We start from the raw sequence: 72,089 nt of genomic DNA on the forward strand, positions 1-72,089 counted from the left end.
GGACGGAATGGATGAATGGTGGATATTTCAAAATAAGAAAGTACACAATGCTTCTGTAACATAAAAATGTGACTTGCTGTGACTTTGTGATTTTTAAATCCATTTATTTTCTTTTACTGTTGCACTTTTGTCCTGCAAAACTGTGGACAGAAAACTTTACAAATAAAACGTGATCTTTAAATTTTAGTTTCTTATTTTTTTGAGTCATTGCCTGGATAAAAGTTCCACCTTTACTCCCTTTCTTGTACAATAACTGTAGTATGATTGAGGAAACTATAGTATGCATCATTTTACTTTCACACTGTGAACATTTTTGAAAGAGTGGAGTGTTGAAATTTGGCACTTTTCAATTAAAATTAAATTATAAAGATACATAAAAATCTCTACAATAAAACTTCAGGGCTGAAATACACACTAACAAGCAAAACAAAAGGACATAAAAAGCAAATGTCACACAATACAGCGAAATGTAAAAGTACATTTCTTCATGACATCTTTAATCATATTAAAGTTGGTTTATGCAGAGGTGGTAGTGGTATATTTGTTACTTATGTAGAGTTTGTTAATCCAAACACTCCAGTACTTATTCAGTTTGTTTACTGAAGTAAAAGTAAAAAAGGAAAATTGACATTTATACCTGCTATTTTATATGCAAAGCTAACTGATCCTTTTGATATATTAATATAATTATAAAATAATACATATAATAATACAGTACATGGGAATGCAAACATTATCTTTTTAAATTGGCTCCACACCTAAATAGAAAGAACGCGTGCAATAAGATATTAAAGTGGCGTTCAACAGGTTCAAACATATGGTCAGTTATAGTGGCTCAGTCTGGGGAAAAACAAGCTCCTGTAGATTTTCTTTGTGTACATATCAGTGCTGCTGCTCCTCTGAAGTTTACTTCTTTTTGTGGATTTACACAATTGAATTGTGACGTGAAGATTCAAGCACATGTTTAACAAGCTGTCATCTACACTGACAATCAATCTCTGCTGCTCTTCATGTAACCCAACGTTGACCATGAACACCACAGCTGCTGTGCACCAGTCCAACACAACCTTTGAATATCCTTTGTTTGGTTTGCAGGACATTTCACAATATACTCCCTTTATGCTCACTCAAAATCTGGAGTGCTAGCTAGGTGCTGAAATACTGGGACCACAACTTATGGAGGTCTGCACCAAACGCGCTGTTTGGATCATTCTGACTCACTTTAACCCTTGATAAAAGTAAGTGAAAGTAAAAAGTTAGCAGAAACATTCTCCAGTAAAGTGCAGATGCTTGAAAATTCTTGTACTATATTACTTCTCATCTCTGGTAGTATTACAGCTCCCATTCAAGGATGTAAGTACTTCTTACTGTGAAGCACAATACTGTATGTAGAGTACAGTGTGGATTGAATTATGAGCAAAAGTATGCGAATGTGAGCTCATAGTCAGTCAGTTCTCTGCTCTCCGGATTCATACCCACAGGACATAGGCATTAATGTCAACTATTCAGATGAGAGGCCCAACCCACTTCTTACCCTCATAAATCATTGATTCCTCACTCTGCACACACTTACACTCACATAAACACACACATAAGACCTTCGCTCTTCTCTGGAAGTGCTCATTGTTTTGAGTCCTCCTCCACACTTTGATGTGAAGGGGTCAAGCGGAGGCTCCCTCCTTGACTCCAGGGAGAGCCAAAGAGCAGAATAATCAGCGTCAGTAACATCTGGAAGCGCATGTTAAGCAGGGCTTACTTGGCAGGCAGTTGGTATTGGCACCGGCAAACCTTCCTACTGGGGGCCTTTCATCTCCGTTTGAACATGTGGATTCGGCCCTAACCCTGGGAGGAGTCAGAGGGCTCACCGCCAACAGTGAGGCCAAGGTGTGGCCAGCAACGACGAGGAATCCTGCTGTCTTCAGGATCAGTCTGATCCTGAAGACTTCTTGCTTCTGTCTCCTTACCCGTTTCCACGCTCCTCTTACATCTATGTAATGAACTGTCAAACCCTTTAAACCCTGAGCCTCAGTCTGCTTCAGACTTAGTTTGGTGTGTAAGAATTCAATTAAACTGACCAAGCCCGGCTACAGCCTTATTCTGTGATTACACAAAGAAGCAAGAGAGGAAGTACTGAAAAAGAAGCTTAAAGACTTTAGACGTAAACATAGTGGAACAAATCCTGAAGATGTAAGGGGCAATAAATGAAGTGCTCAAAGCAATTTGAGGGACTAATTTTAATCATTTGTAATCTAGACTAATATTTAGTGACTGGACAAGCTACAGCAGTATCCAAGTTTGGTTTTATAATACCTGTAAACCATGCAAGGCAATAAAATAAGGACTGAGGGCTCAAATCAATTGAGGTTGAATTCAAAATTAGGCTTTGGTAAGTAGTTCTGGAAAATGCATGGCAATAGGATTACATAATAGGCTTCAATTTAAACTGAGAAAAGACCAAAACAATGTCGACATGTTGGTGAAATGAAACTCTGTACCCTTGGTTCAGGTTCAGAAACCTTGCTGAAAACATTTGGATCAAAGAGATAAGACATTACATTACAATGAAGTAATTTAGGTGAGGCTGTTGAAAGCAGTTTGTTTTTATGCGGGCGTATCATTCAACTAGTTCAATGCTACAAAAGATTTTAATTCTTTTAAAAAATGTTAATCCTTTAAAAATTCAACAACATAAATTCTGTCTGAAGCAACAATTCCGCATAATCATGGTATGGGGATAGAAACCTGGGCTAATTCACTTGAAAAAAATCCTCAAACCAAAACTAAACACTTTTTGAAAAGAGAACACACTGTAACACCTCCAGCTGTTGTTGTTGTTTATTATTGGGCAATGCGTTCTAAGCAGCTTTCAGACATAAATTGGATACCAGCGCTTGCTGGGACCTGGTCCAGGAATAGAGATTGTGGCAGTTATTTGTCAGTGCTTGGGTGTGAGAGTGCGTGAAAGCTCGCTGCTGGTGATCAGGCAGAAACAGGTGTGTGCAGAGAGAGGTTTCTGTCACGGAGGAGCAGGGAGGACTCGGCGCAGACTGAAATCTCAGAAAAACAGGTTTATTTACACACTCCAGGTGCACTATATACAGGTGAAGGAGAAGGGGGCCAGGGTTCCCAGGGGTGCAGAGCGGGGTCGGGAAAAGCGTCCAGAGTCTCCAAACCAAACACGAGAAATCTGCATACAGAGAACAAGGGTTAGCACGGAACTTTCACGGACAGAGCTCAAAACTGGCTGAGGCTAAAGTAGCACTGACGAGCGTTATTCAATAGTCCAGCGGCGAGGTGCTCTCAGTCACTGCCTTAAGTAGCGGGAGCAAACAAGGTGAGGAGCCACAGGTGATTGCCTACAGGTGGTGGAGGCCGGGAGCTCACAATGAGCTCCGCCCAGGCAGCGAGCAGAGAGAGAGGAGAGAGAGAAAAGACAAAACATAACATGTAGCCACACAGGGCCAGCCGAGCAGGCACGGGGACCATGACAGTTTCTGTTTGTGTGGGAAGCTGGAGGAGGCCGGGAAAAGTCACTGAGCCTCTCAGCTTCATTATATCTGGGTCATTGTGTTTAAAAGCTAAGCGGCGCCAGACCAGCAGGTCAGGGAATAGCTCGGATTTTACTGTGAAACCCTGACGAAGTAGACACTGCCCGGTTACCCGTTGGAGAGTCACTCTGCCGTACACACTTGTAGCTTTTTAGTGAAATATCAGTAACAATTATCTCCATAGGCTTTAAAAAAAAAACAAGTTATAGAGTTATAGCTGGGATGTTAGTTATACTGACACATTTTGGCACTGCCACCAAAGAAAACTTAAAATGTTCTTCTTTCTTTTGTTATATTAGATCAGTGTGCGTTATACTACCAATATTTTTTTTCTTTAAGTAAAACATCAGTGCATGAAATAAGCTTTCTAAAAATATTTTTGACCTTCAATAAAGGTAAGGCAGTAATTTTGAGTTGAACTGAAATATCAAAAATTGTGAAGAAAATGTGCTTGGTATAAAATGAATGTATGCAAGTAATTAAGTAAATGTTATTTGACCAGATGTCAATCAATGTTATGTTTTACATTGTACATATGTCACAAAATGGCATGGAAATTTTACATCTAATCAAATTACTTAAAATCAGTGTTTTTGGCATAAGCTTTTTTTTCTGTGTGGAATGTAAATAAAAGTAGAATGTAATATTTCACAAACAATTTATTGTACTTAAAGTACATAACAACATATAATGAAACTAAGACATTGATAGTTTTATAAAAATAAAAAAAATAAAAAATAAACTAACACTGTTTTTTATGGAGTCAGATCCAGTTATTCAGTTTCAACCTTTCATAAGTTGTATTTGTTCAAAATACAACCGATTTGAAAATATCTTTGGTACTGTTATGTTTCTCTTACACACTCAATCACTTTGTTAGGTATTCCAGTTCAACTGCTCGTCAACTTAAATACCTAATCAGCCAATCAGATGGCAGCAACTCATTGTGTTTTCACATGTAAACAGGGCATCAGAATGGGCAATTAAAGTGATTTAAGTGGCTTTGTTGGTGCCAGACGAGCTAGTCTGAGTATCTGAGAAATTTATGATGACCAACTGTTTTGTTGATGCTACAGGTGAGAGGAGAATAGGAAGACTGCTTTGAGCTGACTAAGATGTACAGAAGAGCATCTCTGAACGTGCAATAAGTCAAACCTTAAGGCAGATAAGCGACAGCAGCAGAAGACCACACTGGATGTCACTCGTGTAAGTTAAGAATAGATTTTTGGGCATCTTAGTACCAACTGAGCGTCATTTAAACACAAGACCACCTACCTGAGCATTGCTGTAGACCATGTGATCATAAAGGCATGACCAATATTTATGACCATCTGTTTATCACCACAGTTTACCCTGTGGTTAAAGAAGGCTGGAAGAGTGTTCCTGCACCCTGAGTTAATGAGTAATTAGATCTGACAAGCAGGTTAATGCATATTACTGTTGAGTGGGTTCATTTTTCATTTGCTACATCCTAGCTAGTGATGATATGTGATGTATTTTTGGTGAAGATGGAAATCTAACTAGCTGCTGAAGAAGAGCATTCATAGACAGAATGATGTCTATGAATGCTGTGCACCAAATATCACCAAACACACAAACTGTTTCTACATAATGCGTCTACTAGCAATTGTACGGTTGTTGTATTTTCCAGGGATGGATAAAAAAATTGCAGCATTTTCAAAGGTAAGGACAGCTCAGAAGTTACAGTCTATAATATTAAATGTTTGATGTTGATAAAAACTTTCTTTGCTTGGAACTCTTTGGATTTATTTGACTTCTGACACTTTCACTTATTTCTGATATCACAATGATGCCAGGTAAGTCTTCCTGAAAAACTGAGGCAGTCACAGGCGTGTATAAAAGGTGAACAATGGATGCAAGTTGATTTACTAGAAAAAGCCTCAGATGACTCAAATCCATCCATTCGCTTCCGCTTCTCCTTTTCAGGGTCGCGGGGGGCACTGGAGCCTATCCCAGCTGTCATAGGGCAAGAGGCGGGTACACCCTGGACAGGTCGCCAGTCTGTCGCAGGGCCAACACACAGGGACAGACAACCATTCGCACTCACATTCATACCTAGCGACAATTTGGATTATCCAATTAACCTATCCCCACAAGCTGCATGTCTTTGGACGGTGGGAGGAAGCCAGAGTACCTGGAGGGAACCCACGCAAACACGGGGAGAACATGCAAACTCCACACAGAAAGACCCCGGCCTGATGTTGGAATTGAACTCAGGACCTTCTTGCTGCGCGGCAACAGTGCTAACCACCGTGCCACCGTGCTGCCAGACTCAAACATCCGTTTTTTCTAAACTGAAGGAAAAAAAGACTAGAAAAAAAAGCATAATCATCAAGCTAATATTGCAGAAAGTGAAAGTAAATAATAACATTTCTCTTGATTTGTGTGCAGCATCCAGACTGACCAGACTTTTTGAACCGCTTCAAACTGTCAAACTTCGCATCCATGCACCGTTAACAGCATCCAAGAAACCAACTGGCCGACCTGCAACACAGTTTATCAATCATTACACATTGCGCGCATCATTCTTTTCAGCCGCTTATCTGCCACATTGAGTCATCCTTCTAGGTACAGAGGATGATAACTTTTCAGTTAAGCACAAAGCAACGTCTTGATGTTATCACCATAGAAACGATTTTGAGTTGGTAGTTTAAATTATCCAGGATGACAAGCATCAAATGGTCCGTGAATCCACGACACATCTCCCATCAGTTAGAGTTCTTCAAGCATGACAGGGACCAACTTGGAAGAGTTGGTTAGTTAGCCATCCTGGTAGCAACAACTTAAATAGCCATGTTGTAATGTTAAAAAGAATGGAAAAGGAGGTTAATTATGTTTACTTGCACTTTGTATGTAGGTACATATTTCTAAACAGTACTCTATATATGAGACATGCTTCTATTGTTCAATGTGTTGGAAAATTTCATATTTTTTAAACTTACTAAATAGACTGTCCAGCCTACTGTACCCAGTCTTGGATTGTATGTAAGCAATTTGTGTTTCCCTTAAAGAAAATTATTATTTTGACTAAAACAATATAATTTCTTTTTTATTTTGTCAAAAACTGATGGAAAGCAACTTTGGATCTTTGATTTTCTTAATACCTAAATGTCTGCCTGCCTGTTGGGCTTTGTCTTATTGTAGAATTTGTTATTGCACAAAAGGAAGCTTGTGGATTTTGACATATTTGGAATGCTGTACAGTGTAGCGAGGAATGCTCAGACCTCTACATTGGAGAGACCAAACAGCCACTTCATAAACGCATGGCACAACATAGAAGAGCCACCTCGGCAGGACAAGACTCAGCGGTTCATCTGCATCTAAAGGACAAAGGTCACTCCTTTGAGGATGCCAATGTTCACATTTTGGACAGAGAAGACAGATGGTTTGAAAGAGGAGGGAAAGAGGCCATCTATTTCTCTCACCCCAACCGGCCGCAGCAGATGGCCGCCCCTCCCTGAGCCTGGTTCTGCCGGAGGTTTCTTCCTGTTAAAAGGGAGTTTTTCCTTCCCACTGTCGCCAAAGTGCTTGCTCATAGGGGGTCATATGATTGTTGGCCTTTTCTCTGTATCTACCGTACAATATAAAGCGCCTTGAGGTGACTTTTGTTGTGATTTGGCGCTATATAAATAAAATTGAATTGAACTGAATTGAATTGAATTGAATTGAATTGAATCTATGCCCACTGTGAGCGACCATATTTGAACAGAGGCGGTGGCTTACGACACCAACTGTCTGCCATCTACAATCCAGTTCTGAGATCCCTTCCCTTCCTTAATACTCACTCACATCCTGGGCCATCTGACCTCAGGAAATCTCATGATAGGGTGGGGCTAGGTTTCACAATGAGCTGACCTACACCCGTTTTCACACCTTGGCTCGTGTGATTAGGTAGAGGATCATTAGGGGTCCATTGTCCCTTTTGGGGGGACCCTCTCATAGGGCTTAAATCTGGGACTCTCCACCGTTTGACCCTAGAACTGAAGAAGCTTCTCGGATGAGAGGTGAAAACAACTTAAAGAAGTCCAGATGCTTTTCTTTCCAAGCTCCTTAGACGACATATTTGGAGCTGTTCATGTTTTCCCTCTTAACTTTTTGCCTCCATATGTGCTTAAAAAGCTGAGCTAAAAACAAAACACATCACAAGTAGATGTTCTTGACTTCCTTGTAGACAGTTATTTGGCTCTTTTCACCCCTGGAGGGACATAAGGCACTTCCACTTGTATCTTTTCTGAGATCATTTGAGATCCATGTGGAAGGTGTTGATATTGTTCATTAGGAAGGACATTGCTGTTATAAAGTGAGTTCTTAAGCTTTATTGCTCTGACTTTCTAGATGGGCTGGAGTTACAAATGCTCCGCGTGGCTTCCCAAGCCTTGGACTTTATCACCAGATGGAATTTGCTGATGCCATTAAATTACTGATTCCCAACATGGACAATGTGATTTTAACAGGCCTCTTAGGTCAAGTTTGTCTGAGGATTATGTGATTTTACTGGCAGCTCCTGTAAATGGTAAATGGCCTGTATTTGTATAGCGCTTTTACTACCGTAGTAGGCGTAGTCCCGCCTAGGGATCCCAAAGCGCTTTACACACCCAGTCATCCACCCCTTCACACACACACATTCACACACTGGTGGAGGCAAGCTACAGTTGTAGCCACAGTTGCCCTGGGGCAGACTGACAGAGGGTCGCGCCATAGGCCCTTCTGGCCAACACCAGTAGGCGGTAGGTGAAGTGTCAAGGACACAACAACGGAGACTGTCCGGCCCGGGGCTCGAACCGGCAACCTTCCGATTACAAGGCGGTGCTCTGATACAAGCAGTTTAATTCTGTTTACATGCTACATTGTGGGACGACACCAGTTGCTAATGCTATCGCTTGTTCCTGCTGTTTGTACTGTGCCATTATTTTTCATTCTCCCATTGTGCTCCACTCCAAGCAGGTCAGCAAATGTGCACTGAACGTGCATGTGACCTGAAAGCTATGCCATCCAGGATTCCAGACACATTTCCCATTCTTCCCAAAACAACTGATGGGTTAATGAACACAGCATAGCACATAACGTCCCACCAAGCATTAAGGATATCCAACACAGCTGCTGGAAGGCTTTCATGCAGAGCGGGCTACTGTTAATCATTTCCCACCATGTCATTAAAGGGGCAGATGTAGTCATGCAAAGGACTTCTCTTATTGGCTTGGCGCTAAATGAAGTGGGAGCGGGATGCTGGGCAATTGTCTCCATGGCTAAAGAAATGTTTTGGGTGTCAAGCTACATACAAAAATAAGATAGGATAGAAAATATTGCAGAAAAAATGTGTACTTTTTTCTTCTTCTTTTTTTAGAAATGTAGAAAGTAAAAAAGGTAAAACAACTCATATTGTGAACTCCTGCAATTTAAACCTATTTCGTAACCCTTTACAAATGAAACATAAGCAAATTCAGTTTATGGAACAAACTTCATTTAGGAGAGTTTAACCACACTCCCTGTAAACATTTTGCAAAGCTAATATTGACCCAATACAGCAGTTCTGTGTGACCTAAAGTGGACAGACTTTTAGTTTGAAAAGGAAGGAAGTGTCAGCTTGACACTCCTTGATTACAGCGCCTTTTCTCAAAACTAGTGAAAACTAGGTTAGCACCAAAAACATGCGGTAGGTTTAAATTTAGGTCTGCAAATAAAAAACTGCAAACTGTAAAACACAATTGCTGAATGAAAATTGAAGTTCCAGTGACAATTTGAGTCAAGGAGGGAAAGAAGTTCTAGAATGGAAAGTGACATTCTAAAATAAAAAAATGTAGAAGTTCTAATTTGGAAAAAAGGTTAAAAAAAAAAGTAATTGTGTGGGATTTAAAATCGAATGAATATAACTTTACTGGAAAGTGACGCTCGAGAATTGAGGTTGGAGTTTTTATGTAGGAAGTAAAATTCTAGAATACAAATGTAAAATGTTCCCTTTCAAAGTGCTGATTTGAACTAAATGGAACTTGGAATTTTACAATGAATACATAGAAACACTTTACAACTTTAGGATGAATTCAAATGTCTAGAATGAACAAGTTACAGAATGGAAGGTAAATGAAAGCTTCAAGAGTACCTTAGTGAAAGGTCCAGTTATAAGGGCATTTGCAGTAGCCAATGACAGCTTTTTAACAAATGACAACACAAAACAGACTTTGGTATAAAATACTTTAATAAATAATAGTATTGTTCTAAGAACAAACAAAAAAATTCCACTAACAAACCAAGACTTTTACCAAATATTGTACAAAATAATTACAATGTTCTGCACATTCAGCCCTCCGTGTGGGGCTAACAGAAAGTAAAAATTTACTGAGAGAAAAATTATTTGGGTTTTCTATGAATGCATCTGCATTAACAAAAAATATTGAAAAAAAAAAAATCATCATATTCATCTGCAAACAGTGACGATAACTGACCCCCAACCCCCTCCTGCAACTGCTGTGGAGGTAACACTAAACATTTCTCTTCCTGTGTGTTCTTAGTGCAGAAACAGACTGGACAACATCCACAACAGTCAAACAACATCAACAGTAATACAACTTGTTCCCTTCATTAGACCAGAGTAGATACACACAGGGAGAGGCGGTACATTAGGATACAGACACATCTATTGCAAGCAGGTTCCCATTCACACAACACACTGTCTGTGATGAGGTTTCAGTGTCTTGCTAAACAGCACTTCCCCTGGGTGGATGATTACCGTGGAGTTGTTTGAAGCTAACACCATGCTGCTCTGTGCAGCATCTCTGCTGTCAGCAGACTGTAGAACTATAAATTTGTAACTCACATACTAAGAGGCTCAAGTGAGACTGGCAGCGGGGCTTTTAAGTTGTTTGGACCCTGCGTCCTCTACATACTGAAAATAGAAATCAGATGCATCAGTGCTGATTAAAGATTCACCAAAGTTTTCCTTTTTGCCATTTGGTGTCCAATAATCTCGTAAGCAGCATGTGGCAGAGCACCTCAGAACCGTCAGTCAAAAACTTTCTTAACTTGAAATTATATTTCCATTCTGCCAGACATGAACAGAAACACATCATTTATAGCATACAGCGCTTCGCCTTTGCTTTTGACAAGACAAATATCAAAATTCTTCAATTTGCTTGCCTGCTGTGATGCCAAAATGATGATTGTCAAATGTCAGTACATGCATTTCTGTAGGGAGTATGACATTAATGAATTAAGAAGTGCTTTCGGGAACAGCTTTACTCGTTTTGAGTGATGATACTGAGGAAAACCTGAACAAAGAAACCTAGATCTGGATCTACTCGGATTGCTTCAAATGTAAAAGAACAATGTGGATTAGAAGGTAGAGATCAACAGTTATGAGTGAGTCATTAAGTGATAAATGACAATGGTGTGTTACAGCAAGTCCAATGTGGAGAAAATGAAAGAAAATACATAATTTAGCAAAAATCCAACAGAAAACTGAGCAAATACATAAATTAGAACCTATCTGGATACAAAATGGCATAAAATCAAAATAACATCAGTCATATTAATATATTTTTTGGAGGACTGGCTTTATACTTAGCCCTGAACACTGTGATAATGAAATTCAGGGACCGAAGTTTAAAAAGATCAAATGGACCCCCCCCCCCAAAAAAGAAAATACACTACAAATTGAATTTGTAGAATTAAAAGTATCAAAAGTAATAAAAGGTGACTATTGCAAATGCTCATAAAATTTCACTCTGGAGGTCTCCAGTGAGATGAAAATGACTGTTAATGATGGAGTTCCTGTAGCTGTAGCACTGATGACCCAGCTGATCCTCACAGCCTGTTCCAATGGCTGGCAGGTCTGGGATCAGCTCTCTAACAAATAATTCTAAACATAAAGACAAACAATCAACACTTAATTTCTCTTTAAACAAGTTTTCATGACTCAGTGGGACCACCGGCACTGAAAAATCTGTCTAAAACCTGTCGTAGTGTCAACAGACACTGATAAACGGAATGACATAATTAAAAAAAGAAAGAAAGAAACAACCACAAAACAATCTTATTTTTTAGAATAACTATGATACAAAGCATCACTTAAGTTATTAAACTCAAATATACACAGCCATTTTTTATATTTACATATGTACAATGCAAAGAAGAAAACAGCATTTACTGCGATCGAGTTGTTGTTAGGACTTCTTTCCCTTTTTGTGTATTTAAAATCTGCGTACAGTCTACAAGAGGAAGGAAAGAAGTAAAAATAGGAGCTGAAGGCACTTTTCTACTAAAGCAATATGCTGAAAAATAATCATGCAGACTTGCAGGAAGTAGTGCCAATTATTTTCAAATGATATATAAACCTTTAAGATGTTTATGACTGTAAACAAACAAACAAAAAAAAAATCATGCCAGGCATTATACAGTGGTTACTTTGTGCCAACTTTCAAAGAACTTAAATATATATATAAAACTTGTTTTTAGTATTTTTTTTCTTTAAATAAAAACACATGATTTGAAGACAGTGTAGAAAAGGCCCACAGGTGTGGGCTAAGGCAGACAGGAAACAAATGCACCACGCCACGCAGTAGAAACGGCGTTAACAGCTGCCAGCCAATGACGTTCAGTTAAATCTCCAAAGTTTCAAAGAAACAAACGTGAGCGTTAGTTTTTTTCTAGTGAAGCAAAAAAAAAAAAAATAGAAAGAAATGTGTGTAAACAGAAAATCTAGAAATGTGAAAAGAAAATTCTTGATTTCAACAGTGTAACAATCCAGAAATCCCGAAGCCATGATGTTTAATTTTCATGCCTCTTTTTTTTTTTTTTTTTTTATAGTAACATCTGTGCTGCAGAAGAAGAATTTAAATAAGGCGAGGCAAATAAAAAATATAAAATTAAAGCATCTGTAATCTTCACTTTTGGTGCTTTTAAGAGTTGAAAAGTCAGTGACATTGAAGACATCGCAGTTTCTTCCTTTTACTCAGACGGTCCCTCCTCTTCCTGTGTGGGGTTCACACGTAGTGATCTTTAATGTCCTCGCTGAGTTTGGCGGCATTCAGGTTTTTACACCGGTTGTCTTTGGGGCTGTACGCTGTCCGGTGCGGCACCTTCAGCGGACCGCTGCGCGTTGTACAAATCATCCCTCCCTTACCCATCATTCCCCTGTCCTGTGTTATGGTGCACTTCTGAGGCGGACACTTGTCTCCCATGCCCAACGCCCTTTCCTCGTCTTCCGCCTGATCCCCCTCGTGCTCCCCGTCCTCCTCACCCTCGGCCCCATCGCACGTCCTGTCAGAGGGGCCCATCAGTTTCTTGCATTCATACTGAACGTCTTTGTCGCGGTTATCCTTGAGAGCGTTGCTTCGCAGCGGCTCCAGCTGGTTGTTGACTGTTGTCTCCTCAGATCGGGCCGCTCTCTCACGCTCTTTCTTCCTCTTGCGGGTCCACCAAACGCAAACAACGATGCAGAAGATCCAGAGAACGCTGAAGACCACGCACAAAACTGGGACCAGGTAACCTGAAGAGGAAGGTTTAATGGGATATTAGGAGATCATTGCATTTAAAGATGTTACAAAGATATATCATACCATCGGCAAAATTAAGAAAAAAGCATGTACCTATTGTTTTGTACAGAATATAATAACTAAATTTGACTAAATTTGGAACCGCTTCAGTTTTTTCTTGCAGATCAGAGGCCAGAGAGTGATTGTATAGAATTTTGTAACATCAGTGTGATTCGTGATTGAGCAACACAATTTTAAGTGATAAATTGAACAAAAATGCTAGTTGTAGCAAATATGACAAAAATACGGTAGACTAATTCTCACAGAGGAACCGATGTGTAACTCACCAACAGTAGGGCACTCCACCACCACCTTCACTTTGACCTCAACCACTGCCAGAATGATGGTGCTGTTCTGGCGTTTGGACAGCGCAGTGGTGATAGCGCTGGCCACCTTCTGGATCTGTCCACAGTCGCCGTCTTTCGATCCTCCATCCTGCTCAAAAGACTACAAAGAGGAAGAACAGGAACAATAAGATTTATTTCTCTTTTTAATTCAAAATAACTTGTTTCGCCGTTTAGATTTGAATATGTGGTGGGTATAGCTCAGAGAAAGTTTAGTGTTTTCATAGCTGATTGCAGGAATTAATGGTTTCATTCAATTATGGTCCTGGAAGACACTTGCTTTTGTATAATCCTGGATTACATGAGAACATCTCATTGCATTCATTTTTGGTTAAAATCACATCATTTCTGTGCCTCTTCTGAAAGGTTCATCGTGTCACGTTTAGTTTTCTACTGCCAGAAAGTCTGATTCTCACAAACCAAACCCAGAAGATAAGCAAAACCAGAACCATCGTGACAAGAATAACAGAGAGAGTTCCAATCAAATCATGATCCCTGCACACACTAAAATATGTAATGCACATCTTAAACATCTGACAGTTGCTTTTCATTACAGGGGACACAAATACTCCCTCAAACCTTTCAGTGCTCTTTGAATAGAGCTTTTCAGCGATGTAAAGAAAAGCTGATTTGTAGGTAAAAGGAAAAAAATTTGCAAAACACAGATTCCCTCAGTGCAGCGGAGAAAGAAAAGAAGTCCCATTCGCCAAATGGTCAAAGTCTCGCTCGAGGCCATGTAAGAAGACAAAAAAGAAGAAGAAGAAAAAACACATTCATCCGTCAGAATAAAAGAGATTCTCCTCCCAACATCTGGCAGGCTGTGAACCCCCCCCCCCCCCCTGCTGAGGGTGGAGTTAATTGCCTAATAAGGTGCTGATGGTGAGAACAGAGAGGTGGAGTTGGGGATGCAGGGCTGTTGTTGGGGGATTAGCTGTGTGCTGTGTAGTTCAATTAGGACAAACAATAGAAAAGAGGCCAGCTGTGCTCCCTGCTCGCCTGGGGACAAACACTCCTTTTTTCTTCTCCTGAGGAAATCAGCAGCTCATTCACACACCCAACTTCCAGACTGACTGACAGATCACATTGCAGAGATACTGAGCTCAGTGCACAACGTGCATGCTGTAGACTGCAAGGAGATCTTTTGGGGTTCATCATTTTCTCTATATATTGTTTACTGTGTGTGGAGGTCCGAGTTTGCTTAATAACACCCAAATACTCTTGAAGGATTTATTTATTTATTTATTTTTACCATATTTTGTTCCAGTTTGGAGAGGAAATGTATCTAACACACTTGACAGCAACATGTGCTCAATTCTAGAACAATCACTGTTCTAGTGTTTAAGTTCCTCTTGTGCCAGAAAGCGGCTTTTTTTGCTTTCACTTTGTAATCGTGCGAACTGTGTATAGAGAGCGACAGCACTGATTGGTTAGTGATGATAATTTGTGCACCAATTCCTCTGACATCGTCTTATTAATCGTTAGCTTACTATGCAAACATGACAAGTGAAATCTCCTGCAGCAAGCTTAAACATGTGAGAGGTTGATCACGCAGAGAATCGCTGAGCTTATGTGAGTGCGTGTGTAAAAGCAGCAGGAGAAGTTATGACAAATCAGACTATAAGGCAAAAAGAAAGTGCAGCTTTATGGTTTCATGGACAAAAGAATTTCTGTGGCTGCAATATGATGAGCTAAATAACCAGGGCTGCACATAAGTGGTCCGCAGGTGCGCATTCGCTGTCAAAATAAAAAACACGCATAAGGGTTAGGGTTAAATTTAAAAACTGTACTTTTGAGTTAAAATATATATTTATAATTTTAATAAATGACAAATTAAAAAGGCATGAACATTTTTTTTGTATCGAAAAAATATCGAACCGTGACACCAAAGTATCGAACCGAACCGTGAATTTTGTGTATCGTTGCACCCCTAATGTGTATATATATATATATATATATATATATATATATATATAAATAAAACTCAACTAAATCGAATGCATGGCTACAAAGACAGAGGAAATTCCACCAGCGCCTCCAAAAAGCCAACAGCATCGAGCCAAACGTTTGCGATGCTATCAGCAGACAGAGCGCTGACTGGTAGAAACGCTGGCTTGGACAGTAATGGGAACAACAGTGGAATTCCCCATGAAGAGAAAGAAGCACAAAAAATTGTTAAAATTAAAAACAGTTTCCAACACTCCACTACAAAAGATTTCTTATGTATGATGACTGTTTTTTTCCATGCCAAGCGCTAAAGCAAAGGACCAACACAGCATGAACATAAACAAGTGTTTCCCACCTTACTAGTTTTTCCATATCTGTATATAAATTCAACACCGCCACACCTACAACAAGCGGACATCAGTCTGCAAAGGTCTGTGCAGCACCCATGGACAACTCTGTGATGAGCATGTCTGATGAAACAAATCGAAGTAAACACTTTCAAATATTTGGCCACAACTTCTTGAACATCCCTCAGTTTTCCTTAAAAAACATTTGAAGAGGCCACAACATGTTCGAGGGGACACAAACCAAGACAAACCACTCGTCCCCACATGCATTCTGAAACACAGGCATCGCACTTCTTTCTCCGCTCAGGTTAAAGCCTGCGCTCAGATCATAAAGATTTCACTCGCACGTGAAACTGAGCGGTGACATATCACTGCAACACAAGTCCGCAACAAGTGGGAGTGGAGCTTTTTATTTTTTTTCCTCCTTCTTTTTATGAAAGCCTTGTTGAGGAGTTTGGGTGGATGTCAGGCTCACCACTCCTTTTCCTGTATCTGTCGCTCAAAACAGGCCTGCAAACATCAGAGGAACAAAAACTAATCCCCTCCATTAAGAGCTTAGATGTGACTGATTCCCTCAAGTCTGGGTGGCCGAGAGTGAGAAATACAGAAACTAAAACAAAGAGGGGGGAAATTATAAAGGAGGGCAAATAAAAGCAAGCAAGGGAGACAGATGGGATCAGACAGATTGTGCAGATATTAAAGGAGAAGATAAAGAAGACAGGGAAGGAAAAGATGCAGAGGAAGAAGAAGAAATATGCAGAAGGAGAGCAAGATCGGCAAGTTCCCAAAAGTAAAGCTAAATTTTAACCAGATGTTGTTAAAAGCATCAAATACTTCTTTCTTTCCTCTCTCTGTTTTCTAAAACAAGGACGAAATAAACCAAAAATAGAAAAAAGATCTGATTTTATTGTCCTCTACTGGAAACAATTTGCAGTGGGGGGTTATGTGCGATTCAATAAAGTGGAAGAAGAAAAAAAGGGACAAGTGAGGAGGAAAGACTGGGAGTTCGTGTAAGCAGGATCAAAGATCAGAGAGGCATCTCCACAGAATCATGGTAGTGGGTGGATGCAGTAGCCATAATGGGGGATGAATTATTTGCATAAAGATACATATTTCAAACTGAAGAAGCTTCTCGGATGAGCGGTGAAACATCTTCAAGCAACTTAAAGAAGTCGCTTTTCTTTCCAAGCTCCTTAGACTATGATGACCTGTATGACTGAGAACCTTCACAGACTTTCTAAACGTTTCTTTCTTCCTTTTCCTGTCTTGGAATCATCCTAAAACTTCTCACCAATGCTCTTTGCTTTTTCAAATATAAAGGCACAAGTCAGTCTTACATTGTGGGACAAGTGCACACAAGTGCATGTGTGTGTGTGTAATAATTACCAAAGCGACTTCCACGGCATCACTGGTGGAGTAGGACTGGTCACAGAGGATGAGCAATGCCCGCTCTTCAGCAAGCGTCCGAGTCACGGGGAGATACCTCAGCTCCGAGCAGATGTTCTCCACTGTGGTTCCCTGCGGCACACGGACAACACGGGTGAACAAATTCCTCTCATTCCTTTTAAGTCTTTCTTACATGGATTCAATCCGAAAGCATCCCCCAGCAGGGGGAAAACCTTGCCTCATCAGCACTTTGTCAGAGGAGCAGATTTGTTCCCATTCAGACATGCCCGACAGGCATGACCCAGACAGCCAGACAAACTTTTCCCCTCCCCCTGCTAAGACTCAAAGTTTTTTGGTCAGTACAGAGCTGATCCAGCACCTGTCCCTTTGTAAAAGTGTCCTCTATATTAAAAGCCATGTGTTAATATTAATAAAGTCTTGAAATGTATGGAGAATACATTAAGAATCACGTTTATGTGAACTGTGCCTGCAATGTAAAACCACAGATTTTTGTTCAGTGCCACTAAAGCATAAGACATAAAAGGCTTTTGTAACTGGACCCACAGACCAAGCTTAAAAAAATTCAGAAGACAACGATTCAAGTTCCTACTTCTGTATGATTTACTCACCTGTGGCACTTTGTCCTTTTTAAAGATGAGTGTGATGTGAGCACAGTTGTTATCCAGATAGCCGCTGTTAGGTTCACACTGGGTGTGCAGAGGTGTGGGGGGGTCTGGCGTTGAGCACACCCCCCACTGATGACAGGGTGGCGAGAAGCAGGTGAGGAACTGGTGCTCCACACACTCGTGACCTCCGGGGCAGGACGGAAGGTTTGCTTCGGGAGGCGGAAGAGCCTTCGGGAGGATGCAGAGCTTACGGCCACATCTCACCTAGAGGAATTCAGCGTTCAGAGAGAGGGTCCACACCAAACGCTCAGTTAGCTAATACCGAGCTAGCTTAGCTTTAGCAATTACGATTCATTCTCGTATTCCTAACCTTGGAACAATGAACATTCCCGTTGACACACTGGCATGTGTTACATTCCTCCTCCCAGCGGCTGCCGTGAGGAAACTGTAGGTCAGTGTGACGGCATGGCTTCCCAAGTCCGATGACTGGAAAGAAGAAAGAATTAAAGCAACAATTGAAGTTGTCAAATGTAATCTTAAATGTAAGTTATAATCCTATAAAACTGCTGGAGTTCACTGTAGTCACATGAAAGCCATAGAGCTGCCCTAGGTAGACATATTATTCTCTCTCCTTTTCTTCTGTCATATACAGCACCTACTATCAGAGTAGTGAATGCTTACATTAAAAATGGTGGAAGTTCAAAATAATGATGTCAGTGTATGCCGATGTAGTCCTGCAAGCCAAAAGCTCACTCCATTTCAGATACTTTTTCTATTTTTAGCTCTGCTTGATGTCATAGACAGAGGATATTGCAAATATGGTTGTCTTAGCCCCTCCTGCTTTTAAGACCTTGTGTTTACTGGGGACAGCCAATCAGAAGACAGGGAGCTTAAATAGAGGGCCAAGGGATCTACGTATAGGCTTCAGACCCAAAGGGCACACAAAGGGTGCTAAATAAAGACAAACGTTTGTGAAAAATGAACAAACAGCTACTCTGATAAAAGGTCCAAGCAAAGAAATATTGGAAACGAGCATAATAGGTCTTCTTTAATAAAATGATTCAAATCTGGTTTACGTCTAAACCATCATCTTATGAACCTCTATAAACAGCTATTTATTGTACTTACAGTCTTGGCAGCGAGGTCCAGCATGTCCTGGAGGACAGAGACAGCGGTAGCCATTGATCTCATCCATGCAGGTCGAACCTTCAGCACAAGGAGACGACTGACACTCATCGATGTCTGAAAGAGAAAACCGCAGGCAGCGTGCAGAGAATTATTAAACTTCTAATGCCCACCATAGACCAGTCTAGACAAGTCCCGGTGACTCACTGTAACAACTGTGAGTGCTTTATTTAAAAAGCAAGCATTGTAGGCATTGTTAGAAAAAACTTTTCAGATTATAGTTGAAAACTACAACCTAAAAACATTAAGAACTAAAAAATATTTTTAAGTACAGATATTTCTTTCAGTGTTGCATTTCTCTTTTGAGTGTTTCTCTACTTAAAAAAAAAAAAAAAAAAAAAAACGTCTCAAATACCGGTTTGGTTTTAAACTCTTTAAAAGAATAACGCTGAACGCTTTGGTTCAGCGGGGGCTTTTTCTGAAGAGCTCTCTCCCAGAAGGGCCACGGGAGAGCGCACAGACCTGTCTGACAAACTTCAGCTCTGACCTCGCTCGGTGCAGAGGGGAGAGGTTAAGACGGTCTTCCTGAAAGGCTTCCTAATCTGTCGCCCTGAAACAATCGGCTCACGCTCCCTCGCTGCGGCCTTTCACCCCTGAACCCCCGCCCATCTGACCCCAGCCTCATGCCCCCTTCCAGTTCCCAGGGACTCACTGATGCGGCAGTCCGGTCCAGCGAATCCTGGAGCGCACTCGCAGCGAAACCAGTTCACACCATCCACACAGATGCCACCGTTGTAGCTACAAAGGAGACAGGAGACAGATCCAAACAAGTCAATCAAAAGTGGATTTAACCTAGAAACAAATATTCAGTTTTTGATGTTAACAAAAGCTCTCTGAATTTTTTTTGTACTTGGTAAGTAAATAATCTAATTTGACCCATATAACCCCGCCCACACACACAAAAGAGATAAGAAAATGTACGCATAGCTGGAAAATGGGTGAACGGGTAGATATGTGTAGCTTAGTAGTCCTGATTTATCCCACGCTCTGCTCTGTGGGTCTGCAGAGCCTCTCAGGCGCAGCAGGATGAAGCTGAGCCCAGATCAATGTCCAGGCTTCATATGTAAATCTGCCCAGGCCACATACCGAGCCCCCCCAAACACCCCTCAACACCTTCACTCCTTACAATGTTTCCCAGGTCGAGGTCGGTGAATGGTCAGAGGGGTGACACTTCACACTCTCCTGCACTTCTCCCCCTCCTCATCCACCGCCTTCTCCAAAAAACCAAAACCACCACTAATCCACCTGTCAGTCATTGAAGGGGAGGGCAAGGGGGAGGGAAGGCTTTTGTCCAGGGTAGCCTCTCTGATGTAGAGAATCCCAAGATCTCAACAGTTTGCGTACTCCTCATTTTTTCAATAAATTGCAAAAAACAAAAAAATTATAAAATGTGTTGTTTTGTGTAGCCAACCAACCAACAACCTCAAACTCATTAACAAAAACACATCACATACAGATTTCCTTAGATACTGATATATTGTAGCACCAATACATTTTTAAAAATCATTAGAGGGCAAAATATTTCCATATCTTACCAGGGATGAGGATTGCAGTCATCAACATCTGCAAGAGGAAAGACATAATTAACTTTAAAACTTGAAACCTGTCATAATCCATAGGTGAGAATGAGTGAGTTGTATAAATGTATAAAAAGCATATGTAACTGATTTTATCCTGATGCTATAACAGTATATAGACATACGTTTTTTTAAACACACAGTATCTGCATGTATCCTGGTTAGTAAGAGAATGTAAGAAATACCCAAAACTTTGCATACTCTGTGAACATGTGGGTCCTTCCCAGCCGTCTTTGCATATACAAGTGTAGGCGTCTCCCCCTCCAACACATGTCCCTCCATTTTCGCAAGGACCTGAATCACAGGTGCTGTTCTTGGCTAAAAAAAACAAATAAAACACAGTAAAAAAATTTTTTTATAAATCATTAATGTAACTCTGTGTTTTTGCAGTGAAACAAAAGTGATGCTGGTGTCTCACCCATGTTGCAGGTGCTGCCACCCCAGCCTGAGTGACAGCTGCACAGGAAGGAGTCTCCGTGGTCATAACACGTTCCCCCGTTACTGCAGGTAGTGGAGTCGCACTGGCTCTCGCCTACACCGAGATGGCATGGGGAAAAGATTTTAAGCTTTTGACGCAATGCAAAGTGTCTATTTAATGAGTTGGCTCGCATGTTGAACTTACGTGAGTGGCAGGTCTTTCCTTTCCAGTTGTCTACACAGTTGCAGTAGAAGTCATTAAGCAGATCGACACATTGGCCTCCATTCTGACAGGGGTTCCTGCTGCACTCGTTTACGTCTGGAAAAGAGTCAGACAGCAACTCAGTGCACTCGTTTTAGCTACTGATTACCGTCCTAACGTAATCAGATAACGTGTGATAATAGTTTGGTTCAACTCTTCAGCAAAAACTCAAGCTTCTCTAGCCCCAGGCATAGTCTTGGCAGAGATTATAGTATTTTGCACTCAAAACTGTCAATGTTTATTTCACCAATAAATTACTTCTGTCTAAACCTAACCCTTTTCCTTTCAAATATAATATAGACTGTCATCTGCAAATGTGTGCACTGTCTGTAAGCACATAGCCACAAAATAGATTTTGAGTCTGTCAGCTGGCTTGACTGTTACATTTTACACCTGTATTTATCTCAAATCTTCTAGTCCTCTGCGAGATCCTCAAACTGCTCATCATTCCTCTTGTGTCTCCCATGGCTGTGACTCATAATCTGCATGACTCAGCCAGGCTCTCCTTTACAGCTTGTACTGTTGAGCTACACCAACACTGAGAAAAATCCACTCCTCTGCCACACACCTACACATACTCACCAACATCACAGAGGCTGCCCTCCCAGCCGTCTGGGCAGAAACACTTAAAGGAGTTGATCTCATCGATGCAAGTGCCTCCGTTCTTGCACGGAGATGATGCACAGTCATTAATGTCTGCAGGCAAAGAGAGAAGAGTTCTTTTAATACCCTGTTAATTTTCAAGAAAAGATCAAAACTGTTGATTTTTGTCTTTTACATTTTGTTTATTGAGATTCTTTCTTCCTTCTGCTGTAGACCAAACTAAGTAGACCAAACTAAGACAGACATGATTGCTGAAGTGAGAGTTTGAATTACCGTAAGAATTATGTGGTTCCCAGTGATGGTAACTGATGATAAATATAGTCAGTGTGTGTGTGTGTGTGTGTGTGTGGGTGGGTGGGTCAGCTAATAATGACTCACTCTCATGGCAGTAGGTGCCAGTGAATCCCGGATCACAGGAGCAGCTGAAGTTCCCAGCCGGCAGGCTGATGCAGCGGCCACGCGGTCCACACACGTTGGATGAGATGTTCCACACCCTCTTTTTAGTGTCGTTAGTTGTGACGGCAACAGTGCAACTATCAATCACTTGGGGTAACGAAATGAAAAAGAGATGATCAGCAAGGGGAACACTTTGGAATTATTTGTCACAATTTTCTGATGAGTACATTTTTTAAAAATGTGAAGATGCTGGGTTACCTTCACATTGGTTGGTCTTGCAGTGGTCCTTGAGCTCTGAACAGGTTTTGCCCTCATAGTCATCCGGACAGCTGCAGTAGAAATCACCGGTCAGGCTGTGGCACTGAGCCTTGTTCTGACACGGGTTTGGGCTACAGGGGTTGTTCTGCAACTTCAGGAAGAAAAACAGAAAATGCATTTGTGAAACGAAACTACAGCAAAAACATCAAACTGTCTTCTGCATATTATATAAGTTGGATTTAGTCCTTACCTCACACGTTGTTCCAGTGAAGCCCTGTGGGCATTCACACATGAAGCCGTGCAGGAGGGTGTGGCAGCGCCCGCCGTTCTTACATGGACTGCTACTGCACCAGTTCCTCGGAACCTCGCAGTGCCGACCCCCAAAACCTGGCTGGCAGACACACTGGTAGCCTCTGGCCAACTCCTGGTATAAAGATAAGAAGTCATCAAAGTGTCTGCTGACACATTTTATTTATAGAGGATAATTAAACTGTCACTTTTGTCCAGATATGTTCAAGCTTTCACCATGACAACTGCTGTGACATTTGGAAAGGGTAAGTTGCACATCACAAATAGTGACTGATTTCAGGTTATAAGGAAAAAACTGTTTTTCACTAAGAAACAGCTCAACACCTTCTTTAGCTAATACATGCAAAACTAACCAGGAGGCTGATGCAGCTTACTTGACTTACTGGATCAATGCCATGCATTTTCTTTAATTCTTGATTTATCTGAAACAGGCTTCAAATCCAAACCCAAGTCCATATTTGAAGTTTTGTTTTTTATTTGTTTAACAAAACACAAAAACTCATTCAGTCATTGAATGTTGATAACCTTTCAAAGTCATAATAGCTTATTCTTTTATGTTGTGACAGGTACTTGGATGATTGACAAGAAGCATGTTACTTCTCCGTTGCTGTCATCACATCAAAAATAAAATCAATAAAGACCTCATTATGTTTGAACTAAAAAGTCTCACCTTGCAGGTCCCTCCGTTCTGACACTGTCCGTGACAGCTGTTCACGTCTGTTGAATAATCAATCACAAGAAAAATGTCAGATCTGAAACCGACTTTGACAAAATGGGCAGAACAGTGTTGTAACGTGCAGCTGCTACAGGAAAGTGGTCGATGAAACCAAAGCAAAGTTTTCCATGCCTGGAAGAATTGCAGATTCAGAGGTGCAGATGAGCTGTGAGAATGTGCAACGGAATTTAACTTGCAGAGGGAAAAAAGCTAACCCTAAAGAGTTTAAGCAATTTAAGAAAAAAGTTTGATAGTTTGGGAAAACATTGTAGTTTTAGAAGAGTGAGCCAGTGTGTAGCAGGTACACAGCCATAAGGGAGGTATATAAGAGACAGAATACAGCTAAAGCCCAGCTTCCTTGGCCGACAAGCTTCTCTTCCACTGCCATCTGCAAATCTCTGGATTTCTCAGTAGACGTTTTTCTTTTTGTGCTTTCTAAGAAGATAAACTCTTCTTGACTTTTATGTGTACAATGTAAAATATACTATATACATATGAATTATTAAGGACTATACTGGACAGCAGCTCATTCTGTTGCTAGCACACCTGTGTCACCAAAGCATAAGGAAATTCTAGTCAAAATGTTTTGGTCACATAATATGAACATGTACTTTCTACTGTTGGAAGATTTTAAGGTGAAGTTTTGATTGTTTTGCCAATATTTTTTAAATTTACCACTGAGCTTAGAGATTGGACTGTTTCCAAAATTAAAGGTCAAAGATAAATTAATTCTTTAATATATCTTTAATAAACGTGATTAATTAAATCAATTTGCCAAAGAAAAAAATTTGGTGGCAATAAAATTGCTGAAAATATGCAAAAACAGGTTAAAACTCACATGCTTTTAAGGCCCCGTGTGACTTTTTTGTGCAGATATTTTTTTCTTTATTTCGGGAAAAGAAAAAAAACTGCAGTAAATACTATGTTCAGATATTAAAAGATGTTACCTATTATATTGGAATTTACTAGAATTTTGCTAGCAATTTTGATATCGATAGATATTAATAGCATATTGCTATGCTGTCAGTGCTTGTAGTAAGCATCTAGAAAGACCATTTTTCCTGAAAAATTGGTTATTATTTTTGAAATAGGAATTACATGATGTAGATTTTCATGAGAAACCATCTATCAGAACAAACACTGATTTACTGCTACAGTGGAAAAGAAGCTGGCTGGACAGAGGCCCCTGTTTCACCTCTGTTTTCTACAGGTAGCTGGAAAGAGGCTAAAGACTAATGATCTGCTGGACTGATACTAACTGATGTCACAGTTCTGGCCCACCCATCCATGAAAGCAGGCACAGTGATATCCACCAATCAAGTTTTTGCAAGCGTAAGCATTGAGGCACGGCTTCCCCGCGCACTCATTTACATCTGAAAAATGGAGATGAGAGACACAGAGAAAATGAATTAAAGCCAAGAACCTGCTCAGAAAGCCCGTCACCAAGCACAGCCTCCTGTCACACAGCCCACTGAAATGAAGGCCAAAGATCGAAGGTCTTTCCCAAACTTCCCTTTTAGCGACAACTTATGTGAATTGTTTTTTTTTCTTTTTTCATTTCATTTACGGGCTTTAAACGCAGACTTCAGGAACAAAAAATGCTCCATGGTAACTCAAAGTGCTGCGAATTATCCTGCAATATTTGACTCATGGTAACTCTTTCCAACACCTTGATTTATGGTTGTCATCCGCACTGGGCATACGCTGTTTGTAGACCTGTTTGGAGCTGTCTCCAAAACCAATTTTGGTGCTTTGATGGTTATTGGAAACACTTCAGTAGCGCCCTACCACAGCACAAGTTTAATTTAATTCCTGTATTGCTCACAGCTTTCTGCACTTATTATATATATATATATATATATATATATATATATATGACACATCAAGTTACTTTTTGCACAGTGTGCAGTCATTTGCACAACCCACTGTCATTGTTGTCTGTATCGTTCTGTTCTGTCTGGTGTTGCACTGTCTTTGTTTTGTGTTTTTGCCATTTTTGCACACTTGCACTTTATGGAGTCCTGTGTTGATTGTCTGTTATATGTCATATGTAGCACTATGGTCTTGGAGGAATGTTGTCTCGTTTCACTGTGAACTGTACCACCGCACATGGTTGGAATCACAATAAAGCCACTTGATTTATTTAAATAAATGAACACTGAAATAAATGTAATGTGTACTAGGTAATAAAGTAAAGTTCATGTCTGGATGGGTGTTTACTTTTCCACTGGTTTCCATTGCCTCCCCCTACTCCTGCCATTTTGTCCTCATCCCCACCCCTAGGGGTTAATGTCTCTCTTTTGCATTCCCTGAGGGCCAACCTGCGGCATTCCAAGTGGTCAGTTTCAGAGGCAGCGCTCGCCGCTCCCACCGTGCCGCCTTGCCCACTATAAACCAACACACAGTGCATTAATACTACTCCCAGGAGGTAAGCGGCACCTGTTAGCCTGCTGAAACTAAACACCCCAAACCCCTTCCCAAAACCCGAGCCTCCTCCCGATCTAAAGCACCCGTTCACTTCATCTCCCTCTCCCACAGGTACCACCCTGCTCCCTGAAAGGAGAAGCACTCTGAGAATAACAGGACTCGTAACACAAGCCGCTGCATTTCGGTTGCTCCCTGTGTATGTTTACAGGTTATAAAGTGTTTCCTGGCTGAAGCCGGAGGGTGTGAGGGCTCCGCTATGCTGGGGCGTTGCCTCACCGTAGCGCATATACTCCACTGTTACGGCCAGTCTGGAGCCAAAGATAACCCCCCAGTGGAGTAGATTTGGTCCCAAGGCTAGCAGTTGCCAGGCGGGGGGTTATTTTTAGCTTTACTCAAGTCACCTGGCTCAAATTGCAGACGATGCTCGGAGAGCGTCTCCGCTGGGCATGCGCATGCACAGACAGACACACACATGAAATTAGTGGGCCTCTTGCAGTTATACTGCTGGTTAAACGATGTGGCAGGATAAACAAACAACTAGATATGCTGTAACTCTGCGCGCAAGTGTGGATGCATGGAATTCACCATAGGTGCCACACACATTGGCTTCACCACATATCATCTAGCATGCAGTGGTTTTTCAAATTAGGATTTTAAAATTAAAATTATATAATATTATGAAGCTTCTACCTGAAAGACACCTAATTTAATTTGAAAAACACATCAATTTATGATGTTGAGCAGTCAAAAAAAAAAAAAAAAAAAAAGAGCTGCTCAAATGAGATGATTCTCTTTCTTTAGAATACATCATTCATTAGATGGAGACAGACGGACATACCTATCTGGCAGGTCTTGCCTGTCCACTGTGGAAGACAGAGGCATTCGAAGCCGTTCTCCATGTCGATGCATGTCCCGCCCTGAGCACAGGGGCTGGAGGCACATTCATCAGTGTCTGAAATATAAGACGTATGTTAAAGCTACTATCACAGCCACAGTACTTAGTGTGGTACAGAAAACTATAGTTATATGTATCCATCTAAGTAATATTTGCCATACCTGGGAAATACCTAGACAGTTTAGCACCTCTCACCTTTAGCACAGGTTGGCCCAGTCCAGCCAGCAGGACAGTGACACTCAAACCCCGTAGGGACTTCGTGGCACGTCCCTCCGTTGGCACAAGGGTTAGACACACAGGCATGCTCCGCTAAAAAGAAAGTCAAATGTCTAATTGATTTTTATGTTTCTTTGGAGCTTTGTCCCAAATGTACTGTGGCCCAAAGCAAAGGTCTTTGAACCTAAATGTTTGGTGCGTTGTATTTAGACACTGACCGATTTCGCAGTTCTTGCCAGAGTAGCCATCCGGACAGGCGCAGTGGTATTCGTCTGGTTCCGTGTTCATACACGTTCCTCCATTCTTACAGGGCCGGTTGGTCCCACAGTAGTTCAGATCTGCACAGAGACAGAACAGTAAAGTGTGTGTGTGAAGTGATATTTCTGGGAGAAGCTATCTGATAGATAACTAGCAGCAAAATTGTTACGTACAAAAGCCTCCCTGACCAAAAAATAATAATTAAATACTTTGAGGTGTCATTATTCTGCATCTCTGTGCTCTTTAACTTCCAAAACACATCAGCCACCATCACTTTTTTCCTACAAAATGATGAATTTATTCCATTTCTATCTCACTACCCTGCATCCTGACCAGTCTCACCATGAGGCCAAGATGAATCCAACAACAAAGGATCACAGTCCTACAGGAGCAACAGGTTTTCTTTATTTCCAAGACATTGGACAACTGAAATGGTACCTATTATGTCTGCTCACATTGTTGTCACAGTTATATTTTCTTTGATCACTACAACCCAAAGACATTTTTTATTTACTGACTAATTTTAAGATCACAGCTTAATTAAGCCTCGAGCATCTATTTAAGCAGTCGCTCTCTCTGCAAGCCACTTGTCAACCCACCTCCAACCCAGCTCCTTATTTCACGCTATTCATGTTGTTTCTGACTTAATTAATTCTATTCAGGTTATATGCTGCCGCCCTCCCCACAAAACGGAGGTATACTGCCACATGTCAATTAGTGCACACAGAATAAGAATCCTGTGTTGACTAACATGGTCCCGTCAGAGCTAGCGTCTGTAATAAATAACCATAAGGATTGTTTGTCTTGGAAATTCTGGCTATGTTAAAGATGGATATCTTAGATCTTAGAAAACATATTTAACTTCTGACCTTTATCACATAGCAGGCCTCCCCAGTTCTTCTCACAGTTGCACTGCCAGGGCTGCTTGCAGGTACCATGAACACAGCCTGGGTATGGCAAGCACTCCTCACACAACGGACCCTGCCAGCCGTAGTTACACCTGCAACACAGAGAAAAGAAATGTCCTTATTTTAATTACCAAATACTTTTGCTGTTGATACAGACAGCACACCTGGGCAGCTGTTTTTGCCTCCTCGCTTCTTTCTTTTCCTCAATCAGGAGCAATATGAACCCGAAAACTGGTTACAGACAGTTAAGCTCCTGAGGACTGAAATACTTGTGCCATTACTAATAAATAAAAAGCACACATAGAAGAGGGAAAACAGTGGGTGAGTGTATTTATTAGCAAAATAAGTGCCTCTTATTTCACACGCACAATAAGAATGTGTTCTTAATAGCACAACCAGCTTGAGGGAGCATCAGGCACACAGACACGCTTAAAAATGCGAGGGGAAAGGGTGGGGGGGGGTAGGAGGATTTAGCCTTGAGAAAGAGTGATAGTTACGTATTGATAACAATAAAGTCATTTAATACTTCTACGATGTCGGGAAACACAGAGGAGCACTTGATGTCATGCCATCGTGCCAGTGGGACATGGCTGGTGAACACGAGGGATGCTGCCGGGTGCCAAAAAAAGGGCAATTTATGGAGTTCAGAGAGGGAAGAATTCTGCATACATGAAGGGTCAGCAAGTACAAACATCACTGTACTTGACTCAGCCACACATTACCACTGTGACACTGCAGCTGAACGCCACAGCAGGACAAAGCATCTTCATCGAGGTGAGTGACATGTTTGCTGCCACTCCTAATCTTAGAACATGCAGGGCCAGGGGACATTCCTGAGTGTGTTGTGTGTGTGGGTCTGCAAATATCTCGTCATGCTTACTTTCATGTGCACATTCATTCACATTTCCTACAAAGTTTCAGGTCAATTATTCAAAACTAGCTTATGTCTTACTGCTGTAGCACTTATATATGAAATGTGACTTCACTGCTAATATAAAAGTCCAAAAGTCTCATCAGAAGTCTTCAAATTGTTCATTTTGCCAACATATTTGTCCAAAACTCCCAAGTATTAAGTATTAGCAAAAAAAACCTGCACTTTTATTAGAGTTAAAGCCTTCCTTGGTGTATAATACGACTTATATTATCAGAGGCAATACTGTAATCTACAAAATACTGTCGATAAAAGAGAAAAGTGACCTTCTAAGAGCCCGCCCATTTTGTTTGTTTTGTGCATTTCTTCACACAGACGTCATGCACGCCGTGTCTGCTCTCTGCCCTCTTCCTGTGCCGTGAGCGTGGCTTGAGGGCAAACTTGGAACGGGTGTTTTTTTGTGGAACGAGGCTTAGTCGTCTCGAAGCAGAGGCAGGCACAGGGTTAGCTAATCTGTTGGTATATGGCAGCGCTCTGTTATTCCAAGGCCAGTGGTAACCTTGCCCCACCTGTCCTGTCATTTCTCCGTTGGGGCTATTTTGGGGCCCGCAAAACCCACCTCCCCACCCAACCAGCCCTCCTCTCCTTCGACTCTCACGAACACTTCAAAATGGAAGCCGACCAAAAGACCAAAAGGCAGCGAAATGGGTCTCTGTAGCCTGCTGTGATGTGCTGTAGTACTTTGGGACAATGACAGACGGGACAGCACTCAAAAAAAAAATGTGACTGGGCCCTGGCGTCCAGGAAAACTATCAGAAACCAAAAGAATAAAGCCCAGGATCACATTTATTATGGTAGCTAATTTCTAATTTTGCTCTAACGGTCTTTAAACTCAATTCATGCAAAATGCTAACAACATATTTTCTGTAGCTGGTGGCCTTTCCTATTAAATGAGCTTGGAATACCTGTGTGTGGTATCAGGCAAACAGAGGCACACTTAAAACAAAGAAAGAAATGGAGCAGTGACCAAGTTCTGATTACATCAAAACATGCACAGACAGTTTGGTCTCATGCACAACTTGCAAGTAGAAATGTTTTTAACTGTATGCATGACTGCAATTTTCATCTGATCTCGCTCTGTATTTGCAATTCACTTATGCATATGTGTGTGTTTGTGTGTCTGGGAGACAGTGCTATGTATTGTTTACTACTGTATGCAGTGTTGTCCGGCTCTGCGGTTGGCAGTAGTGCCCTGCACACTGTCAGCGGTGGCAGAGCGGACAGCCTGTCTGGCTGCAGTGTGGGAGAGCAGGGAAATGGTTTCGGGCAGCCACAGGCCAAGGGTGGCATTACCCACAAGCACCGTCACTGGGCTGCTGCTGTCCCATCAATGGAGGGGGCCATGGGGGCCAAGCCAGGGCCTAAAATATCCCTCCTTTACCACAAAACCCCACGCTCCGCCGCTGCCCCTCAGACAAACCACACCCTGAAGACGGGACGGTGGGCCGAGGTAGAGGGGGCTGTGTGTGTGAGTGTCCGTGTGTGGGACCGCTGAATTATTTACAGGCAAGTCTCGCGCCCAAATCCAGCAGACGGACTTAGCCTGCTGTTGCCTAGCTACATGTTTAGTAGTGTCACATGAGGGAGCGTAGGTTGTGAATGCGCTGTGTGTAAGAAACAAGATACCAAACACACATTTTTAGTTTCCTTCTGCCAGGCTGAGATGCTTTTTTTCCCCCTGTTTCTTTCTCTTTTCTCTTCCCTCAAAATTTCCCAGACATTAACCCAGTAACTACTTCTTCTTCTTCTGTTTTTTTCCTCCTCTCTGAAATATAAAATGTTTTGACCGCTATGAGTCGGGTTTTCTCTGTTCTATCATGGGGACAAAAGAATCGGGGTTTAATACTTCTTCTGACATCACATTCGCTCTAACTTGTTCGGTATTCGTTCGCCCTGACACGGTTTTCTATTTGAATCATATTAATACAAGCCCGTTTGTTTTGCGAGATCGCATTACGTGTGATTTTTATGGAGCTTTCAATCAATTTGCACCTGACACCACAGGCTGAGCCACACTGTAACGTTTGACAGGCGCATATTTGCGGCTTAGGTGGCTGTCTTCTGAATAAACGGATCCTCCCTGTACGTTATTAGATTTACGTGTTTTGTAAACGGTGAAATTGGATTTTTAATTAAAGGGCCTGTATCATCCACAATTTTCATTGCATCAAAATAAAGTGGAAGTGGCTGGATCCATTTAAGACTTTTCCACTGACTCCATTGAAAGGGGGCTAATTATGTTTTACCTCAAGTAATGAAGGCAGTGTATACGCAAGTGATCCCCATGAACCAAAAGGTCATGAGAAGACTTCAGACTGCTCTAAACGTGAAGTTTTATACAGTTTTTTTTCTCTTGGACCTGTATGATGTCAAAGACAGGGGATACCCTTAGTAGGTTAGTCTCACAGGAGCCCCACTCACCTGCTATTATCCAGTAAGAAAGTTGGCTTAAAGAGAAGGCATAGTTAGCTAAAATACCTTGTTTTAGAAGGTGGATTAATTTAAATTAAAGATCGATTAAGGCTAAAGTACGAAGTTGGTGTGATAGACAAGAGACTGTTTGTTTTTCTTCTGAATAAATTGTGACATAGATCAGCATTTCAACCTTAACATTGATATATAATACAAATAAATCCTTCTAATGCAATTCATTTCATAATTCATTTCATATCAGTTTTTCTGTGCTCAAGAGTGTTACGTTTATTGTCAGGTGTGTCTGTTTTAGTTTTATTCTCACACAGTTAGGCTTACAGTTTTGTTATGTGTTCGTATAAATGTGAACTATCCCCCGACTCTCTCTTTCTCTTTTGCTTCTTCTCTTTCTCAGCGCTGAGCGTATGTGCGCACCTGATGGCGACGAAGCTCCAAATCACATGTTGAGGCACATTCCAGGGTGTTGCTTTCTCTTACAATCCTCTGGCCATTTTCAATGAGAAATGTCAGCCTCATCAAACCTAATCAAACCTGCCACAGTGTAAAACCCTAACCTCCCTCCCTCCCTTCTGTCAATGCTGCTCTTCTGATGTTTCCAAATACTTGGCACTATGTGTGTGTGTGTGTGTGTGTGTGTGTGTGTGTGTGTGTGTGTGTGTGTGTGTGTGTAGTTTGGCTTTTTAAAGCTTGTGTTCCACTCTGTCTAAATGTACAGTTCAGTTCCAAATGTAATCAAATCTAAATATCTCTCTGCTGCCATCTCTGCTGTTCACATAACTGTAAACGCTTCATCAGCCTTTTTTGAATGCTTGTTGCTTTAAGCAAAAACACTGTAGCTAGTGTAGAAGTACTGGTCTAATACTTTTCATGAACACACGGGAGCCATGAAATACAATTTGTTTTGGAGCAGTAGCATCTCTGATTTGTTGTATTTGGTATCTCATAGAACATTCATCCAATGAATTATCAAGGCTAAATTACTCAGGTAAAGTACAGCCAATCGCTAGACAACAGTGTGTGTTCTCCAACTGGTTTAAAAATGTTTTCTGAGAGTTGCTGGTAGTTGGAGAAAATGAAATTGGTCACATGTATATATATACAACCTCCTTGTGATTGGTTTGGTCAGTAGCAGGTTGTCACGTATACCGTACATGAAAAATGGTCTCCTCAAGGTAAAAATTCAACCCACAACTTTTTAAACTTGTGGTCAGCCAAATCTTTTACTTTGAAGATGATCATTGTTCACTTTCTTTTTTTATGAGATTGAGGTATGCAGACAAATCGACATCTTTCAAGAAACTGACGTGTGACTGCGTCTGTTAGTGACCAGCAATCTGCCACAAGAACCACTCAGAAAAATACATTTTTTTTCTCCTAGTGACTCAAGATTGTCAGGGGGTCGATGACATGTCCCTTAGCCTGTGTCAACCAAAGCATAATGAAGGTTATCTGTAGTGAGGTAAGTTCTCTTGGTTTTGACACGTAAAATGTCATTTAAGTAATTGGTATTTCTTATTTCATGTACTTTGTGTTGTTTGTGTAAATGGACTTCATTACCTTATTATATATTTATATTCGAGGTACTCACAGACTATGTATTGACCTATAATTTGAGTTACCATGAGCAACCAGTGACACTGCCCTCAATGCCCCCTGTCTTTATCCCCGCTTGCTGTCTGTAGCTTTGTGCGCGGAATCCACACTTCCTAACATAAGAGTGCCAGCCATAACAAGATCCAGGATAGGAAGAGGTGATGTGGGCTCCAGACACTGGAAGAGGGTGGTGGAGGGAAGGGACTGCGGGGAGGTACGGTGCCTCTCTGTTGCTGGAGAAGGATGAGGAAGGAAACATGGAAGAAAAAACAAAAAAAAACAGGCTGCTTTCTCTCTTTCTGTGTGCGGGCAAGAGCAGGCCAGCTTTAGAACAGGAAGCAGAACAATAGCTTCTGGATCAGAGTGGAGCTGAGGGATGGAGGTGGAGGAATGGGGGGCAATGCATCAGACTGGGATGGGGGAGTTAAGAGTGATGCGGGGTTAGGCTGCTTGGTATGTTATTAACAACCCCCTCACCCACTCACCACTCTGTTGTGTCAGGACTGTTATTCTCATTAACTCCCTATGTGTTGGAGGTGGTGGTGGTGGTGATGGGGTTTCCATCCAAACAAGAACATATTTTCCATCACTTGACAACAATGCCGTAAGAGAAACAAAGAGGTGCATGAAAAAAAAAACTAGAGGTGACTTACTTGCATTCTCCTGGCACATTACAAATCCCGTGGATGGGGCTGCAGCCTTGTTTGCAGATGGCTTTTGAGAAGGAAAAGAGAAAACGACATGTATGGATTTGTCCAAAAATTGTGAAAAACTCTTTTATTTAAAAGCATAATAAAGCTAACATAAAGCATTTGAATTCTTTTGAGCTTTCAGTCATTAAAATGTCCTTCCTTAGCCCTCCCTGCTCGTGAAAATGCAGAGAAACTGTTGTGACAATAGATGGATGAACTGTCAAGACAGCTGAAGGTGCCTTCAGCAATGGCAGGAATTTCCAGACATTCTTCACATTCTTGCAAAGTGACATTTGACACGAATTTCCGTGAACTTCTGAATTTCATCCAAAAAGGGCAATAAGGAAGGAAAAACTGAGGATCCACGTGATCACAGTAAGCTTGGATGAGGAGTGTTTATTTGAACCTGGCTGCTTTTGGCTTTCCAAAAGTGGTAAGTAATTAAAAAAAAACATTTAAAAACAAAGTGGAAAATGATGCCAATGAGAGCTTCTAAAAGACAGTTTTGATTCATTGCACATATACCAGTACTCCCCCATAAAAAGTGCTGCGATTTCACTATGAAATAGTGAGAAATAGATACATTATTAACTGGTTATGACACTGAAGATTTAAGGTTTAGATTGTATTATTTAGTTAATTATTAGTTAAGGATTAATTATTTTTATTTTCTTGTTAACATTATTACATGGTAGATTGTGTTACTGTTTGCACTTTGACTGATATATTTTTTCCTACCTTTGTTGCAGTCAGGCCCTGTCCAGCCCTCCATACATTCTTGGTTTCCAGTTTGGTCGCACACATAATGGCCGAAGTAGTCATTGCGTGGACGGCATACTTTATTGCATTTGGTGCCATAGTAGTTTTCATCACAGCGCACACGGATGGTGTAGCCAATACTAGCAATCAAAGTTTTATATTCCACCACTTGTTTCTCCTCTCCAGGGTTAATCATTCCTCTGTGGATGCTGCGCACTATCAGTAGCTCATCATCTGGACAAAGCAAAAACAGATGATACAGAAACAGATGTTAAAAAAATGCTATGACAAATTATGCTTGTTATTTACTCAGTGGACAATTTTTCCTTTTAACTAAAAAAAACCTGCAGCTCATGGAAACAACGTCAGTCGATTTTCACAGGGTTATCTCTCCCAGCTTTTTAGGTCAATATAGCTGGTTGCCAACTGCATAGCAATGGAAGGTTCACAATACTGAACGATGAATTCTTGAGGCCCCAGTGCAGAGCCCTGTGGTACTCCGTGACTAACTTTCCTGTCGCTAAACTGGCTAAAATCAAGTGCCGTCATTAGTGCTGTTTATAATGTGCACTAATTCCTGACAGATTATCTTTGCTACAGTCACAACTTGTACTGTGAAAAAATCCAAAGCCTGTCAACTGGTGATGCAGTTCAAATTTTGCCTCACATGGTATACGTGGACAGACTTCCTTTCGCAGTCTAGGAAAAGTTGAAGTAGTGATTCATTTTCATGTATACAGAAAAAGAACAAAAAACACAGAAATGCTCAAAAGATCTGATGTTTTGAGGTGTAACCTCTGGTCAAGCTTCACTCTGTTCTATCAAGAATGTGGTAAAAGAAAAAATAAAAGTTGAGGAAAAAGAGTGAAAGAATCGGAAAATTAAGCAAGCACAAGCGAGGTCTGCGAGGGCTTGATAACCGAAATGCTTTTTCAGTTTTCCTGCTTGGTGAAATGCTTTTCAGGCCCCCTCCTCTCCTGCCACCCACTTTCAGGATATCCAGCTCGACTTCATCGGAGCCAGGCCGGAAATAATAAGAGACGGGGAACAGGCAAGGAAGGGCGACATAGGAAAGGCCCTTTAGCTCGTTCTCAAGGAACAGAAGCACCACGACCCAGCAGGCTTCTCTGCATTCTCATGTTTTTAGAGAGTGACAAGGTGGAGATGGACTGAAAGACTCGTTTTTCTCTCCTGGCTCATAAGCTAAATGCTGACAATGCTATTAATGATATGTTTCCATTATAACTTGGGTTGCCTTTAGTTTAGCAAAACTTTTCCTTCCAAAAATGCAAATTATCTATGCAAAAAACAAAAAGCCCCAGAGATAGGACTACACCTTAATGTTTGATTCAGATTTTCATTCAGTAAGTAAGCATTGAGTTTTCCTTTTTGGAATAGGGATGTGGTTGGCTTTTTTTTATACATGTTTCGAGATCTATATAGTCATCTAAGCTGTCTCAGCTCAAGTGTCAGACACTCTTGAAACTCACGCTCAGTTCATGTCATTGTTGCTAGCTTAGAATGCAATGTATTTTTTTTTAAGTTGTGATGAGTCATGGGTAGATCTGAGCTGAGAAACCCCTTTTAGCCTATATGTGACATTATTTACAAAAAGGAACATTGTGTTGCAATAAATAAGCTCCGAGACTAAAGACTGAGACCATAAACTCATCAGGGGAGTGTTTACTCAGGTCACACATCAAGTGAGCAGTGGGGTAATTTTCTCATAGTTTTAACTTACAATCAGAGGCAGCAAAGGTGACACCCCCTGCTGGCCTTTAAAAGTAATGCACATTTAAAGCATTCCCATACTGACTTTAGATTACAGCAGGAAGGCATGTCCACCTTTACATTACTGGATTTAGCCACTTTTCACACCTCTTTAGTCATGGCAGAAGAATAAGACTGTGAAGTTGTGTTTATAAAATAACTTTTTAAAAAATATTTATGGTCAATAGTTATGGTAATATAATACCTTAAATATATTTGTGAACAACATTTACCCTACAATAGCTCAACTTCCTAAGTTAGACAGTGTAGAAAAATGACTGAAAAGCTAAAAGACCTAGAATCCATTTTCACACTGTCCTGATTTACTGAGGCTCACTGTGAGTTAACACACTGCCACAGATTTCAGTCCCACACCCACCACCTGAAACACCCAGGCACTCACTCACTGCTGTTCATCTCCAGCAATTAGATATAAAAATATAGACCAATCATGAGCTCCCTCTGTAGTGGAGGAGACACACTAAGAGGGGCCGTTGTTACTAGGGAGAGCAGGCGAGGGAAGGCCATTTAAAAACCAGCTTATATAAACAACGAGGGGCTTCAGATCCGAGCAGCTGATCATGTCAAGAGCAGCACGATTGTCTTTGCTTTCAAAGAGAGGAATTAATTTTAAAAATGTAGAGTGATGGCTTTGTCCAACAGTTTCAGTTGTCAGGCAATGTGCGACACAGTTCATGGGACAGGAGAGCTTTAAGAGGGGCTGGGGGTCTTTGAACTTTGACCTCTTTCTCTACCTGACATCTAGCATTTTGCAGAAGTTGTTGTTACTGTTTTTTGTTTGAGTCTGCAAAATCTACACCTGTTTCCTCACAATTTCTCCAAACCAATTGTCTGAATAAGACACGGGGTTGTGACTACAGCTGAGCTGATAACAAAAATCAGAATCAGAAAAGTTCTGCAATGTCTGTCCCAACTTTTCTTTCTTGCTTAAAGACACCAACAAACAGAACACCGAGAAAGAATGCCAGCTGAGTGACGTGACTCTTACATTCTCCAGTGAAACCATGAGCTAACTGGTTGGCAAGGAGTTACTTTCCTTTGTGAACCATCTTCCTCCAGGTGTACCACCTAACGTTTACAGCCATTTGTCATCTCCCTACCTTCTTAAGGCAACTCTAATAAACCTGTTTTTTTCCCATAAATATTAATGGAGCAGTCCTCTCATCTGAGGATTTGTTGTCACCTGCTTGGCACTACAGACAGATCTGAGTTAAATGGCAAATTAAAGGGCAAAAAATGCACTAAATCAACTCCTTCCTTTGATTGCCAAAACTTTATCATAAATTATTCGATGACAGTTAATAGTTTGGCACAACTTAGCAAAAGACTCACTGATATTTCCCATCAGTGAAGAAGCAAATCATCCATTTTTTAAAGTTGAAATCATCACTATACGTGCAGAGACCTCTGCAGGTTTCCATTACATTCAAGATTTAAAGGGGAACCTCAAAAAACCACCGTCATCTCCATTCCAGACGTGCAGCTGGCTGATGTATTTTTAATACTTTTAGGACCAAAGCTGAGCTTATCTCTAGAGAATGCTACCAGTGTTTTAGCATCATTCATACTACCACCCAATCAGTCTGACATGCATAATTCATAATTCTTCCCCAATACACCAACAATGCACCAGCTCTGATGCTCAATAACATCTCAGCCCTCTTTTCCCAAGGCTTTTCTGTTTTGCTCTGAAACAGGCGGGGGGGGGGGGGGGGGGGGGGGGGGGGGGGGGCTTCCTGAAACATAAACAACCTTTGCGAGGCCTTCTTTTTCCTGAGGCCTCTGCAACCTGCAGCCCAGGCCTGTTCATGCATACACTGAAACGCAGGCGAGGAAACTCCCCTCGTATGCTCTCAGAATATTTACCAGAAGTTGAGAGGAAAAATCGACACACTGAGACACGTCACACTTTAATGTTGTTGTTTAAGTGATGAGCTGCTGATAAAGTGTTAGATATTTTGGGAAAAGAGCAATACTTCTCTCATTACTCTGAATTAAACAAAGGTAAGCCATGTTAATTATCCCCTGACTGTGAGTCATGACAGTGGACTTACCATCGAAGACTCTGTACGAAAGCAACCAGAGTTTGTGGTTTGAATTTGGATTTTTTTTTATGATCATCAGTCTAAAAATAATCAATTCATAATGATATAAGTAGCAGAAAATAATAAAGTAATTGACTATGCTTGCTGTTTAATGAACTGTAAAATAAAAGTAATAAAAAATGTATAATAATAAAAGCTTTTATAAGATTTTAGACCATTTACAAAAATTCCACAGACCAAATCTGAAAAAGAACCAGTAGATTAATTAATCAAACCACTGTTTATTACACAATGGCCACTACAGACTGAAGTCTGGCCACCTCTCTGGCCAACCCGCATGACTAGGGCTGGCTGTGGCTCAGGAGGTTGTCCACTCATTGGAAGGGCGACCTCAGTCCCTGTACTTAAACTTAGCAGTTTGTTGAGGCTGGAAATGAAGAGGGACAGCCTAAATCATGCTCAGATTTCACCACCCCAGCAGATCCCTAACCAAACTCCAAGGACGATGCAACTGCTTTACACATGAAAAAAAAAAATACAGTACAGAGTAAACAGGGTTTGGGTTGGAAGATATTCAAAGCATTCATTTCTGGGCTCCTGGGCAAAGCTCAACTTGATTGGGACATCCCTACGTAGATTCCTATTCTTGTGCACGCCTGGGCACATGAGAACTTTCTCCTTCTCTATAATTATGCTACACTATCACTAATGTTTGCTCCACCTCCACCTGCTCCACTCTCACACACACACACAGCAGGATGCTGCAGGTTTGGGCCTGCTCTCTGACGTGCGTCGCGAAAATGTAGGAAATCCCAAAACGGAGGCAGAAAAGACAAGCGAAAGTAGGCAGATACACCGAGAAGTCAACACTTAATCCCCAAACAGCTTTGGAAAGACACTTGTGGTGGCTTCTCATTATATCATTAAATATCTATTTTTAGTTTGTCCAGTTTGACCTATAATTAAGCCCAAACTGTAAGCTTTCTCTCTTGACAGGACCCTCGACTGCTGACAGACTAACTGACAGATTCAGGACTGAAACCTATGATCATGCAATGAGACTCAGACCAACTCTGCAAGACAAGACACGGCGGTCGACACATCAGCACCTCCTGCATGCCTGACTGCCTGTCACTACCTTAGAATACACGCCTCCCCTCCCGGGATAAGTAAAGCACCCCCCTCCTGCCGCTGCACCATCACATCTAGCAAGCTAAAAAGTACTCGAATCACCGTCCACGCTGAGCCATAGCAGCCTGTCACAGTGATAACCAAGTGGCGTGCAGTAGCCAGACAGCTGCCAGGATGCTAATTAGGAGGTAGCGAAAAGTGGGGGTGGGGGTCTGCAATTAATGGCTTAACGAGGCAATGCTCTCACAGACTTAATATAGAGGAGAGGCATAAACAGCCTGGGTGACCCCGAGAAGGGTAGAGTAACACAGTTTGTGTGTACGTGTGTGGTTGATCATAGCAGTCATCTTCATTTAAATTAATGTGAAAAGGTCATTTTACCTTCAATATTAGATGCAAACAAAGCCAAAGCTGTTTGGGAATCCTCACATTATGGACGAGCACCTCCTCTCTTTTAAAGCTATGCATCCATATCCATATGCTAGTATTGCATCCCATTAAGTTTACATCTTCTCTGGCCCGAGGTTTGCTCACTTTCTTCCTTTTCTGCATTTATGTCTGATCTGCACTTACTGGCTCACCGACCTGCTAAGTGTTTACTGTCATTACTGTCTGCACGGCTATTCATGTCTCATCTGATGGCTGTGTGACCTGACTCGTCTTGAGCTTTTTTTCCTCCCCACTATCACTAAGTGTTTGTTTGTTTGGTTAACATTGTAAAATCTTGGCTTAACTATGGGAAAACCTATAAATGCTTCCATCATGAGTTAACACAAAGTTAATGTATTGAGTAAGGAGCTGTTCCTGTGGCATAAAAACATCACGTATGTAGCTAACAAAATACAGTCTGGATACGGGCTGACAACACCCAGAAAATAGGGAAAGGAGTGGTGCTACTCAGGCCTCCCTTCAGCTACACTCCTGATCTCATATAAATAAAATTGGACTGAATTTCAGCTGAATGGTTCACTCAAGGAGTTTTCTCCTCACTGCGTCTGTTCCTGCACGCGTGGAACAAAAATGAAGCTAAAGCCACTGAATCAAGGGTTCTCAAGATTTAATAATGAACTTCAAATTTAGAGTGACACATCATCTTTAATTGTTCTAATGCATCTGTTTGTGTGACGGTGGTTTATGTTAGGAACAGCCATTTTTTTGTAAGGTTTATAAGCATTTTATTGCATTTTTTCTTTATTCCTTGACACCAGCTGTGAATATTAAGAAGATTTTTATAGCTAGAACAAGAAGCTGAAAAATGAGAAGAAAAGCTCCCTTGTGGATGTACAGCAGCTCCCCAGAGCCGTCATCGACCCACATGACACACCTTGAGAACCCTGGCACTAAATGAACCGGGTCCTGAATCAACTCCGGGAAAATAAAGCCAACAACGCTAACGAAGCGTTGCCTCCTAACGTAGATTGCATCCTTCAATTAACCTTCCTCGCTATGGTGCTGGAAAACAAAGCCAAACAGAACTGAGACCAGAACTGTGTAAACAGGATACAGCTGTGTACTAAAGAAATCTGGTGCTGGCAGGCAGGTCGGTTAGAAGCTTCACAAGTAGATTTGATCTTTCCAGTTCACACTGTCTGTGCTGATGTCTTGACAATGTTCAGTGAGTTTATCATAAATGAACTGTGCATTTATGCATTTATGCCCCTTGAACCATCCAAACAAAAAGAAGTCAGCTGATAATAATTTATTTTCTTGATTATTTAAAGATTTAAAAAAGCCTAAATGTCACTCTCTCATCATTGAGATAGATGGAAACGATGGAAAGAACACTGAAAGGTGGACCTTACCATTGCTGTGTGTGCCGTTGTCCCTGTCCCACGCCTCCACTATCACAGTGAACGCTCGCTGAAACACAGAGAGGAGGAGAGACAGAGGTCATCACGGGGTGCACTAATACGGAAACATCACAATCAACTTTTCTGCTCAGACTCGTGCCCAGTTCATGATGTAGACATGGCACACGACAGTGAGTTTACACAGAAACCCAGATACGAACAGACACGGAAGACTGCTTTCAGAAACTGGCACACACACATATTTGGCACAGAAGGTGAGAAGCGGTGGGAAAATTTGTTTTGTTCCCACACTGCTGTCACTGATTACCTTCCGTGTAACCAGGGCTAGTTAAAAAGGGCAGCAACCTGATCATTCAAAAAAGAAAGCATTCACCTGGAAAGTAGCAACACACAGTTTCCATATGATCCTTTCAAGTTCAGTCAGATAGACATTCTCCTAATTACATTCTTTATATTTTTCTCTCTTTTTTTCCGGATTCTCTGGAAGGTCAGCACCCCCAGAGCTGGCAGGTTTTTGATGACTTGCCAAAAGGCGGTTAAATAGACTATATTGATCTCCAATGGGGAAATATAATTTTCTTGCCTTCTCCACTGAAATCCCCCACAGGAAACTGTGTCCCAACTTGTTTTAAATGTCTAGGTACGCATACACCGATCAGGCATAACATTATGAGTACTGACAGGTGAAGTGAATAACACTTATCATCATGGCACCTGTAGTGGTTGATGTGTTAGAAGTGAGAAAAACGGGCAAGCCTAGGGATTTCAGTCTGACGAGGGCCAAATTCCAAAGGCTAGATGATTGCTCCAAAACTGTAGCTCTTGTGGTGTGTTCCTGGTCCCCAGTGGTTAGTATTTATCACAAGTGGTCCAAAGAAGGAACAGTGGTGACCAAGAGTCTTTGATGCATGTGGTCTAAGTATAATAGTAGTATTGAGCTACTTAGATTATACACCCCCGCTAGAGTACTAAGATCATCTTCCCAGTCACTTTTGGTAAAGCCGAGATCCCAGCTGAAGACTAGAGGTGACCGAGCGTTTGCCTCCATCTGTTGTTTGGGTTTGCATGTTCAGGATGGTTACTATGCCTTTCTTTGGATTGTCTGTCATCCACAGAAATGAGGATTAAATTTGGATTTCTGTGTTAAATAATACCAGATACAGTAAATGTCACAATCTGCTGAGTGCTAAACTGCAGGTTTATGTGTATAATGCGTGTGAAAGCCCAGCATGCCTGCACACTGTGCCCTACTTTCCTGAAGAGATGGACTCCACTGTCCCACAGCAACAAACTCAAACTGTGGATTGTTTCAGGTGCAGGGCTATTTTTCCCCCCTCTCCCTTTTTTTTCACGTGCATCAGCAAACAAACCGAGATGGAGCTCGCTGTCTGTCATCTGCATGGGGCCAAGCAAGCAGCTGTGAGTTCCCATGACCCAAGTCTGACTCAGAGTGACTGAAGGCTGCAGGGAAGATTACAAGGGAGGTTACAAAGTGGCGCTAGGAGAGATTAAAGACGAAGCGCAAAAGACATGGGGTGAGGTAGAGCGCTCAGGTGCTCGGTGGTGCTTTAAACGTAATTGCGTGGTGTGAAGCTCTTTGGGTGGGTAGCTGAGAAAAGTCGTGGGTGAGACAAAAATACAAGTCAGATATTGCTCTTAGCGCTTGTTAGCACGTGTTTTTTAAATTAGTTTTTATTTTAGGATGTGTTCATAACATGCAGGTTGGCGCCACGGCGAAAACAAGTCCAGAATCGAATGCTTCGTGGCAAATAGAGTGTGACTAAATGATTAATGACGTACTTGAAAACGAATCAAAAATTCATGTTCAGTTTTGTGGATAAGTTGTTTTATGCTCAACTAGTACACTAAACGAGTGTCACTGTTTCTTTAGTCTCATGGAGCTCTATTCAAGTAAAGTCTGTCGACTAATTAAAGGGAAGAAACAAAATAATTGCAGTGAATTGGCATTATATAAGGAGAACTGATTTTTTTGATTATTCTAGAAATGAAATGTGACTATATATATTTTTTTAAATTACGCTTTTTTCCCCCTTTTTTCTTCACCCATTACATTTTTGAAGTAATCACCCCAGCACCAGGTAGACATTTTCATCTTTTTACTCTACACATCACGAACTGATTAACGTAAAAACTGCTGTATCTAATGTTAAAATCCTGGGTACATGAAAGGTAAAGCTCCTGTCTTTACCTCCCATCTCTTTACCTCTCATCTTAATTCAATGAATGCGCCTACTTTACCAATCCTAAATCTGAAAGTTGGAGCGATCTCAGGCATGCCTGCCAAATTAGCAACGCAATCAAATGTAGGAAAGTGGAAATGACATTAAACAAAGAGGTTTCGTAGCCGCAAGGTGTCTACGTAATGTCACAGAACTTCCAGAGAGAGCCAGAGGCATTCACAGGAGCATTTTCTTACAGGCTCTTTACACTCCCTCTGTGAGTGTAGGCATGTGTTACAGCATCACCACAAGGGACAGAAAGCCGCTACAGTTTTCCCAACTTTTATTTTGCAATGCAGCTATTACTACAATCGTTTGGAAGAGGATGAGCTATTCTACCCTGCGAGATAAAGACTGCAGCAGTAATATAAGCAGTCACAGTGTGAATGGATGAATGAGACATGTTGTATAGAGTCTATACGTAACCATCGCCTCTCTGGGCTCAAATATTAAAAAACAAGAAGGATTGTAAAAGAGGTAAAGTCTTCAACACCAGCGCAAATTTATTTTTACAATTTATTTTAACAAGATTAAATGTTGAGAAAAGATATTCAGCCATTGGTTTTTCAATGCTGAAGTGTTTGCTAGCACATAATCTTATAATTGCTCAGAGTTGTTCCAGTACTAATAATCCCCAAACTATGGCATCATTCTGAGGACAATCTGAGCACAAAGTGTCCAGATCATACCAGCTTCTTCTTCTTCGGTTCGTTAGATGACACAGTAGTGATTTACGAGCGCGTGAGAAGCCACAATTCTACTCTGAGTGAACACAAGTGGACATTATCATAATCAATTTTCCCCTTGTAATCAATTTTAAATGTCACAGCCACTGACTTCCAGACAGATGGGGTTTTCTCCGAACCTCAGAGCACCTTGACATGAGTGCATGTGTGTTTCTGTATAAGAGTGTTTGTCATAGACTAAAGCAGGAGGCTATGTGTGTCACCGAAGGCCAGGAGCTTGAAGATCAAAGTGTCACGTCCCTGCAGTCTGCAGTGAGACAACCTTATCTGTGTGTTTGTGTCTGTGCGTGTGTGTGTGTGTGAGAGAGAGAGACATGAGGCTTGGGAGGGGAGGAAGGGAGTGTAAGGGTGCGTTGGGAGACACTTGACACCTCCTAACCAATTTACAGGAGTCAGAGGGATTTGAGTTTTCATTAGGCGAGGAGAAACCAGCCCACTCCTCACCGCCTTCACCTGTTCAATGAATAAATTACTGCCTCACCACGGCAGGAACAGCCGCCAGCGACACACAACTCTGCTGAGAATAAACTGTACAGTCTGGAGCTGCTCGACACGCTGCAAATTATGTGTATCATACGCACTAACAAGCTTTCTTCCACTGAACTGCAGCCACTAGAAAACTTGGAGTTCTCGCTTGGATAATCGAAGTCACCCTGATTTTACTTTTCCATTCCCAGAAGGGAATTCCAACTTTTTATAAAACTGATTCAGGGAGTAAACTGAAAAAAATATGCAGTCTACAACAGCGCAGTCTCAATCGGAGTCTTTTGGAGAACCCTCTGAACGCACTCAGCAGTGTGTGTAATATTGTTGGAACAAATTAAACTGCACTACAAGCCATAAGAGAAGCTATTGTGCAGATGAAGTGGTGCCAGTACTATAAAACTAAGGCCAGAAGATCATTCACTGTTAAGAACTCCTAATAGTACTAGAGTAGGTTTGCATTATTCACAGCAATAATCAAATAAGCTGTATTTTTCTCACTGCGTATATCTGAAACAAGATGTTTTAGCTTCCTTCTCCTCTTTTTAAGCCAACTTTTTCTGATTGGCAGCTACTTGAAAACAAAATACTGCAAAAGGTGGGTGTGTCAACAAAATCTCTAATCACCATAATTCCATGGTTCGTTTGCTGTATTGGTTTCTGTGCTTTATGTCAGGTTCTGAGTGTAACTTCATATAGTTAGAGTATATAGAGTATATTTGAGCTTACATAAATGCAGCATAATTAAAAATGTATGTTACCACCTTGTCTTGTCTCCCTCGCCTCATGCCCCTCCCTGAGCCTGGTTCGTCCAGAGGTCTCTTCCTGTTAAGAGGGAGTTTTTCCTTCCCACAGTCGCCAAGTGCTCGCCCAAAGGGAGCCACCTGATTGATGGGGTTTCTCTGTATTATTACCTGTAAAGTCCCATGAGGTGACTGTTGTAGTGATTTGGCACTAAATAAATAAAATATAATAGAACAACTGAACTGAAGGATGCATTCTTATTCAGTAATACCTCAGGGGATTCATTTGGAGGCAGCAAACTGAACAGCTGAAACTAACAATTACAACTAACGACCATTTTGGCTCCAGTGGGCACCTCTAACAATCATTTAATTTACTTCCACTTTAATTTTGGAAATCCTTATAAAGGATTAGAAAAAGAAAGAAAGAAAGAAAGAAAGAAAGAAGAAAGAATATCACAGCACAAACCCTTCAGAAGAACTCAGGAGCTAAAAACAAATGTCAAAAGCCTCCATGTGTGAACAGTCAAATAAATTAAAAGCAGAGTGCAGTAATGTAAAATTAATACCACAAGGATGTTGCATAAAAGATGTGCAACAACAATTTTTGAAAAACTTCCACAGTCACAGGTGGAGCATAATGACGAGGAATGTTCTTTGAACTGAAACTCACAACAGCCAGGAATTGTTCACGGCAAAAGGAGTAAAAAAAAATCCAGAGACCCAATTAACAACTTTTCCAGAGTTGTGATCTGAGGAAGAAGAAAAAAAATAAAAGCAGCAGCAACACCTGTCACGTCACACCTGTTAGTCTATTGACATGAATAAAACATGTTGCTCCCGGCAGAGAGGGGCTCGGATGGTTAATTTAGCACGTTATTAACAGAACGAGCCCAGCACCCCTCCACCCACTACCACCTCTTCTCTCTAAGGAGGCCTCAATGTGCCAACCCTCCCCGAGGAGGCCTCGTTCAGACAGCAAATCTAATCAAAGCTAATCTAATCAGGTCTTTATACTGGAGCTGCAGAATGGTGAAATGACCCAATTCACTTTTCCCACACCAAACGCGTGAAAAGCTATTTCTGTCGCTCCAGGTCACGCCGCCTCCTCCGGCAACAGAGAGGAATTCTGTGAATTTGCCTTTCATACTGAATCAATAGCACGTATGTCTGAGGGAGAAAATACCACCTTAAATCCATTAGTTAGTCCTAAGTGATATAACTAAGAAAGAAATTTGACTCTCTCTAATCATACCTCTACAGTAAGGTTATACGATGCTTCTCCAAATTTCCACTGAACGCTGAAAGTCAGAGCATGTACAGAGATAAAAATCTGAGTTTTTATTACCACCTCATCAAACCATCAGAAGCTGCCGCTGGCTGCACTTACTCAGCCACTGTGCATGTACATCTGTGTATCACAACCACAAGTGGGGGACTCTGATGTTTTCTCATGTTTTACTGCATTATCTCGGAGTACTAGCACAATCGCTCGTCTCTTAACTTGTGATCTTGGAGGAGCACAATAGGTATCTGTGCATCCGAGTCTGGATGCAGTCTGTAGAGTGAGTATGAGTGAAATTTCAATTGTGCAGATTCTCCAAACTTTGCACTGATTTATTGTAAGGAGTGTGTCTGTGATTAGCTCAAATGCTTGGCTGAAGCTACTGATTTGATTTGTAAACTCAGTGAAGTGCTGGAAAAGACCAGAGAGAGAGAGCCAAATTCAGACCAACCATGGCCGTAAAAGTCCACAGTGGCTCACTGAACAAATCCACTGGGTTTACTTATTTTTTTATTTATTACAACCTACTGATTTCCGAAGTGAGCTGAAGCGAAATATAAGTGTGTAGGTACTGTGGTGGGTTCCTTGGGTAATGTGCAGTTCTAGATGTGTAAGTGGCAGCAGGCTATTTTCAGAGCAAAGCTAAGCTAACACGTCGAAGACAAACAAGAACAGCTTGAGAAAAGTTGAATTTTATACAAATATTGTAATATCAGATACAGAGAGAAAAGAAACGGCACACATGTATCCATACAGCGTGAAGAAAAGCTGGAAAGATGAGTTTACTTTGCTGATGGACAGACAATTTGTTAATTATATGATGACTCCTTAATCACATTTAATGATGCCAAATGCTTGTATGCTATAGCTTCTCCAACATGAGGTCTCGCAGCTTGTTGTTAGGTGACAAATCTGAAACAAAGGCTGAAATCTCAACACAAATGTCCACCATACAGAATCATAATTCACAATGTCCAGTGGCCATGTGCAGCAGTTAATACCCAGTTAAACGATGCTAGTCTGGTGAAAGCTATACTGTTCAAAGATTGTTCAGGAAACTGAACTGGAACTGCATAAAAGTCATCCAAAGACATAGACCAAAACATCCAGGTGTGCACAAAAACAGCCAGTGAGGCAGTCAAGAACAATGTTTATTATCGTAACTTTGTTGTCTGCAAGATCTCTCAAAACTATGTCAGAACAACTGAACTGATTCTAATGTAAAAACTGCAAATAAACAATACACTATTTCCCCTTGAATCATACTCACAGCAAACCTCTTGGCTATGAGGGGAAAACTCCCGACTCAGCACAGGCACACACACCTGGGGCTGCGACCCGGCCAGTTAGCCAGCCAATTTCAACTGACCTGTGTGTTTAACCAACTGTGATCAAGCAGCCTGTGGCAAGAACAATATTTTTTTCAGTTCTTTTTACTTTCTTTATCAGCCCTCTAAAGATAAGCTGACGTATGATATAAATCCTAGCTTTGTAAGTCTGAGTTATTCCCTTTCTGTTTACACAAGACACACAACTGGAAATACCTGCAACTCATTTTTTCATGTTCTGACATTTACATACTAAACCACAAACTGATTTAACAAAGAATTCACTGATCTTTTTTCATTTCCTTTAATCTCCACCTGCAGTTTGAAAGTTGGAAATTGCCGAGACTTACAGTAATACCTCTGATACGTACAGTAGGATTAATAATAATGAGGACTAGAAGTGAAAGAAGTGATAATGAGCAGTATGGAGGTGCTACCCTGACTTCATCCCAGAGTCCAAAGACACATTTGCTGAATATATATTTATGAATAGCATATTCAGCACTTCCAGATGCTCTAATGCTGACAATTTGCCCAACACAGCTGTCCTCCTAGATCTCTGTTTCGCCTTCTCTCCACTTGTCTTGTTAACTCAATATCCAGGGACAATAGCTGAGGTATAAAGTCATTGTTCCTGCTGAAAGGTGCGGTGACAAAGAGGTTAAAGCAGGCCTCATTTCCACAGCTCCACTGGGAAAGCGATATTCACGCCATGGGAAAATCCTGACCGAGTCCTTCAATAGTGGCCCACCTTAGCACAGATGTGACAAATAAACGGTCCACCTGCCCTTTGCTGCAAACACAAATAATGTTTTTTAACATGTGGACAAGGTGGGGGCAGTTAGGTAATGTTAGGTCTAAATGCTGTTTTAAATGAACTTCTTCAATGGTAGATAAACTTTAAGTGGTATGAGAGCACGTTGGGTTCAGAGTTGCACATTTATGCCAACACAGGATTAATTTTAGTGCATTTAAAAAGAACTAAACTCCTTTTAAAGTGTTCTAATGGGCATCTATAGTTTCAAGATTTCTCAAGCAAACTACACTGATGATGACAAGCTTGTGGAGCTGCTAAAAGCTACAGGACAAGTGGATGAGTGGAGCTTCATCTCTATCAATAAAAAGTGACAAGAAACAAGAGAAGCAAATAAAAAATACCTCAAAAGTCAGAGAAGGATGGAAAAGAAGGTAGAATAAATAGGGCCCTTAATCCATCATTTCTCTCATTTCTCACTCACATACTGATGCTCGCTCGTGCTTCACTATGTGGCCAACTGGCTAAAACTTTGGTGTAACCTTCTAATGCCCAGCTACGTCTGATAAAGTACAATAGGAGTAGAAATGTCACATTTCTTTACAACGTCAGTTTTAAGTTGCCTTACAATGTAAGACAAAGACATCACAGGCACTTTTTATAGATTCGATCTGGGACTTTAAGTTAAACACAACACATTTAAATGTCTGTTAATCTTATAAGCATACCGGGTTAATAACATTTGCTTTGTTTGATCAGCTTTAAATGACTAATATCAGACATGACAACCTTACACTTTGATCCTTTACATGGAAAAGGAGAAAGGTAGATTAAGTTTAGTTACATTATAGCGCTTCAGAGAGTATTTCACGGGTTTCTCCATGAAGGGGAGGTTGGGCAATAGAGATTATTGGCAGAGATTTGGGTCCCACATGAGTTGAGAAACCCTGCTGAACCTTCACCCAATCCCTCTGGAGAGGCCAGTTACAACAGGCTGCACAGTATCCACGTTTCAGGGGGATACAGAGGACGAAGAGGGACTTGTAGTAAGATGTGTAAAGGCCCATTTCTATGAGTTTCTCTCCAGTTTTATTACTTCAGCCGAATGACGAGTAAGGGTAAGGTCAGGGTTTGTTCATGCTGTATATCTTTGCAGTGGTTTACTTGAACTCTAGTGTGTTTATTCCTTTCGTTCGCTTCATTTTTCCACAAAAAGAATGACAGTCGTGTCAGGAAGTCTAACTCCTACTTCATGTGCTCTTTACTGGAGTAAACTCTAAAAAAGAAGATCTACCAACAAGTGTGTCACTCTAGTGTAAGTATAAACTACAAAATCCTGCAAACAACTAAAAAAAAAATCCTTATAAGATGAGGATTAAGATTTGATTATGCTTGTTGAATTGCTGACCTTGTGCATGAAAGAATTCCAAAACTTCTCTCCGTGTCATTTTAGTTCATCAGCTGGTTCACAGCATGAACCTAAATGAGCCAAATACAAAAATAAAATAATGCAATGATCCTTTCCCAGTCTGTTTTTGGACAAAGAAAAAGCAAACCTCAGGTGAACGCTGAACCCTGAAAACAAAACAAACTAACCAAAGCCAAAAACCTTTTAACTAACACAATATGTAGTTGGAGGGTGTTCTCCTGGTAGGTACCCTGTGAGAGAAAGAGGGAGATGGATAAAATAAACATGGGATTGATGGGAGATTTTGGGAGGTAAATAAATAGTGGAACAAAGGAAGGTTTGGCCATCACACAAAATCGCTTTCTCTTTTCCATCCCGCCTTATGTCCTCTTCATCCCATCATAATGTCTCTCCCTGTACCCACATCTAACTGCGCTCTATCAGCCCTGTCAGCAAAACTGGAGAGTCGAGTGGGAAATTAAGCTGCTCTGTGTGTATATGCCTCTAACATGTTGTTTTTATCACCCCTGCTCACCTCAGTGTTCATAATCCATATACTACTTCATGTCTGCCTCACCAAAACACACACGTTATGAATTTAACACAATTAGAATGCTGGAAAGTCACTTATATGACCGTGTGACCGAGCACCAAATCACAACATCAGTCACCTCAATGCATCAAGGCACTTTATATTGTAAGCTATACTAATGCAGACAAAACCTCAACAATCAAACAACCCCCTTTGAGCAAGCACATGGTGACAGTGGGAAGGAAAAAGTGCATTTTAACAGGAAGAAAATCTCTGGCAGAACCAGGCTAAGAGAGGGAGTGGCCATCTGCTGCAACCGGTCAAGGATGAAGGGAGAAAGACATACGACACTGTAATGCAATAGTATTAACCTGCTGTGTTATTTATGATGTGAAATGTCAATTACAAACCATGTAAAGCATTCTGTGTAGTTTTATCGTGACTAAATTCTATTCACGTTTTGCTTTAGAAAGTAGCAAGCTAAAAAAAAATTTGTATTTACTTTAAAAAGTTTGAATTAATGATGTAAACCCATTTATATCACCACAGCCTAATAAGTGCAGAAACACAAACCCGCCCCCGCAGACACACAAGTCACACATAAAATCAAATCCATCCACAGCATGTGCATCAATCAGCTGACCAGGCAGAGCAGCTAACAACACATTTCCATGCCTCTGACCAGAAACAGGTCATCTGACATCAAACCAGCGTGGGAAAGATGAGCAGATCCACTGTGAGTGCAGTTAACATCACGTAACAGAGCCTCACCATGATCACGCTGCAGGCTTTTAGGCTTATTAAACACAAACTAAGAGAAGCAGCAGGCTGGAGACCGCAGACTATCATTTCTATTTTGTGAGCGGCTGCGTTTTCTGAAATCTGCATCCATGACTAAAAGCTTGCTTTCTAAAACTGCTTACTAGCACTCTGGTGGACACAGCCAATAAAGCTGGTTCAAACTGTTGCATGCAAGTAACTAATTTTGCAGGATGTTGTTCAAAAGCATTTTAATCCAGGAAATGAGCAACCAGTCTTAACTCTAAATACTTCATCTTTTTTGTAGTTCCTGTGTAGTTTCAAAACACTCTCTCCACCAAAAACCAGTCATTTACGTCAGCCTGCGCCAAACTAAACAACTGCATAATCCTTACATTCAACATAGATGTACCTCCATATTCTTTAAAAATTATATACGTATGATGATCACTCAGAAATACAATCAAACTTTATTTAAAAAGCAGACACTAGCTTTCTAAATTCCTTCTCTCCTGTAAACTGTGTTAACGTGAAATGCAAGGAGAATACTTCAGTAAGCTGACACCAGAATTCTGGCTTTGTGACCACACTGCCCACCTGTAACACCAGGTAGTCAGCTTCATGTGCTTTTGCATCATGTGTCTTTTCATTCAGCTTCCCTAACCAGACCAACCCTACACCTCTGTCCCTTTGGGCTTCACATCCTCCTAACCAATACCCAAACCTAATCAACCATAAAAGTATCAGCAAACAGGAAAGAGCTCCCTGATGGAAGAGACAGAGACTGCGCCAAGGACGCACTCGGCAAATGAGCCAAACGAGCCTACCGCTGGCAGTGGCAGCATCGAGGACACAACCGAGGAAGGCAGCAACTCGCTGTCATCCAACATTACACTTTGTGATTGCTCACTGATACTCCTCCGAGAGACGTGATCTTACACGACGTGTGCTGTAATCATAGCCTGCTTTCCTAATGCAATTCGCTAAAACATTTATCCGAGGAGGAGGAGGGGGAGCAGGAGGTCTCTGAACAACAGCTGTTCCACCTCTGTCCCTTAGCTCCACCAGGCTGAGGGCGGGGAGGGGGTATTCTGGCAAAAGATGGGGCAGGCAGGAGGGGGGGGAAAAAAGCGGGCTATGAAACTGAAGGAGTACTCACCCTAGATCCCTGATTTACTCACAGAGGGGTGAGAGAAGGACAGCAGCTCTAAAAATACCCCCATAAGGAGAGAGGGAGAAGGAGATGGAGGGCCGGAGGAAGGTTTGGGTACGAGTGGAGCGGCAGAGAAGGAATAAGAGAAGAAGTAAATGTTTGTTTTTGCTTCAGTCACTATAAAAAAAACAACTAAAAGAAAGCAACATCTTAAAAGACCGCATCCTAAAAATACACCTCCCTTGTGGCAAAACCTCAGAATTTTGAAAGGGGGCCCATTCTTCCCTTCTACCTCCCTTTGCCCCATCATCACTACTTCCTTCATTCTATCGACCAATCCCTCCCCCCCCCTCTCTTCTCTAATGAAAGAACATGTCATTGAAGGCCCCAAAAGCCAGAGGGGTTAAAATGAAGGAGAAATGATTGGCAAAGGAAGAGAGGGCAGAACAATGTCCTTTTTTTGCAGCTAATTTATGTCAGGACCAGTGGCCCAGATACAGAGGTCAGCCAATGGAGTCTACTATAGCAGCACCACAGGCTACAGGCCACAGCCTCATACATGTGTTCATCCTTTTGACAACAAATTTTACACGCATACGACACATATTTGGGATCTTAAACAGAGTTTTCCTCAAAAATAAAACTAATCCCAGGTGAGAAAAGGCTACATAACTACATTAATATGTTTTAGAAATAGAGTTTTCATCACTTTGCAAAAACTGACTGAAGAAGGTAGGACAGTAGTTCCATGAAATTGATGCTGCAAAAAGGTTTACCAATATCAATACCAACCCTGGTATTGGTATCGGATCAATACTTTGTTTCTCTCCTCTGAGTTCACTATTGTGTCACCAAACCTCAAACATGCACTATAAAGACTGTCTGAACCCTTTTGTGTTGACTGTCGTGTCTATTTTATTCATAGCATTTTGCTATAATCATTTAGTTTATTCTCCTCACCGGTTGAGTCATTTCCATCACTTCTAAGTGTCCGACAAGATTTGGGAAACAAGGCCAAAGTTTACACAGTAATCATTCAGGTGTTCCTGATCTGGAGGTTTGAGATGACTGAAGTTGTGGTGCACGTGCTGTAACTGTCTTTAACCAGGAATCTGAATATTTATAACTTTCAAGCTGAAAGAAACAGTTGCTTAGAGTTGGTATTATCTGGGATATCACAAACGGTTACATGCAATGGCCTCTCTTTTTCTTTTTAGCTGCTTTTCTCTCCTGATTATTATTTTAAATGATGTCTGTCTGTGGATTTTACAGTGTTGCCGGGTAGAAAGAAGACACTCAAAGACATCATTTTTGATTCCAGGCATCTTTTCTTTCTTTTTTTTTCAATTATCTTACATTACATGATTAATCAGTTACTCCCAAATAATCAACATGATGACGCTGTACATATAAAACCAGCTCACTCAACACTGTTAACTTTATGGAGCACTGCTTTAAAATGTGAAATGCTATTTATTTCTAACTATTTGTTTTACAAGCCTTCAACTGCTGCGACTTTGACATCCTCATCAGAAGAAGCTGCTGAATGCTGATACCCTCCTTCTTTATGCTGCTCTCTCTCTCTCTCTCACACACACACACACACACACACACACACACACACACACACACACACACACACACACACACACACACACCTCTATCTGCTGTCTGTCAGATAGCAGAAAACAGCAACCCCACACATGACGAGTGAAACAATGACCCAATAATGGGTAGAGCATGAACCTGAGAGGCGGCGAGGTAAAGGCATCCCCCAGCCCCGATTGACCGGAGGATGTTCACTTGTTTGAGTAGAAGGTGACACTGATATCCACCGCCTGTGTCACACACAACTTAGTGGTAACCGAATCTGCCTGCAAGGCCCCAACTTACTACTTCCATCTTCCCCTCTGCTGACAGCTGACCATGGGGAGTGATGAATGGGAAGGTCTTGCTGCCAACCCAAGCACACAAAGAACCCGATATGTACATTTTGACATGAACAGATGCACGGGGACTCATCCCCCCCCCCCCCCCCCCCCCCCACACACACACACACACACACAGTCATTCATAAAAGTAATTTCATGTTTTTATTTTTTCTTGCAAAATATTATTTTTGAATTCTACCAAACACCCACCACATGATCCTAAAAGTTCAAAGCTATGTATTAACGTAAATCTTTTAAAAATCAAAAAGATTAGGTACACCGTTGTACACTGAAAAACTGCAACAGTAATCTGCTGACAGATGAAACGGATACCGCTGACTAGAGCTGGGCGATATGAGATTTTTTCATATCACGATATGTTTTTTTCATTTCAGGCGATAACGATATCTATCACGATATAAGCCAAATAACTATATTTGTAAGATTTAAATGTGCCGTTGCTCACAAGTAAAATGTGAAATAATCAGCAGCTTGTTTTGATTTAAATATTTATTTCCCATAATAAGTTCAACAGGGTAGATGTACTTAAGGAACATGAGACTTTTTCAGATAAATAAAGGCAAATATTGCAAACTACACAAAAGGCAGCCGCTAAAGCGTTTAAGTTTCAAAATAGAACAAACGAAACAGACTAAATTGTCAATTCCACTTAGAAACAAAATATTAATTCTAAAAATAAATCTTAGTTTGTTTTACAGAAGAACAGACAAAACTGACTAACTTTTGTCAATATCAAATAAACTGAGAACTAAAAGGAAATTCTCAATCTCTCCTTGTTGTATAGCTTAGCTTTTCAAACAGTTTTAACAGTTACTTTAGTCTGACAAAAGCCGAATGACGAATTAGCGCTTCCAGTCAGAGACTGAGGCTACGTCCACACGTACACGGGTATTTTTGAAAACAGAGATTTTCCGTTTTCTTTTTAAAAAATAATCCCGTCCACACATAAAGGCAGAAATGAAGGAAAACGCTGCTATGAACATGCCAAAGCAGCAGGTGGCGCTAGATTCCTAACCATGCAGAAATGTTGGCCAATCAGAAGTCTAGAAGCCTCGGTGGGAAAAAGTAAACAAAGCTGGGGCATAGAAGCAGAACCGAGTCGTATGTGTGGAGGGACAGTAACTGTGTGTATATGTAAGCATTTAAACACTGCAGAGAGTAGAATTAACAGTATTGTAGAAATTCATTTCACCGAAACAATAACGTGGCGCACAGTGTGACGCATGCACCAGTTTATTGTATTTCCAGACTTGTTTTCGGCACAATTTACAGTGCACGCTACTCTGTTTTTTGTCAGACTTGAAATAGCCGAAATACCGTCACGCTACGGAACTTCTTTGGCTCTTCCGTTCGACAATCTCTCCGGCATTGGAACCATCATCTGTTTTCTCTTCGGTCACGCTCGGTTGATTTTTCTAGTCGGCACACTCATTTCCTCCATTACCCGCTGGCTGCTTCCCAAACAAACACACGTGCGGCTTGGCACTTGTGCTGTACGTAACAAGTCACGCGACGTGACGCTGCGGCTGTGATTGGTTCGGCTCTGCGCTACTTAATTTGGATTGGCTGACCTTTTTTTTTTTTTTTTTTTTAAGAGGACAAGAGCGGTGAGGTCTATCGCGATAGCTTAATTTCTCTATCGAGTAAAAGTTATATCGCGATACATATCGTTATCGTTCTATCGCCCAGCTCTACCGCTGACCGTTTTGTTACAATGAAATGTTCTGCTGGAAAATCTTGGGTCTTGTGTGGATGCCACCCACCGAAAAGCAGCTCCATCCTGTAGGACAGTGCACCGGGCCACACCTCAAAAACTCCTCAGAACAACCAAAGAAAGTTCAAATCAAACACAGACTACAGATCCCATTTCCCAGTGGAATAAGTCTGATGCACACCTGGGAACCCAGAGAAGTCCTCTGCCACAGGACATCCCAGCACCCTATCACGCCCCTCTATCATCATTTATCCATGACTTCATGGGTCAGACCTGAGATATTTTTAACAAAATAAAATGCAAAAAAATGTTATAAAGTGATTTTTTTTGAGTAAAGGAATCTACCAGTGTTTCCACTAAGAAGTCAACCGTTTTTTGTGCATTTGTTTTGAGTGTTTATTTATTAGTTTTTCTAACTGTGCTAAATCATAAAATAGTTAGGAATTGGGAATGTAAATAAATGTTTGCTCAATCATTAAAAGATTTATCACTTTCCCTTCCTTGGCTAATTGATTACTGGACTAATCACCTCCCTTAATATCGTGTGATTATCCCTGCCTTCATGCTCTGATGATCAATTTTAACCTTGATCCTCTTCTCCAGATTGTCTCACAGTGACTGATGACTCTTGTTTGGACAGCTCACTCAGCTGTTTTGTGGGAACAAAACCTGTAAACTCCACCAAAACATCATTTCAAACAGTAAACCTCCCTGATGCAGATCTGTGGGTGTAACAGCAGTGTTGTTTTTTTTAACAAAACTCTGATTGCCAGCTCTGATCCACTTTCCCACGCTGTGCCTCCAAATAAGGAGCAGGGGCAGGTTTTGATTGGCTCTCCATTCTGTTTGGATTAGATAATAAGTTACCTGCCACTTCTTAATCAGCACTGAAAATCCTTACATAACCCCCCCCCCCCCTTTCCTTTCATTTAAACACACAAGCCACACAAACAGCAGCTTGTTTGGTATCTCATCGAACTGAGACACCACTCCACCACTATGCGTAAAAGTCTTGCGTCCTGCGCTCACCAGGTGGTTTTGGCTTTATCAGAAGCACGCGGACATTTCCTGCAAAGTTCCCAGAGAAGAGCGTGATCTACCCCGTGACTTGACTGAATCACTGATGATGTGAAGAGTCCAAAAGTTGCCAAAACTTCGGATAGAATGAGTGGCAAGCAGAGATTCAGACAAGGAGCGACTTGTTGCAGAGAACTGTGCCAAACTGATGCGCGCTGCACTTTGCGTGAGCCAGGGTTTAGCCTCAATACGTGACAGCATCCAATTTTACATTTATATTTTATTTTTGGCAAATAAAATGACATATTAGTAAACTTGCGTCCACCTGCGCGTCCTAAATGGCCATTTCAACGAACATAGTGTTTTACGCGTTCTTTTAAGAGAAATCGGAATGTTACAGCAAAAAAAACCAAAACAAAACAAAAATTTAAAAAGCGCAATTATCACATAAACGTGGCAAATTTCCATCAAACAAGGTCCACTTACCGGCCACGCGAACTGGAAGGGAATCTTGATCTTCCCGACATCGTTGTTCCGGTTCTGTCCCGTTTTCTGTCCGCCTTTGAACTGAAAAGTATTCCCACCGATAACCTGTGTAGTTTCCGTGCCGTAGGTGCACGGTCCATTAGTCGTGACCTCCGTTTGGTATTCCTTTAAGCACACTCTTAAGTAGGTGTCACACTCGTCCTCGCCGCAGTGGCCTTCCGCCGCGCTCTTCTCGTCGTCGCAACAATCGCCGTTGTTTAGCAGACCTTTGGGGTTTTCCACCGAAATCAACTGCAGCTCGAAGTAACCGGTGGCCCGAGACACCTGAGGAGAACAAGGCAGTGTGAAAAAAAAATGCCTAAGATGGTAGCAGCATCTCTCTGTAACAGGTAATTAAAATAATAATAATAGTAATTTAAACCTTACATTTAGTCAGTTTATTGTTTCTATCAGTGATTCATGCAGGTATACAAAGTGTTGCATGACCCTCGGTTAAATAACCATCGCCGCCCTTACGAGAAATGTCACTGATTCAGTGAAAGCTCTCCACAAAACTGCACGCGGACATTCCAGGTGGAAACAAGTGGATGTGGGGAGAAAACACGACCTGGGCTCATGTGTTTGCAGCGCAGTCACTCTGCACAGACGCTACTGTACATTTTTGGCACGTTTCAGCTTCGGGACCTAGCATTCCCAGTTTAGCTCACTCTGCAGATCAGTCTGCAGTCCTGCTTTACAAACACATCCACCTTGAAAACCCATCCAGTCTGAGTTAAAAGTCAAAATCACCTAAAGTGAAAAGACAAGCAAACCATTAAAAGATTTAGAGGCGCTTGCTGCTGATAACAGCAGTAGAGGGATTCTCTGTGCAGGTGAGGGTGCACTGCTAACATGTGAAGACACTTAACGATCTTTTTTTTTCTTAGAGTAACCAAACTTTCAAGAGCGGGCGCGCATTAACGCACTCGGTGCGGATGGCAGTCATTCGGCGCCTGGATGAGAACAAATTTGCGGATGTCTGCTGTTACACGCGCAATTATGACACAGCAGAGAATTTTGGCAAATCTAATTTGTCTCCCGAAATTCCAGAACACGTGATTCAGGAGGCAATTCAATTAAGAATGGAATTTATTCCGAGCCCCCCACAAGAACCCCCCCCCCCCCCCCCAAAAAAAAACAAGCAACCACACACAACAAACCCCCAACAACAGCATTAATAATAATAATAATAATCAGAACTTCAGAGCAACAAAATCATCATTTGCCTCGGAGCTGAAAGATATAAAGTTCTCACCTCAGCCCGCAGCGTCAGGAGAAGACACACTAAGAGGAAGAAGCGCTGCAGTTTCCCCAGATTAGTCCACATGTCTCCGGCTGCTCGGTGTTGGTTACCATTAGGGAAAAGCGAAAATATGGATGTCTCAATGAGTCAAAAAATAATAATGAATGAGGCAAAAAAGCAGAATCCTCTTCCTCCTTCTATCCAATACATGCACGGCTGCTGCTCCTCCCCGGGATGCCCGCGGCTCTGGAGGAGGAAAAGCGCACTGGTGCTGCTGCTGTTTGGTCCACGGACTCACAACAAGACGCACAAACTCCAATTCCCTCCGCCGCTCGATGCACTGAGCAGCAGGGACTAGAAGCAGCGTGCGTCTCTCTGCCCAAAGCCGGAGCTCTCTTTGACGGCCAGCCCAGCGGACCAATCGCAGCCCCGTTAGCGTGGAACGTCGGTGTAGAGAGCCAATGAAGAGAGGGGCGGGGAAAAGGGAGGACAGCTGATAGATTTATTATTGACGTTTTCTCACACTTTACCTCGAATTGGGCATTTTTAAGGCTCTTAGCAAAAAATCAAATCAATTAAAACAAAATTCAAACAAAAGTTTCTCTGTATGTTTCTCTATATGAAATTGTCACGATAAAAATGTGACAGAAAAAATGTACAGAGAAACTTTTGCTTTTATTCTTATAATTCACATGCTGTAAACGATAGCCATAAATAATCAGTGAAGACATGCACAGCGCAGTTCATGCTGTTTGCGCCACGAGCTGCTCCTCACTGACTTGCAGCCTGAGGAAACAGGGCTGTTAGCGCCCTCTACTGACTCCCGAGACTGATGCACTGTAAATTTACACCTTTGTTGTCTTATGTTTTCTGACGTGCTGCATGAGTGCCTACACTAAATGACTCCTGCCAATGCAGTCAATGCATGTCAGGCTTAAAGCAACTCCTTAAGCAGCATGAAGAGTTTAATGTGTAAGATGAAAGAGGATCCCACCTACTGTTTGTGTCATTTTCTGCATCCACAGTTTCACACTGTCCCATCTCATATTTTTTTAAAAACTAATTCTAGAGAAATGTCTGCATTGTTATCTTGGTGCTCCAAATCTCCATTATCTGTGCACATTGTATGCTGAGAATATTAAAACCGTCAATTTTTTGCACATCATTGGTCCCTACTGTTTACCTGCTGGGTACTTTTCTTCTTTGTTCCATTTGGGGCTTCTTGTATGTTTCTGGACCTGCCGCTGTGTGTGTATATCTCTATCTATCTATATATATATAGATAGATAGATAGATAGATAGATAGATAGATAGATAGATAGATAGATAGATAGATAGATAGATAGATAGATAGATAGATAGATAGATAGATAGATAGATAGATAGATAGATATGGATAGATATATTTATTTAAATGGCTTAAAGTTCTAGAGATGAATCCATGCAAGAATGGCTTGAAAACTTTTCAATCACAATTTCAGTTCAGTTTTATTCATACAGCACCAATTCACAACGCCAGTTGCCACCAGGCTCTATATACTGTAAGATAAAGACCCAGCAATAATACAGAGAAAACCCCAATCACCAGACGACCTCCTAAGAGCAAGCACTTGGTGACAGTGGGAAGGAAAAACTCCCTTTTAACAGGAAGAAACCTCCGGCAGATCCAGGCTCAGGGAGGGGCGGGGCCATCTGCTGTAACAAAAACACAAACAAACAACCACAAACAATAAAAGATGACATGCATTAAAAACACAAATAGAAACAGAAAACACAAAGATTCCAGTTTATATAAAGGGAGTAAATGCCTGGTAACCGCAGTCTACAACAGCAACAGGCCTGAGAATTTACACATCAGGCTGAGCTCTTTCATACACCTGAAAGGGTGGAGAATCACTGGGGGCCATACACACATGACTGGATTGCTGATGATGTAATATATTTGGAAATCGTACCATGTTGCTAAATCAAAATGATGGCACTTTCTCTGGAACTGACGGAAATTTCGAAATTTGGAAAAACCATAAAAGACACCTGCAAGCCTCTCAGCACAATGGTGCTCTGTACAATGGAGCCTGGAGCCTCTTCTTAAATCTACTTATTTTGATAGCCTGGACTAATGGGGGAATATACCTCCATGCTTTCAAACAATATCACAGTCCCAAACAATCTCTTCTGTCTGCCAGACCAGAAGAACACATAAAGTGAAATGAAATGTATTATGATGAAAGATGAGGGCGGTGAATGGACCCGTAAAGCCCTCAGTGTTCAACAAGACAAGTGTTACCTCATTATGTACCAACAACCAAACAACATAAAGGAATATTTTAGTAGTAATTACTATGAATTTATCTCAAAACCTTTAGATTTCAAAAATAAAATGTTTATCTTTATGGAAAACATTATCTGTCCCTGAGACTTATATTTATTGCTGCTTCTCAGCTGTCTAAACCTTCAATAGACATCTATCCATCTTCTTGCCTCCAAATGCAGATTTTTTTCTTTTGTCAGTAATTCTAAGCAAAAGCACGTCATATATGTAGTTTTAGAAATGGTTTTATAGGACATTTCGGAAAATAGGACCAAACAACCATTGGGGATATTGTCAAGTTAGTGGATTTGTTGTTTGCTGACAATTTGTTAGATATAGCTATATTTCCATCTGCACCTAGTGATCCAAAGAATGGCCAGTATTACCATTGCTTCTGTAAACTAAGGCAAGTGGGTTTTTTTTTTGTTGTTGTCTTTTTTTTAAGTAATTATTTAAATTGGTTTAGAGAAATTGTTCATTATTGATTTTCTTCTTACCCCATGAATTGTTCTTTTCTGAGAAATATAAGGTCAATTTTGGCATGTCAGGTGATTTCCTGTCTGGAAGGCTTCATTTAACAACTTCAGGTCTTTGGGCATGTGCAAAAACCTTGTTAATCTGTTACTTCCAGCATGCCGAGAAGATTTCCTTCTGCTTACGTAATTGACCCAGTGGGTTTCATTCGGACAAACAGTGTGAATCTGCATTGTCTCAGACAGAAGTCTGTGGCAGAGTGTAATAAGACGGCTGTTTCTCTTCACACAGATCTTCCTGCTTCAGACTGAGCTCATGCAGATAGTAAATCAGTCCTGAAGGCTGGTCAGTCAGTTGCAGGATAGAGTCCAACAGGTGGCCACTGACACTCTGCAGCAGATGTTTCCTCCCAGGGAGGCAGGTGCAAACACACACACACGCACACACACACACACACACACACACACACACACACACACACACACACACACACACACACGCACACGCACGCACGCACGCACGCACGCACGACATTTGTGCAAACTTGTGCATGTATGACTCATTGATATGCCTGCGCACAAATAGAGACGTCTTTTGTTCATCTCTTTACAACATCAGCGGCAATGAGGAAATTCCTAGGAAATATTTAAAATGCAGTTTCAAGGCTGATTAGTTACTGACATTACAATTGGACATTTATTCAGTGTCATATTGCAACAATGTATTGTACTTGCATCTGGATAGCCATTTTCTACTCTTACTAACCACTGGAAGTTCTTTATACTACAAGTATTCTGGACACTTCAAACACCAATTTCTAAGCACTAATTAAAATAACAGGTGTGTCTTTGGACTGTAGGAGGGAGCTGAAGTACCTGGAAGAAACCTGTGCAGACACAGGGAGAACATGGAAATTCCTGGAAACTATTCAACAGTGAGTGTGGTGCAATGGATATAGTTGTATGACATGTTAGTATTTCCATTTTCTGTATTTGTTTCATCTCCCTCCATCAGTTTTAATAACTGCTCAGTATTGAAATGCTAGGTCTCAAAGAAGGTTTCAAAAGTTCAGTAACTTGTAGCAAGAACACAAGATAAAAAAGTATGAAGCTCAGAATTAAAAATTTCAAATTAAACTTTGAAGCATTAACAATAAAAGCAAAGGAAACCACTGATACTGACACTAGACGTGTCGAGGGTTACGTACGCAACCAGAACCACTACCAACAAAGCAATCCAAGCAAATCATTAGATACAGACATGAAGACTGGGCTTTAACCTCAAACACATTTCTGGTTTCAGGTGTTGCCAACTGATATTCAGTCCAAGTCTTCCAGCTGAAAGCCAAGCCATCATTAGACAATAGATGGTGGTTTAGAGATTGCATTTCGGTAATCCATGGGACTGTTTACCTGGATGCCACCCAGGCTGGATTGGTCATGACTGGTCAATACAGTTCTGACAATAAGAGGATGCAAAGACAAACAAAACATCTAATGCCAAAACTATTCTCCTGTGCAAAACATAAATGGACTGGTTCTTGTATAGCAAACTTGCCTCATTGCTTTGTGTCTAACATTCACACGCATTCATACTCGGATGCATTGGAGAGCAACATGGGGTTGGCATGCACACTGGTCTGCTCTACCAGTCACAGCCAGCTCTGTATTCTCAGTTTTCTGTTCTTACTCTTCTATTACTATTTTTTTATTCTTACCTGATAGAAGAAGAAGAAGGCACTTGTTGTTATCTTCTCCTGCTTTAGCCACTGTCCTTCAAGCTTAATGTGTTGTACATTCACAGATGATCAAAACCATAAATAATGACTAGATGATCACTGGCTCCAAGTTATGTGACATATTTGAGCACTTCCTTTCTCATTTGTGTTGCAGGTCATTGAAGGACTCTTCCTGGCGAGCTATGTGTTCTGGTGTGGTGTAGACCAGATGTTTCTGGTACCTCTGTTGCTGTTTGAAAGGCAACATGCTTTAGGTGGTGAGCTCTCAGATAGGGATGGCTACTTTTTACCAAACTCTGAATACTTCCACACACAGCTTGTTACATTTTTTTGTAAAACAATTGTGTGTCTCATTTGAAAAATCCTTTGATTTATGCTTTTAACTTAGTTTTAAAATTGTCTGATTCATAAAACATGCGTACATTCATAGCTTTGCTAAAAACATTTTTAGCTTAGTAGTCATTGACAAAAAAATTTCTTTTTTGTTTTTATGATTTTCTTGAGCAAAAAAACACAATTCCCTTACCTGGAAGTCATTTTCAGTGCCTTCTGGAAAAACAGCTTTGGGTTCTACATTCTTGAAAATGTATTATGATAGGGTCTATCTTACAATATAAAGTGCCTTGAGGCAACTAGCACTTGGCTCTATATAAATAAAATTGAATTGAACTGAACTGAAAATCTGCTACATTTATTTGGTGAGTCCTGTTGCATTGTTTATACAGCTCATGCAGAGCTCACCACAGGCTTGCCACAATGCAAAACCCTATACAATGAGAAGGATTACGTGTTACAGTACCTCAAGTCCAGAATGATTAGAGATAAGATCACATGTCAGCAGTTTATAAAACTGATCTTAAGCTTGTTTTATAAATGAGATTACTGATCAGCATCACTCTACTCGGTAATGCCCTCTGTGCTTTTATTTATTAGCTTAGCTTACTACAATTTTATATTGACAAGAGGGCAAGTTGGACTAGATTAACTGTACAGTTTGAAGGGAAAGAAATTCAGCTGGAGATAAAGACTCATCTCACATTGCTGGGGCCTCTAATGCGAAACAAAGACTAAACATGAGCCCTGCTGAAATCTGTACAAACCTATCTGATGTGACCTGTTGTGTAGATATGACTCTGCTTTAACAAGCACCGTACCAAATCAAACAATATTCAGAGATTCAACTCTTGGGGACAAAAAATGTTTAAAATAGTTTGGATGGATGGATGTAAAATGTAAATTTAAAAAAAAAACGAATGAAAAATGAGGTTATTATGAATTTAATGGCATCAACACAAAAGTTGAAACAGGCTCATGTTTACCACTGTGTAGCATCCCCTCTTCTTTTAATAACAATCCATAAATATCTGGGAGCTGAAAAGACCACATGCTGGATTTTTGGGAGAGGAATGTTGTCTTATTGTTGTCTGATACAGGATTCTTGTGTTGTTCTGAGTTCTGAGTCTTCTCTGTTTTGTTTTTTCCAAACATGTAGGTACCTCAGCATTGATGGTGCCCTTCCAGATGTCCAAGATGCCATAGATGCACCCTAGGTCATGCAGACTTTAGGACTGAATCCAGAGGACATTGTGTCCGTTTGTCCATAAAAATTTTCACATTTCGATTTGTCTGACCACAGAACAGTTTCCACCGTTTCCTCAGTCCATTTTAAACAAGCCTTACATTTGTGTTTCTGGATAATCTTTACATACAGCTTCTTCATTGTACAGCAACTGTTCATAAACAATGATTTTGTGAAAGGTTCCTGAGCTCGTGCAGTGATTTCCATGAAAGAATCATGTCTCTTTTTAATGCAGTGCTGTGATGACATATAAAGGCCAAAGATTCTGGGCATTAAATGTTGATTTTTGACCTTTCTCCCTTGTGAACAGAGATTTCTCTAGATTTTCTGAATTTTGTAATGTAATGTATGTGAATGTAAAGCAGATGATGAAATATTGACAGTCGTCACAATTTTATGTTGACAAACATTTTTCTGAAATTGCTCCACAGTTTGTTGACAGTTCTCTGCAGACCGGTGAAGCTCTCTTTATTTCTGAGAAACTCTGCTTCTGTAAAATGATCTCTTTATAACCAACCATGTTACTGATCTGATACCAGTTCACCTAATTAGTGGCAAAATGGTTCTCCGGTAGTTTCCTTTAAAAATGACCTTAAGATCATACATTTAAGCTTTAAAAGAAAAGGTCAGCTTCTGAGTTTAAAATATGTTTAGGTTCACCGTGTTGTTTATGTCATGTCAGCTATTATATTTATATGTAATGCACTATTTTACAAGTTTAGATCTGCAGGTGTGTCTCTGATTCTCACACATTCCTTCACATTAATCACACCTAGTGATTAAAGTAATCATTCCTCTGATTACTGTATTTTGCGATCTGAGTGGACATGAAGTACTATTATCCCTCTGTCATTGTTGGAAGCCCTGAGTCAGCTCTGCAGGTGAGTGTGGTGCAGCATGTACCTACGTGCAAAGGAGTCAGTGATTTTAACTCCTTTTCATTTTGTGCTGCTTCATTTAGAGGTTCACATCATCTTCTGTCCTAATATATACATACATACCATGCAGTTTAACAAGTCTACCACTTTTAGGTAGACTTGTTAAACTGCTCATTAATGCAAACATTTGATCAACCAATCAGAAGACAGCAGCTCAGTGCATTAGGCCCAAGTTCAAAGTAAGTATCAGAATGGGGGAGAGAGGTGAGAAAATAACTCTGAATGATTGTTGGTGCCATATGGGCTGATCTCTAGTGTTTATAGAGAATGGTCTGAAAAGGAGAAAACATCCAGTGAGGGCATTTCTCTGGATGAAAATACCTTGTTGATCTCAGAGGTCGGACAAGAATGGCCTGACTGCTTCAACCTGATAGGAAGGCGACAGTAACTCACATAACCAGTCATCATAACCCAGGCATACAGAATAACACATCAAACCATAAAGGATGTGGGATAAACCAGGAGAAGACCACACTGGGTACCAATCCTGTAAACTAAGAACAGGAAAGTGAGGCTACAATTTAGAATTAGAGAGAATTTGGCAAAAACATGTAACCAAAATCTCTGATAAATGTACCAACCCAGTATTAGCAAGGACTATGTAATAAAGTGTCTGGCAAGTGTATATACTGTTGATTTGATAAATGAATACTAAACATAATATGTACCAACAAAATAACAAAATGGTTTTAATGTAATTGTGAATAAATGGGACCCGCAGAGTTTACCGTTCCCAAAAACATCACATTACATTCATTGTGGTAGTTATATGATGGGTTTTTGTGTGTGTGTGTGTGTGTGTGTGTGTGTGTGCTTTCTCCAAAACTTATAATTTTTTGTGGAAATATTCAAAGTTCTGGACATTTCTTATCATATCACCACAAATACTCATCAAACTGAAAGAGCAAATGTTGGAGGACGCCTTGTTCTCAAGAAAAAACCAAAACACAATCTAATCTGGAGCCTGATATTCTGGATCGAGGGTCTCAGTTCATGCATGGTGTAGATGGAATTTTGAGCCGTGGTATGCAGTCTCAGACTGCTCCAGTTTTAAACAGCTGCTGGGAGTAATTGCTTTTTAGCAGAACCTCTTCCTACTATCCCCACTATCCCTAGTCACTTCCACGTAACCAGTTACTGTCTACTGCTTTAGATGGACCACGGATTAAAGATAAAAGCAAAGTAATCTGTGTTGATTATGTTTTTCAGTATTCACACTAACATGCAAATGTTTAGCTCAGTGGGTGAGCTATTTCCCATATGCAGAGAGGAGTGGCCTGGGTTCGAGTCCTACACTCCATCCTTTGCTCTGAGCATCTTGGGGTAGGTAGGGTGACTGTAGCTCATGAGGTAGAGCAGGACATCTACTATTTGGAAGGTGCGTGGTTTTATTGGAAGAGATACTAACCCAGAGTTGCTCTCCAATGCATCCATTGGAGTGTAAATGTGTGTAAAACTTTGATGAAAGCTATACATAAGAACCAGTCCATTTACCATCTATCTTCACTGCTCCATTATCAAATAAAGGCAAAAAATGCCCAAACAATAACTACTTACTAGTATAACTAATACGTCTAATATTGTTTTGTTTTTGTTTTTTTACAGCAAAAGGACTCCTTGTTCAAACCTTTTGATCAGCCGGGACCTTTCCGTGTGGAGCTGTTCTCCTTGTGCCTGTGTAGGTTTCTTCTTGGCACTAAAGTCCAAAGATACGCAAGTTAGGTTAGCTGGTGATTCCAAACAGGCCGTGGGCATGGAAGTAAGAATTTCTGATTGTCTGCCTTTCTGTAGTCACCTAATGCCAATTGGGATAAGAGCCACTATGCTGCAATCATATGAGTAGTTTAGAAAATGGGTGGATGGAGGGACATGATTGGAAGAGCTGGGATCAATAAGGAGGAGGGAAAATATGTGTGGAGTTACGAGCACTACCAGTGACACAAAGAAAAAGAGAGAATAAAAAAGTCAGCAGAAACTATCACGAAAGCTATCAGCCTCCTGGTTTCAGATGGCTAATGCTAACATGGTGCCTACCTAGATAAAAGAGCACTGAGAAGGCAATTACTTTAACTGAAAGAAACCAGGCCTGCTCTAAACCACATCCCAACCACAAGCAGCAGAGTTTGTCTAAATGTGTCTGATAAGGTGATGGTGTCAAGGCACGTGCTATTGGAACTTATCGCAAAGGCAAAAACAATACGAAGAGACGACTGTGAGAAGCTGTTTTGTAAGATATACATGCGCCCTTTAGTCTGCCTAGTACACACAGTCTCACAGCCACTCAATTTCTACTAGTGCTAGCCAAGCTGACAAACTGTATTGGAACAAGTGTAGTGCACTTACTTTAAGGCAATCATCAACGATGCTCACGCCATCTTCTAGAGTTACTCTTTATTGCAACGTTACCAGCGCTGCTGGTACTACTGCAACAGTGCACAGTGTCAACAACAGCTGGACTGGTGGCAGCAGGTGCACACGCTCCAAACAGGTCAGCTGAGGTACAGATGAACTAAATCCCACTAACGGTTGTGTATGCAGGTAGACAATTGTACGATACTATATCTTATCAAAGCAGCTCAAAGGCGAGCTTCTGACTCAGTACACAGAAGTCAAGGTGAGAGAGCGATGTGAGTCACTTGTTGACTTTAGAATAGCAACAGGTCTAGAAATGGGGCTGAGAACCATGACATAAATGAATGTTTCAGTGAAAAGAAATAAAGGCTTTTTTTAAACTTGTGAGCACAAGAGAAGAACGCACAGACCTCCCTTTGCCAAGCTATAAATCTCACTTCTTCATTTATTTGTTATGTTGCGAAACGTCAGCTGGCACAAGCCTCAGAAACATACAATGTGCATTCAACAAGCTCTGCTGATGAATCACTCACACCAGTGAAATTTTTATCTCTTTTGTCCAGGCATTCTTTTTCTTTCCCAATCTGTCTTTTCAGTCCTCATATATATTTTCTTCTTCTGTGTCTTTGCGAGCCTTCCATTTCACGTTCTTCCTCTTCTCTCTCTTTTTTAATACGACCGCCAGGCTACTGTTTTTTCAGGGACCGTGTTGAAAATCAAAGACTAATTTGTTTTTCAGGAAGGACTATACCCAGAAAACACAATCGCTTTCACCGTCACCCGCAGCCTCAGCACACAATGTCGAATACAACTGCACACAAACAGGCCGAGGGCTGAGAGAGCTGCCATGGAAACGTTTACAAGTCCCATCCTGAAGAATGCAAACAGAACTGAGTGGAGCTCTTATCTGACAAAAGAGTAAACTTTAGACAGTCTTGTTGCTGCTTGCCTGTGCTGTGTTTCGACTACAATACGGCACACTGGAGGATCATTTTCTCCGACTGGAGGACTGATGCAGGTTTTTTCAATCCTCATAACCCAGCAACATATAAAAAATTCATTTGTGTTTACAGGCGGCTTGTGAGATGGGGAATTTCACTCACACACTCAGCGCCTTGTTTAAAGGCTTGTGAACTTCGCAATGATTATTGTTTAGGGAGTTCTGCGTGTAACTGATTCACCCTCAAGTTCCCAGCAGGGATTCTGATTTGTGATGCTTATTCCCAAAGCAGCGACTATCCCCATGACAGATCGCTGCTGTCATCGCAGGGATGGGCTGAACCTCAAAGGGTCAAACAGAAGCTGTGAGATGTTTGGAGAGACAGAGTTCATATGTCACCAGTTCCCAGGTTATGCAAGGGAGGTTATCAGGCAGCATGAGAAGAGCATGTCATACTTAGATGTGGATCCAGTCCAGCTGATTGTTGTCAGCCTTGGTGGGAAAACACAACATAAACACATGAAGGGTGTTTGTACTGCCTCTCTGTGTGTGTGTGTGTGTGTGTGTGTGTGTGTGTGTGTGTGTGTGTGTGTGTGTGTGTATGTGTGTGTGTGTGTGTGTGCTGATGCAGATCTCAGCAAACCTGAGTTACCTGACAAAAACCATTGAACCCACATTTCACGTCTGAAAACAAACAATTAAACCAATTACAGTCGGCTTCAGGTGACAGTGCAAAAATGTTCTGTATGTGTTCATCAGCACATGTCGATTCCTTGGAAGTTTGAGGTTCCCACAGGAAAGATGACACTGTAAACAGGAGGCAAACATACCAAGATGGTTGTTGAGAAAAACTGACAAATAAATCTTTGGTAAACAAAAAATAAATAAATAAATAAATTATAACCGCTTCATCATCTAACATTGACTATATTCAATGCCAGATAAGATTCTGAGATGTTTAGCAGGTGCATTGTGGTACTTTTATTGAGCTTACATGGTTTATCTAGGTGTTTCACACAGTAGTGCAGCGGCTTGGCCTCATGGAAAAAAGTCACCCTGATCATGGTTTCTGATCAGCTGGGTACTTTCTTTATATCTTGGGCCTCTTGTGACTCCAGTTGATCAAATCTTCATATTAAATCCATTTTTATTCTAAGTTGGCCATCAGTAAATCCCAAGTTTCAGAGGTTAAAGTATAGGCTGGAACAATTACCATTCTGGTACCATCAGTTAATGAGTTATTAAATCTGATTCAATTTTATTCAATTCAATTTTATTTATATAGCGTCAAGTCTTCTTAAGACATCTCTGGACAAGCACTTGACTCCCTTTTTACAGGAAGAAACCTCCGGAAGAAGGAGGATTAGGGAGTAGCAGCCACCTGCCTTGACTGGTAAACCTTTAGGTGCCACAAGAGGCCGGCTCCACAAACTCCAGTGTTCAAATGTTTGCCTTCACAGAATTTAAAAACAACTTACAGCCTAGTATAGAAAACAGTTTCAGCCCTTTCATAACTACTCTGAGTATTTGATATATAGTTACATTACATATTACGTTGCAGGTGTGGCCACATTGACAGATGTCTCTGTCATCTGTCATTTGACATCTGCTAGGCCTCGCCCACCACTTCAAGCCACTTGAGCCTTTTGGAGCATTTTTAGCCAGTTATGTGACAAATATTATATCTTGCTGTGCATTAAAGACGGTTCAAAAACAGTTTGTTTCAGTATTGGTGAGTGAAATTCAGACGTTTCATTAATCTGTTGATTAATACTAAATTGCCAGTATGTGTTGCACCTGTACTGTTTGCGAGTGGAGCTTGCTAATCAAGATAATTGAAATTAGCTAAGAAGCATTAATTAGCATTAAATGAGCACGCCATCCTTTAATCCATAAAGTAAATTTTCCTCCTTTAAGTAACTTTCATTAATGACCCTGCCTCAACAAAGTAAATCCACTCTTTCTTTTTATTCCTGTCATGCTATGGACATGCAGATGTCCATAAAGTTGCTTTGCCATGTTCATCTTCACCATCTAGCTAGTGTTACAAAAAAGTGTCAATGAACACATTTTTTGTTTATTTTGTGTAGCAGGGACACATATCAAGCTAACTTTGCACAATCCATTTTGATTCTGAAAACAGACGATTTTATACATGAAGATGTTTTAGTGTTCGTTTGCATCTGACTGAAGGTACACACAGAAGCTAGCTGCACCCAGGCAACTAGAATTTGGCTTGAACTCAGTTAAAAATAAGACTTGTGGCATTGCAATGATTACAAGATAATGGTCTTAATTGTTAAGTTTTGCCAAAGTCCTTCTAGAACAGTTATTAAAAAATGATATTAAATTAAGTTTAATTTCATTGGTTACGCAAAAACTCCATCGAATCGACAGTCCACTCTGATTTAAAGAGAGGAAAAAAAGCATTTCCTAATATTTCATCTAAACCTTTTTCCCCCAAAGCTAATACTCTCACCATATCTGCTTATGTGGAAATCTCCTACAAATATCATTTCA

At 41.0% G+C, this 72,089-nt stretch overlaps 1 protein-coding gene across 2 annotated transcripts; it reads right to left on the reverse strand.

Moving 5' to 3' along the window:
- Positions 1 to 9,750: 9,750 nt before the first annotated feature.
- LOC146551536 (protein jagged-2-like) lies at positions 9,751 to 59,566 on the reverse strand. 2 transcript variants are annotated; one of them, XM_085256320.1, is made up of 26 exons: positions 59,250 to 59,566; positions 57,956 to 58,279; positions 41,347 to 41,404; positions 34,557 to 34,811; positions 33,780 to 33,840; positions 28,131 to 28,261; positions 27,222 to 27,341; positions 26,983 to 27,096; positions 26,731 to 26,844; positions 24,725 to 24,838; positions 23,421 to 23,467; positions 22,692 to 22,865; positions 22,442 to 22,592; positions 22,166 to 22,330; positions 21,767 to 21,880; positions 21,128 to 21,241; positions 20,924 to 21,037; positions 20,707 to 20,823; positions 20,464 to 20,491; positions 19,581 to 19,666; positions 18,872 to 18,985; positions 18,114 to 18,229; positions 17,747 to 18,007; positions 17,118 to 17,249; positions 13,384 to 13,543; positions 9,751 to 13,050 (listed from the first exon to the last, which is right to left on the reverse strand). In XM_085256320.1, exons 1-26 carry the CDS (start codon positions 59,319 to 59,321, stop codon positions 12,545 to 12,547), a joined length of 3,762 nt encoding a protein of 1,253 aa, XP_085112446.1. In that variant the 5' UTR covers positions 59,322 to 59,566; the 3' UTR covers positions 9,751 to 12,544. The 2 variants fall into 2 exon arrangements, with proteins under 2 accessions (XP_085112446.1, XP_085112447.1); XM_085256321.1 differs by lacking the exon at positions 24,725 to 24,838.
- Between the last annotated feature and the right edge of the window lie 12,523 nt (positions 59,567 to 72,089).

The sequence above is a fragment of the Mchenga conophoros genome, linkage group LG19, assembly GCF_057382185.1.
Source record: "Mchenga conophoros isolate Kocher_MC1m ecotype Shallow Benthic linkage group LG19, M_conophoros_male_GT1.1, whole genome shotgun sequence".
Taxonomy (NCBI): domain Eukaryota; kingdom Metazoa; phylum Chordata; class Actinopteri; order Cichliformes; family Cichlidae; genus Mchenga; species Mchenga conophoros.

What these genes read in the sequence shown, in the direction of transcription:
- LOC146551536 (XM_085256320.1), bottom strand. Translation starts at nt 59,321, where the DNA reads ATGTGGACTAATCTGGGGAAACTGCAGCGCTTCTTCCTCTTAGTGTGT. An exon ending in TGGACCGGACTGCCGCATCA is followed by an intron (nt 18,986 to 19,580) that starts GTGAGTCCCTGG and finishes TTTCTCTTTCAG; the next exon opens with ACATCGATGAGTGTCAGTCG. An exon ending in ATGCCGTGGAAGTCGCTTTG is followed by an intron (nt 13,544 to 17,117) that starts GTAATTATTACA and finishes TCCTCTTTGTAG; the next exon opens with TCTTTTGAGCAGGATGGAGG.